Here is a 71,268-nt window from a genome sequence, read left to right as displayed (position 1 = left end):
AAGGCTCAGACTTCCTCCCTACCAAGTACTACACCTGCTGGACCCTTGACCTCCTTCTTCTTCACAAAATACACTCGTGAGTAGGCTGGGTTAGCTGCACCCTTCTCTTTACCTGTACTTAAGCCATGTGCTCTAAGTGAGATATGCAGGGGAGTCTGGTGCAGTAAATGCTGCCTGGGAGAGGAGGTTCTCTACTCTCTGCTTAGGGATGCTTCCCATGACAGCCTGACAGATTTCCCTTTGAAACTATAGTTGCAAAAATGAAAACCAGAATGTCTAAGGGAATGAGCTGGCAGAATTTAAAAAAAACAAAACAAAACAAAAACTTGAGAAGTCACTTGAAGCCACCCACTTCCAAATTTCAAAATCAAGGTGAAAACTCTTTGATAGACAATAAGCAACAGTCTGTGAGGATGCATCCTCCATGCAGGGAACTGAGTCTCATCATAACCATCATAAGCAGATGTTCAGAGACTTTTGTAATTATTAACAAATGTGTCCCCAAATTACAGATCATAAACAGTTCTTTCCTAGAAAATAAGTCCACATTCTGTGTACCCACGATTTAGGTAGCCAACCCTAATTTCATTTTTTTGTGTACCAGAAATACAGCATTTGATGATAGTGTTCTTGAGAAACCCCCTATCTGAGCCCACTGGGTTGTACTCAGTATCCAGAAGCAAGTGCACTCACATTGTGTTTCTTGAGAGCCCTCATCTCCTGCCAGGGGAGCCGACCTACTCCTGCTCAAATTGCTTTGTTTGTATCCATCTTTGGAGTTCAAGGTTGGGAAGCGTCCAGAGTACAAGCTATCTTGGCCAAGGTCAGAGGTTTCATATATTCTTTCCTACACAGAGGACAGCTAAACATCTTGTCTTCCCTCTGATTGTCTTTAGTGTTGGGGTTCCTTTCTACCTTGGAGAAAATGAAAGCCTTTCCCAGAATTTGAAGGCGAGGCCTGCTTTGTAAAATGATCCCATGATTCAGTCACAGTGAAGCCTGTGCTTCTTAACCTTTGAACTCTGCTGTCCAGAGACCTTGGGTTAGGTGCGCTCACCCCCTTACCTTCTCAGATCACTTTTCATTCCTCCCTGAATATGCCCACTGTCTTTTTATATGACTACTTTCCGGTCTGATTGCCTGGTTTACTTGAAGATATCTCTTCTGTTAACTTGTTGGCAGTTATGTAACCAAGGATATCTCCAGAGAGACCCTGAGAAGCAAACACTTTCTCAGTTTGCAACAGCCAGCTACTGTTCCAAACATGGAGCACATGCCCTGCTCTTGGCTGCCTTATTGACATCTGGCCACCGAGATAAAATAATAGTCACCACAGCTGGCCGTCTAAGAATAGCTGAGCCGCTAGAGAACGGGCTTCTCAGATTCCCTTGCTAGCCTGCAGTGTGACCACTGTGTACTTAGTGAAGCATTCTTTCTGGCCCTCATTTCTCAGCTGGTCGGTAATCCCAGGAAGGAGCTAGCTGAGCAGAACAGCTGAGGCCACGATGCAGCAAGTGTTCTGTGACTTCTGGTCTGCTGCTGTCTGCAGACCTGAGATCAGTTCTCAATGTGGCCTCGATGACACCTGACTCCAGTGTCTCGGTCTCGGGGACGTGCCCCTTGGGGTGCTCCTGCCAGCCCCCGCTGAAGGCCTCAGGTGACAAAAGACACTAAGGAGGAAGGTTTTTTTCTTGTCCAGAATTCTTAAGCTACCTTCTTACCTTTATCTGGAAAAAAAAAAAAAAAGCCTTATCTACAAAAAATAGAACAGTTTATGTCTGAAGACATCAGCCTGTGTTTCCTGACTCTTGAAATGTTTTAAAGGGTACTCCGGTTCAGGGCTAGGGTTAAGTACTTATAAAATGTGCTGTTTCCAACTTCCTGTTTCCTTGGTAATCATTTAAATTGTAGGTGAGGATGCACTGCCTTCTCAGAAGGTTGCATGACAGAAGTTGCTTATAAATAAAATTGGGGGTGGGGCACTGAGATGACTTAGTGGGTAAAAGCCCTTGTCACCAAAGCTGACTTGTGCATGATCCCCAGTACCCATCCAGTGCAAGGAGAGAACTGATTTCCACAAGTTGCCTGTGACTCCTGCGCGTAGGCTCCAGTGTGCTTGCATCTCCTCTCCAGCACACAGGTAAATGTAGTGAAACAGCCTATTGTGTCTGCGCAGTGCAGCTCAGATGATGTCGTTTATGAACTGAGAGTCATTGCCGTATTACCTCCACCTGTAAACAGAGCTGCGCTTTCATTCAGCTGACCAAGCTGCTGTCTTCTGATGGTATCCATGTACTACTGTTTTCTTCTAAGCCCGGCCAGTTTGCTCTCTGATTTGGTGCCTGATCTGCTATGGACTTGCTTTTCAGTATTCTAGTTTTGGGTGGCAAACATCACCATATGTACAGATCTGCAGAACCGAGGCTTTGGAGTGCTTAGTTATTCTTTGCCTACCCTGGATGGAGATGCGGATAGTGGAGACTTCTTGCCCAGCGTGTGTGAGGCCAGGATCAGTACAAATCGCAAGAAATCTGAGCAGAAGGATTACCATGTTCGAGACCAGCCTGGGCTACACTGTGAAGACTCTGTATTGAGGGAGGAAGAAGGAGAGAAGAGAGACAGACACAGAGAAATGAGAATATGCTCATGTCAATCATCTGCCCACAGATTTATGTTTTTGTCTAAGCTAGGCAAGAAGTAGCAGCATATGTCATCCTGTTTTAAGTTATTTTACATTAGAGCAAAACACTAATTATAGTTAATTGTAGGCAAACAATTTAGTCCTTTTGTATACAACCAGTAAGCAAATATAAATTTTCTGAGAATTTTTGTTTCTGTCCCCTCAGAACACGTAGGCTAGAATTTGCCCCCATAATTCCTAGACCCAACCTAATAGAATTTTTCTGGGGGCCCACACAGCTATCCGAACTTCCTCTGAGAAGCTTTTACAGAAGGGAGTGTATAGGAAAGCTTTGTCACATGAAATATCCTGCCATGCACTTTAAACACTACAACCTTCTGACAATTTGTTCAAAGCATGAAAATTAGTTCATGAGTTTATTGAATGCAAATCATGTGTAACTCTGTCAACATGTGTATGACTGAAACATGTATGTGAATTTTCTAGACTATCTCATGTTTTAAACATGGGATTTCAGTGTATGCATACCAGTTTCCTACTTGGTTTTTGTCTTCAGGTATAGTTCATGGTACTACTGAAAAGACTTTTAATATTATTACTCTGAGGATTTGTAATATATGATCTACTTGGGGATGATTAATAAAAAATTTTTAATCTGTTGTGCTTTTTTGTGTTTGTTTTTGAAACTTGAGCTAGAAGTAAAAGCCACTTGTTGTAAGGAGGCTGCTCGTTAGTTTCCAGCTGCTCAGACCCTAAATAAGCACTCAGAAATCATATTATTTGCAATACTGTTTGGCCAATAGCTTAAGCATATTTCCGGCTAACTCTTTTTTTTTGGATTTTTGAGACAGGGTTTCTCCATAGCTTTTGGTTCCTGTCTTGGAACTAGCTCTTGTAGACCAGGCTGGCCTCGAACTCACAGAGATCCGCTTGCCTCTGCCTCCTGAGTGCTGGGATTAAAGGCGTGCGCCACCACCGCCCGACCCAGCTAACTCTTTTTTTTTTTGTTTTTTGAGACAGGGTGTTTCTCTGTGGCTTTGGAGCCTGTCCTGGAACTAGCTCTGTAGACCAGGCTAGTCTCGAACTCACAGAGATCCGCCTGCCTCTGCCTCCCGAGTGCTGGGATTAAAGGCGTGTGCCACCATCGCCCGGCCTCCAGCTAACTCTTATATCTTAATTTAACCTATCTCTATTATCTATGTATCGCCACGAGGGCTGTGGTTTACCAGGTAGAGTTCTGGTGTCTGTCTCCAGAGGGGCTACATGGCTTCTCCTGACCCCACTCTCTTTCTCCCAGCGTTCAGTTTAGTTTTCCCCACATAGCTCTACTCTTCCCTATCAGGCCAAGCCGTTTCTTTATTAAACCGTGGTATTCACAGCATACAGAGGGGAATTCCACATCAGCCTCTAGCATTCAAAACTGGTAAAATAATAATCTTGCCACAAATACAATATTTCTAAAATTAAGTCTAGAAAGTCTACATACATACACTGGGATCCACAATTTCTCAGTGACAAAGTCTGCTAGATGACATCTTTAATCATGCAGAGTTTGGCTTATCCACGCATGGTAGCCAGAGTAAACACCCACTGTGGAGAACCATGACATACTCAAAGAGCTCTAGAAAGTTCTCTTACAGTATTCAAGCTAAAATCAAAATTGTAAAGAAATGACCCCACATGGGGTGACAATCCCTAGTTTATGCAAACCCAACAATCTATAATATATATATAATATATATATAATATATATATATAAAGAAAGAAACCAAAGAAGACTTACATGAATGGAGATACTGTGTTGAGCATTAGAAAACTCAAAAGATGTGAAATTTGCCAAAATTGATGTATTGGTTTGGTGTGCAACTCCTACAATGATCTCAGTAATTTTTTCTAAGCCTTATTCTAAAATTCGTATGATGAATTTATCTAGAGGATCTCAATCCATCTTGACAAAAACAGGTTTGACAAAAAGAATAGAAAAGAGAGTGCAGGAGAAATGGTTCCAGCGTTAAGAATACTGGGTACTCTTCCAGAGGCCCTGCTTCCCATCCCAGCGCCCACATGGCAGCTCACAACTGAGCTCCAGGGGACCTAACACCCTTTTCTGTTTCTATGGGCACCAGGCATATGCATGGCGCACACATATGTACGTGCAGACAAAACAAGCACACACATTTTAAAAAATCAAAGACAAAAAGATACAAGTCTTCTCACATTTTAATAGGTCCGTGATCTAAGGGAGATGGTGAGCCTGAGTTTCACAGTGAAATTGCTCTGTAGAGATAACAGATCTTAAACCCTGTCTTCTCATTTGAAATCCATTGGCTACAACTTCTGCCAATTGTTACTACTGGTCTAGAAAATTAAAAATTAAAAATAATTTTTAATATTAGAACTTGAATCCAACATTTTTTTCAGCAAGAAAATATATATATGAATTTGGTATAAAAATTTTATGGGGTAGCAATAGCTGGTGCCTGAGTCCTCTGCAAGGAAACTGCTGTGGGTTTTCACAAAATGGTGACTACAGTCTCTCCAGAAGCCAAGGGTCTTAGAGATGGCATCAAGGGTGGCCTTACTGAAGTTGTCCATGTGTCAGTGCAGCCCTGGCCCTCAGTGCTGGCTGGCAGCATCATCTTGAACACAAGAACGGGCATGGCTCCTGACCTTCTCAGGGCAGGGGTGAGGCACACCAGAGGAGCCACAGCAGCCTATCACCTCACATGGTACAGGGTGGAGTTTCCCATTCTTTTTCCACCAGTAACTATAGCGTCTCTGCATCGGGACGATGGGAATCTTGGCGCCATAGCTGCCAGCAGCTGCTTCTTCAGGTCAAAGTTACTCAGGGCTAGAGTGTACAGAGAGGCTTGGCTGGTGGTCTTGCTCAAAAGCGCCGAGGAAATATAGGACAAGGTGGGGTCTTGTCCAGAGGTTCTCTGGGAATTAGCACAGGCCTTTGACAACTATTGTAGAAGTTAGTTGAACTGCGGCGAGAACGCTGCTAGCAGGAATCTGGGTTTTGAGAACCGTTTTTTGACCTGTAATAGTAGAGCAATGAGGGAGTCCTGTAGTCCATAGTAGGCCTGTGCATCACAGTGCATCACGGTGCACCACAGCGCATCACAGCCGGCGCATCACAGCTTATCACAGTGCATCACAGCGCATCACAGCGCATCACAGTGCATCACAGTGCATCACAGCGCATCACAGCGCATCACAGCCGGCGCATCACAGCTCATCACAGTGCATCACAGCGCATCACAGCCGGCGCATCACAGCTCATCACAGTGCATCACAGCGCATCACAGCGCATCACAGCGCATCACAGCGCATCACAGCCGGCGCATCACAGCTCATCACAGCGCATCACAGTGCATCACAGCGCATCACAGTGCATCACAGCGCATCACAGTGCATCACAGCGCATCACAGCGCATCACAGTGCATCACAGCGCATCACAGCGCATCACAGCTCATCACAGCGCATCACAGCGCATCACAGCGCATCACAGCGCATCACAGCTCATCACAGCCGGCGCATCACAGCTCATCACAGTGCATCACAGCTCATCACAGTGCATCACAGCTCATCACAGCGCATCACAATGCATCACGGCGCATCACAGTACAGACAATGCCAAGAGGAGGTGCCCATCTGCACCTGCTGCTTTCGGTTGGAGATCAGGCCGGGATGAACTATACATAGTTGGGCCGGTAGAGATTTTAAATTCTGGGTCTCAGTCCTCATCCTCAGCTCCTGGAACCCCAGACTTCATAGGGATAACAAATTCCTCTAGTTGTCCTAGAGGGGATGGGAGTAGTTGGGACTAACCATTGACCTCACTTCTACTCTATTTGGGCCCTAATAAGTCAGATGGAATAAATCCATCTTGTTTACATTTATGCTCATCCCCCACCCCGTATCCCAGCCGAGTGTCTGCTGTGCCCACCAGAAAGAGTTGAAAACCTTATTACAAGTGAATGGCCCTGGGCCAGCCTAGAATCCCCGCAAAAGCATAGAAACAGTGAATGGAGGCTGAGCCAGGCTCATGGCAGACCACTTCTGTTAGTGTGAGTCTTCAGAATGGGTCTGAACCAGCAGCTGGTAACCTTTATTTCAGACCATTTGCAAAGATGTCAAATCTTCAGTGGTTAAAAAGACAGATGAGTCTTGAAGAGGGCAGAAGTAGGCATTAATATCTGCTATTAAAGGCAGAGGTGAGAACCCTGGTGGGAAATCAAAGTTTCTTTGTCGATCTGTTTTCTTTGTGGTGTCTTCGGATTGGATTTAAAGAGATTTTCCTAAACCGCTTCCTGGAAACCTTGGCTGGATCGGAGGATAAGGAGGGTGCTGCTGTCAGGGCCAGGCCCTGTGTGTGTGTTTGGTTTGGGATTTGTCAGTCTGGAAAGCTGGGGGTGGGAGGCGGAGTGGGGGCTGTGAGCAGCTTGAGCCTGGCAGATTTCCCCCACCTGCCTAAAATACAGCCCAGAGGGAGCGGAGAGCCCTCTTAGCTCCACCCTGCACCTCCACTCTTTGCCCCTGGATCTGTGGCCTTTATTTCAAGTCTGGTCCCCTGGGGACTGAGTGGGGAGTGAGGACAGCTGATAAGCCTGGCACTATTGACTTTATGGGGAATATTCAGTGTATTTACTTTCTACACATAAGCCGCGCTCTTATCTGTGGCCCACAGAGCATCTAAATCCTGCTCAGGGAAACAGTTTGATGAGTCATGGTCTTGTACAAAGACCAACGAATAACGAGGGGGAAACATCCCACCCACACCTTTCTCCCCTCTAGAACCTGGTCCTGCCCACCCCACCCCATCTCCCTCCGTTTTTTACCTCTGCACTTGGGTTTATTGCTTAAAAAAAAAAAATAGAAGCATTCATTGCTCTAGGCCTATGGAGTCAAGGCCAAGGCAGCATTGTCCTGAGAGGTTGGTAGGCAGCTGGGCATACCCAGAGCAGTGTGCCCCTCTAATTGGTTACTATGGGGGGAAATGCCCATTCACTTGAGGCAGTTACACGCCCCTCTTTGTGTTTCAGTGGTCAACATTTGCTCCGGACAGAACTACCCAGAAGGCCTCCACATCAGATGTGTTAGAGAGGATGTGTGTTTGCGTTTGTGTGTGTGTATGTGGAGTGAACCAGATGTCTTAGAGAAGATGTGTGTGTGTGTGTGTGTGTGTGTGTGTGTGTGTGTGTGTGTGTGTGTGTGTGTAGTGCAGGTCTTACCAAAGAGGCGCCAGCCTGGCTCCTGGAGAGTGAAAATGATTAATGAATTATAAAACAATGAATAAATAATGCTTGAGAGAAGCTTGCTTTCATTACAGGCACCTCCCTCTTCTGGTTCGTCCACACTCCGTTATCCAGCGACACTGCTCCAGGTCACTCAGAGAGGAGGGCAGGCCAGAACCCTGGGCTGAACAGATGAAAGGAGGCCCTTCAGAATGCACTTTGCAGAAAATTAGGGCCATGTACTTACATTTCCCTATCCCTAAACTAAAAGAACAAGTATTTCAGTGTAGATTTTTTTTTTTTTGACAGTCTTATGTAACCTATGGTTTCAAGCTCCCTGCGTAGCCAAGGATAAATCTGAACTTTGGATTCTCCTGTCTCCACCCTGTTAGTATTGGGCTTACAGGACCCTAGCCCCACTTGAAGTTTGTCAGTGTGGAGCTGAAAGCCAGGGCTAGGCAAGCCCACTACTAGCTGAGCTACATCCTCAGCCCTCACGCCATTGACTTCACACGCTTAACACATAAGAGCTCACGGAGGCTTCACAAAAGCTCATAAAGTTGATGTTTACAGTTTGTAATTAGGAAAACTGGGGCCAGGGGAGTGAGCATTCTACCCGTTGGTGCGCGCATTCGTGATACAGGCTTCAGCTGGTCTGCGTCTGAAGCCAGTGCTCCGGTCTTCTCGTAGCTCCCTCGGGAAGTTGCCTCGCGTGTACCATTTCTTGGTATCTTAAAGCAAGGACTATTTATTGCTCCCATTTTATAGGGGACATCTTTGGAGTGGTCTTCTACCTGTCCGGTATGTATGCAGACCCCATTTAGGATAGACTCTGTGTGTCAGAGATTGTTTGAAGATTCTGGCTTATCTTTTCCGTTCTAACTCAGAGACATCTAAAGGTAACAGTCAATCGACAAACCCCCTTCCACTGAGAGAGCAAACCTAAGCTCTCAACCCTCTCTGCCTCTGCTCCCCACACTCAGGCAGAGATGGGGGCCAGATCAATGTACAGCTTGGTTTGCTGTCTCACCTGCTTGCATCCCTAGCTACCCTTCTTATTTGGGCGGGGGGGGGGGGGACTGTTGTGGTGAGGAAACAGAAAGAGGCTCCGAAGATGGGAGCTCATCAATCAGATTGCACAACGTGCCCCGTAAATGGAGCCCTTCGTACTAATGAGGGCCTGCCGTGGCTGCCAGCTCAACTGAGTTGGCTCTGTGCCCAAGGCTTGTATCTTTGAGTATATGTTTTGGACTTTAGCTTGGGTAAGTATAATATTTTGTTTTGTCTACAATTATAACTTACCTGGTAACTTGTACACACACATACATATGCTGTATATATATATATATATATTGATTATGTATGCCTACTACACACTCATATGAATATTTATTTATTTATTATTTTTGAGAGAGCATACTAGTAAGCGAACTTGAGCAAAATGCCTGAAGTGACACTAATGCTTAGGGTTAAGAAATGGGGGAGTTAGGTAATGGGCTCTCCTGGAGTTCACCACGTAACAAGAGACCGAAAATGAGATTTACTGTGAAGAACTCAGGATGGACATGCGGACACCTTTGTTGAAGGGGTACAGGAAATTTAAGCTTACCAAGAGAGCTTTTCCATGGCCAAGAGTCATGCTAGACCAAGAAAAAAAAAAAAAAAACTCTAAGCCTAAAAGAATGAGCACAGGGCCTGGGAAATGACTCCGTGGATAAAGTGTTAGGACAGGACTTCAGATCTGTCTGACTGCCTGTACTCCCAACAATGTGAGGGTAGTTATGGGTTGTCAGAGCAAGCTGGCTAGGAGACTAGACACGTGATCATTCTCTGGGCTCAGAGAGAAACCCTGACTGGTTATATAGAGTGGAACATGACTGAGGACGACACTTAATGTCAACCCCACCACCACGGGCAAATACAGACGCACCATGCACCCACCCACACACGTGCACGTAGAGTTTTAAATTTAAATTAAAACGCATGGTTTAATTTGGAAATAAAAACTTAGAAACAAAAATTATAACCTTAATAAAAAGCAAAATAGAATTTGTGGCAGAAACCTTGACAAAGAGGGCCATCTTTTATCGGTACAGGTACATTTCTCTAAATCTTCTAAACTTCTATGCGTCTTTAGACCCCAAAAGAAGTTCATCAAAAGACTTATAAACCTAAAGCAAGTAGGGCTTGGTATTGCCTGCCTTTAATTCCAACACTTAGGAGTAAAAGTCAACAGAGGCCAGCCTGGTCTACAGAGCGACTTCCCAGTCAAAGCTACCTACTGGGACCCTTCTGGAAAAACAAAAGCAACACAAACACAAGACAGAGAACAAACACAAGACAGAGACATTTTCACAGATCTACTGGGATACACCTCCAAGAATATAGAGCACTAACCTAATGAATGTATAGAAAAATGTGTTAGCTTTCGAACAAGGACTTTCTTATAGTGACTATGAAAATGTTTTTAAAAATAGGTTATATGTTGTTCCAAAATTAAAGTTTCAAAAAGCTATATTAGAACAAAAAAATTACCCTGCACATCTTTGAGTGTACTATGATAACATAAGAAACTAATAGCAAGCCCGGCGGTGGTGGCGCACACCTTTAATCCCAGCACTTGTGAGGCAGAGGCAGGCGGATCTCCGCGAGTTCGAGACCAGCCTGGTCTACAGAGCTAGTTCCAGGACAGGCTCCAAAACCACAGAGAAACCCTGTCTCGAAAAACCAAAAGAAAAAAAAAAGAAAAGAAACTAATAGCAAGCCATTGTCAATAACATCAAGTATAATACAATGATACTTTTTTTAAAAAGCCATACTTTCTAAAAGAGAAAAAAATAACAGACTTTAGAAGCGAATAGGAGTCAGATGTCATTGCACACATCCATGATGGAGACAAGATGACCACTCACTCATTCCAGGCCAGCCTGGGCATCATAGCAAGACCCTGTCTCAGAAACGGAAATAAAATAAATACTTAACCCTATTGATGAGTCTTAGGTCAAAATTTATACGGCAAGCTGCCAAAACTTATTTAAGAGGTAGAATACTTAAATATATATGCCTAGCAGGATATGCTTGTAAACTCTGTTTCGTATGAAGAACCAGCTAGTTCATATGACGAATAAATTGGAGATGCACGCACAATGTGTGGGTGGGAACGGGGATGACACCTGTACCACGAATGTGCGCACCAACCGGGTAGACTGCTCACTTTCCTGGCCCCAGTTTTCCTAATTACAAACTGTAAACATCAACTTCATGAGCTTTCGTGAAGCCTCGATGAGCTCTTAGGTGTTAAGCATGTGAAGTCGATGGTGTGAGGGCTGAGGATGTAGCTCAGCTAGTAGTGGGCTTGCCTAGCCCTGCCTTTCAGGTCCATACTGACAAACTCCATGTGGATGAACAGGGATGAATAACTGGATGCAGAGAAGTACAACACACTGATGCCCGGAAACCAAGAACTGAGGATGGAGAGAGGGGTTTAGCTTGGGGAGTGGGTAGGAAGGGTTAAGACTGGTTAAGGCAGATGCTTAACCTCTAGTTAAAATGACTTTAGCCACCCATACCCACCTGGTCTGGCAGAACCTCCAAAGACCCCTCGTTCTTCCTGAAACTGACAACCCATAGGGGACTGGAAGGCCAGCATACACGGGCTTATCCAGACAGATCAATTAAAGGAGCAGGATCAGGGAGTCCAACCGCATCAGGCTCTCCTAGGGACCTGCCCATCCCCCCGACCCTCTCCAGCAGCTCCGCAGGTGCAGTCTCTCCAGGGGGTAGTGAGAGCCATGAATAGTAAGCGTTTTAGCTCAAGCACATAGAGGCGTTTAGCTGCCTAAATTTAATCCCCCAATAATCGGATTATGTAAATTCCTACTCCAACCTCTTCCACGGCGGGACCTAGCTTCTAAATGCTCTACACTGGGAGAATGGGACCGGAGCGGACCCATCACTCTGAAGAGCCACTGTAGGGAACCGGTGTACCCAAATGGCTTCTAAAAGCACAAAGCCAACAGTAACATTTAAGAAGGTTCAGGAACAAAAGCCAGCCCTCTTCCAGTGTACTAACATACTTACGTTCCTTTCCCTGAGCCTCTCCTCTTGGTCTGAGTTCCTAGCCACTTTGGCAGGTTTTATTTGGTAGCTTGTTACGCTGAGCATCCTCCATTGGTTCTTGCCTCGATTCTTTTTCACAAATGGAAAACGGGCGACGGAGAAACTATATCACCTCACGGTTTTTGGCTAAGGTGAAGGACAGCAAACTTCTGTGTGGCTGGTCAGAACTGTAATATAATCGGACAGCGTGGGAAAAGCACAGACACCATAGGAACAACTTCTCTCCCACAGCGCACCGAGAGAGCAGGGGGCAGAAAGAGGAGCAAGCCAAGGGTGTTTTCTGCAAATATTAGGTTGTGTCTCTGTGCACAAATTAGCCAGCTCTTCTTATTCCTTGCTCCACTGCATCCTCAAGTTACAACAGAAGGAGTCTTGGAGCCCCCAGCTGTAGTTACTGGTCGCATCTTTGCAGCACAGTGTTCTCTTCATGTCCTCTAGCCTGGCCACCAAGATTCCAGGCACCCACGACCCTGTCCTGCCTTTCGTACATTCGAACCCTGCTCCTGGCCTTCTTTGTTGCTGTACCCATGCTCCAACTTCTACACAACAATCTGGGCATTTGGGAACTCTGACTTGCTTGACAATAGGCCCGGAGCCCATTTTCAGTGTTGGTTTGGGGTTTCTTTTCAAGTCTGTGCAGATCTGGAGTCCACATACTACAGAAGGCCTTTCACTGAAATAGATCGAGCTCTGGGTAGAAAGAAATTAGGGAGAAGGAAATTAGGAGTCTCCATTTGTTCCCTTACCTTGAGTTCCTCTGTTGCCAGTGGGAGCCTTGCTCAAGGCCTTGTTTAAACACCAGCCCTTGCCAGAGTAATGCCTGATTGTCCAACCAGAATCTTTTACTTCTTGTCGTAACTGTAATTTATATTCTCTGCTACTCAGGACTGTCAATCTTGTATTGAGTGTGCTTGTCATGTCTTTTCCACCTTTCTGGTTCCACCCACATACCTGAGATTTGTAATTCAGGCAGTATCTTTTCGATCTGTAATAAAATGATGAGTTTCAAGGAATCCTAGGTGTGAGGAACATCCTGAGGTCTTAGGGCCTCGCCGCATTGGCTTCTTTCCTGTCACATTAGGGCTATGATAGGTTTGGTGTTTGCTCCATGGTACCCAGGCTGCAGGAGCAACCTCAAACACGACTTTCTCACTGCTTCAGCCTGCAGCCATCCTGTTGGAGCTTCTGCTCCATGGTCTACGTGAAATCTGTTCACATGCCATTGGCTGATGCAAGGCACATGACAAAACCTGGCCCTGAGACAGGAATGTATATTCTTTCTACACAGCTGCTGGTCACATAACAATGGAAGGGTTTCTATAACCCTCTCACAGAGAAGGGAACTAGAATGTAGTTGTAACAATAATATAATCAACTACAACAAAAATCTATTGATACTATACTATGTGCGGCTTGTGATCCTAACTAGCTTGCCTGTTTTTCTTCCTATTTGATTCCCGCAGTTCCAGCATCACACTCATTTTACAAATAAGGAAACTGAAGCAGAGAGAAGCTGAGTGATTTGCCTGGCATCGCACAAGTGAACAGACAAGAAATTTCAGCTTGGGTGACTACAACCCTAGAGTCACTTGCTCGTATTCACCAAGGTGCAATGTATTTATGAATTTATTGTCTCAAATCCTAGGGCCTTCAGAGAGAGAAATACCTAGAGACTGATGGTTTAATCAGACACTAATCAAAAACATTTGGTGGACATCTATTCAATGCGGTAATGAGGGATATAGAAGAGATACAAGACAAGAGAAGTAAATATTACTAAGTGGGATGAAGCACTGAGAATACAGCAAAGGATGATGATGATGATGATGATGATGATGATATGTGTGTGTAGGCACAATCTTAGTAGCTAACAAGCTCTTAAGTGATGACTGATAAGTAGGGAAAGCCACTTGCTGCCAAACCTGACCTTCTGAATTTGATCCCTGGAAGGCACAGAGTGGAAGGAGAAAACCACACCTCTCGAGTTGTTTCCTAACCTCCCCACACTCACCTTGGCGCACCCGAGGCAATAAATGCATAAGTACAATTTTTAACAATTTAAGGCTCGTCACTGGGAAGGCGGCACCTGAGTAAAGACTGGAGAATATCAGTGCCTTGAGGGCGGGGTTTTGTGCCTGGTTTTGTTTGGAGTTATACTCTCCACACCTGAACACGGCCTGAGCAGGGCTTAAGTTTCCAGTACTGACCAGACACACAGCAAAGTAAGGAGAGGGGAGGGGAAAGAAGGGGGAGAGGAAGGAAGGGGAGGGGAAGGAAGGTGGAAGGAGGAGAGTGGAGGGAAGGAAAGGGAAAGGAAGTACTTCCATGGGCAGCCTGTGAGAAGAAGAGGGAACTGTACAAAGGCTAGGAGGCAGCAGGGTGTCTGACTTGTTTCTGATAGGACAAATCAGAGTCTCTGGAGGGGGATGAACCCCAGGGAAAGAAGAGACAGATCGAGATAAAGAGATCTCAGGGACCATTTAAAGGCTGCAGTTCACTTTCCTTCTGTTGTTTTGTTGTTGTTTGTTTGTTTGGGTTTTTTGTTTGCTTGTTTGTTTTGTTTTGTTTGTTTTTGTTGTTCAGACAAGGTCTCTCTCACCACCAGGAAGGCCTCAAACCTCCCACCCTCCTGCCTTGGAGGTTGAATGAACTGGAAAGCCACAAGAGAATTTAGATCTGAGAAGTGACAGAGGTCTGACTTGTGTTTTCTCAGACCATCCTGGGAGATGCAGGACAGAGGAAGGAGGCAGAGTCCCTCCATCCCTGAAATAACCACGCCCTGTGTTGACCAACAGGAAAAAGTAGACCAGACCCATAAATCCATCAATCTCTGCAGTGCAGTGCTTTCAAACTTCGTTGTGTGTCTTCATTTCCTGGCGATATTTGGTAAAATTGCAGGTTACAGGCCGTTTCTCCCAAACTCATTTAGCGGGTCTGGAGCTGGGCATTGGGATCAGACGACGCCTGCGCTGGGATTTGAAGAAGCACCCTGTGAGTTAGCAAGAGTTCTAAGCTTTCGGGTGCTTGGCTGGAAGAGGGGGTTGGAAGCAGTATCCCCTCCCCTAAAGCCTCGGACAAAGAGGGGTCCTCCTTCCAACATTGCTCCTTAGCCGCTGCACAAGGGAAGGTTGATGCGGCAAAACGGGGAGTAACTGGCGGGTGTCCTCAGCGAAAAGCGCCCCCTCCTGCCGCCAGACAAAGGGCGGTGTCCTATAAAGGTTGTGACAGAGGTTCTGTGTCCAGGCGAGGGCGCACACGGACAGCCGATGTCCGCTGCGACAGACACTGACAGCGCGGGCTCCCAGCTCCTGGGAAGAAGTGCGTTGACCTAAGAGAGCGGGAGTGGGCAGAAGCAAAGGGGCCACCGGACAGACCAGAGAGAACAGAGATGTGGCCACTTGGTAGCAGCCACTTAAGGGACTCATTAGGTGACCAGGGAACTTTAGAGGGGCAGAGACAGACAGTGCCGCGGTACTAGGGAGCCTGTCTAGCCTCCTAAGGCACGTGTGTTGTTCAAGCCGTGTCCGTGGTTAGCTGGAACCAGCGCCAGTCCCCTGCATCCCAGAGCATCTCCGGGGTTCTTTATACCGCCGCCAGCTCTCTCAGCGATCCTCCGATACTTTGCAGATGTGTAATTTCAACCTCTAGATGCTTTCCCAGACTCCCGAAATAACATATCGGGCAGGTTTGCCACGGTGAGATGAGGTAACTTTTTGTTTTTTAAGAGTGGGGAGGGGATAGCTGGGAAATAGAGGGTTCGCAGACAAGCTGCAGATTGGACAGAAAGAGCAGAGACGTCAAGCGCGAGCAGGCTGCGAGGCACCGGTGTAAAGTGCGCCTCGGCCCCGATGGCCCCGATGGCCCCGATGGCCCCGGGACTCAAGAAAGTTGTTGAAGGAGACCGCCTCAGTCCGCTCGCCACAAAGAGGTATCCAGTGCGCTCGGCTGATTCCAAGCTTTTCGTGTGGTTGCTTAAGAGAGACAAACGCGATAGTCTGTAGAGAGAGTTCTAAGATCTGAGTGTATGATTATGTGTGAATGAGCGTGAAGTGCACATCTCAGAATCGCAGAAGCTGGGGAATGGGATGGGTTAAATAGATGGGAAGTCTTCCTTGTACCGTTTATTTTTTAATTTTTTAAAAACTGGTATAGAAAACTTTTAAAATTAACATAAAAGGCGTTCGATATCATTGTAACATTTTCAAATAACCTGTGATTGAGTCATTTCTTTTCCTCATCTCCCACCACCTGCTACCTTCATTACACCCCCTCCAACCACACACCTGTGTAAGTTTTATTTGGTATTTCTTTTTTTAACGGAGAGGAACTGTGCCTAGACTATTAGAACTGTGTTGGCTATTAGACTCCATTCCCAACCTAGCTCTTCAAACGGCTGTCCAGCTTTCTTCCTACGGCATATCTGCACTTCCAAGAAAACGTTGTGGGAAGATACAGATACAACAGGATAGAGTTGCAGTAGAGAAACTGACAACCTTACGGGAATAATAATAACAACAACAACAACAACAATAGCAGACCTGTGTGAGTCTGCAGGCCCGAGGAAAACCCTGTAGCGCTGTTAGCTGCAGATGTTTGTGCCTTTCCAGTTGGTCTGGGTTTGTGTCCAAGAACTGTGGACTCGGAAGAGCACTTTGTCTATTTGCAACAGTGGACACCTTCCCTAGGAGCGTAAGTAGTTTTCTTCCGTGAGTGTTACCTCCACCGGCGACAAGAGAAAGAGGTTGTACATTCTATCTTCATGGTATATTTAACATAACGTCATTCAGGTGCTTTCTACAGCACCCATGCCATAGTGAAATCAGTTGTTCAGGCAGACCTTGAAATCTTTTTTTAATTAATTTTTTTTTGTGTGTATGGGTATATATATGCGTGTGTTTACAACTCACATGCCTGGTACCCAGAAGAAGGGGTAGGTCCTCTGGAACTTGAATTACAATTATGAGCTGCCATGTGTGTTGTGGGAGTTGAACCCAGGTCCCATAGATGAACAGTCAGTGATGGTAACCACCGAGCCATCTCTCCAGCACTTATATCTCATATGTGATTTGAGTCTATAACCTTCCACTCAGGGATATGTGGCTAGAATTCGAAAGTCCTATCAACTTGAATAGGGAGATATTATATCTTTATTTTCGATTAACATTTATTCTAAATGTAGTATTTCCTCTATTTACAAATATAGCTGATAAAGTACATTAATATTCACATGGTTCTAAATAAAGAAAACCATTTTTATTCCTGTCTCAGAATAATGATTTTAAATGCATTAAATACATAGACACAGACCATTCCATTCCCTGTGTCTATGTATTTAATGCATTTAAAATCAATTCTAGTAGCTGCTCAGATACTATGATTTAAAATATAATAATATAGTAGCAAAGATTTATTCTAAGACAAGACAGTAGGGGTACGTTTGTCACTAGTGGAAGTCCCAGATACTTGCATCTCACATCTCAAATGCTGTGGATCTTTAAAAAAAAAAAAATCAAATGTCATTTCTTAGAAATTATGGTAGTATGTGTAGTTTTTAATGTGTTAAAAATTAAGCAAATGTATTACCACACTGCATTTTTAATTTCAGTAGGACTCATTATTTTCTGTATTTTAACTTACACATGTAAAATTTTGACAGAGGAACCAATATATATTTAAAGCCACTGTTCTTAGAGGACTGCAAACCCAGGCTTCCCTGGACCACCAAAAAGATTCGTGGTGCAAAAATGAAAAAAAAAAAAAGTTAATGAACCCCAGCCTAGCCGGAAGCCTCAGTAGTGACACTGATGTTTGCCCTTATTTCACCATCTACCCATGGCATCTGGTGTGAAATTTCCCCTCTCTTAGTTTGCTCTGAAATCAAGATTAGCGGCAATCAGTCCTTGCAACTGGAAAAAACACTAAATGCAATTTTCCTTTGATTTAAGAAGTATAGTGCAGCAATTTTCCAGTGGCCTCTATTTTGAGCTTTTCCAGCTTGTTAAGTTACTGATTTCTATTTCTCCCATGGAGAAGGAGAGTCAAACACTCAGGCTAAATCAACAAGGAATTACCAAGCATTCCTCTGATGGCAGCCTACATTTTAGAAGAGTCTTTTTCTTTTTCCTTTCCTTTCCTTTCCTTTCCTTTCCTTTCCTTTCCTTTCCTTTCCTTTCCTTTCCTTTCCTTTCCTTTCATTTTCTTTCCGTTCTTTCTTTCTTTTTTAACTGATCCTTCTGTCTGTCTAGTACAATAGACTCCAGCAGTCTTAGAAAAACACCACAACCAGTTTACCCTGCCTAATCTTCTTTGCTCTCAGCTTGAAAAGGACCCCTACTCCCCATGGGACTAGAGTTGACTTGGCAGTGAGCTAATCCCCCTTTTGATAAGACAACTTTGTCCCTCGGTTCTGGCCAGTTCCAGTGTGAACAACCCTAAGAGTTTCCTTTCTGTCTTCAAGTCCCCTTGATCTGCGTTTCTGTTTCAGGTATAGATGGGGTAATGTTCTGGCAACATGCTTCTATTGTAGAACCAAAGGCCGAAATATTCAGAAATGACTCAGGCTAGATACAGGGTTACGGGGCAGTGCACGTTTCTAAAGAGGAAGAGACCTAGTCCACAGGCCTGATTTCTAGGGAGGTGTGGGCTCCTTGGAAGCCTGCTCTAGCATGTAGGCGTGCTGTCTCTCTGCTTCTACAGAATCTATTTTCCTCCCTCAGGTAAACAAAAGCAGCTTGCTCCTGGGGGTCCAGGCCGTACAATAAAGCCATGCCTTGACTCATGACGCAGTTCTGCGTCCTCCTCAAGCATCTGCCATAGGTTGAGAATACACATTGACAATGGATTTGACACACCTAACCTATAGAAGATCACTTAGACCTGCATCCCTTAAAAGTGCTCAAGACGCTCACTTTAGCCTACAGTGGGCAAAAATCACTGGTGCGGGAGAATCGTGTTACAAATCACCAAAGCAAAGTCGATTTTATAAGAAAGTAGGACACTCCATATATAATTTATCGAACACCTCAGTCCACGAAACGCTAGCAGCACAGCACTGCACACTACAGCTCACTCTACTGATGGTGCAGCTGACAGGGAGCTGCAGCAGATCCCAGGGTCTGCAGGGAGTATTACCCTATGCTGTGAAGACTCATATAGATGGGGTTATGAAGAGGCTGGGCTCTCTCTCTCTCTCTCTCTCTCTCTCTCTCTCTCTCTCTCTCTCTCTCTCTCTCTTGCTGGGTTCTCTCTCTCTCTCTCTCCACTACTGCTCACTCCACTGATGGTGCAGCTGACAGGGAGTGTGCCACTATGGCCCGGCACCTTTCCTTTCTTCTGAAAAGCTCTTGACACACTGCACATTCACACCCAACACTTCCCGGGCTAAACATATACTTTATTCACATGTGTGCTCAATTCCATACTGTAGGTGATTTTGATCAGCTGGGAGAGATAGGTTATAAAGGAAGCAGTGGGGTTGGCGATGCAGCTTAGTCGGTCAGTGTTGCATGGCCAGCATGAGGCCCTGGGTTCAATCCTCAGCATGCAGAAACCAAAAAAATGGTGACATAGGACTATAACCCTAACATTCAGTAGGTAAAGGCAAGAAGAGCAGAAGTTCAAGGTCATCATTGGTTGCATAGTAAGTTTAAAGCCAACCTGGAATACATGAGATCCGACCTCAGAAGAGGGGAGCGGGGAGGGATTAAAGGCATTTTTGTAATGGTGACTTATAAACAGTAGGGAAGAAAAGGTTACAATGTTCTTCTTTTGCCCTTTCTTCTGCCATTCTTTTTCTCCTTAAACAAGATATTTCTAAAACACTCAAAATGGATTTCTTAAAGCCTGACTTAAGAATATTGAGCATTGCAGGCTCTTGGCAGAACATGTGATTGTAGTTCTTGGCCACCAAAGTCCCTTTTCTCTCCCATCTCAGGAACCTGGACATGACCAGTAAGATCTTCACAAACACGAGGGAGCGGTGGAGGCAGCAGAGTGTCAACAGCGCCTTCGCCAAGCTGAGGAAACTCATCCCCACTCACCCTCCAGACAAGAAGCTGAGCAAAAATGAAACGCTTCGCTTGGCAATGAGGTATATCAACTTCTTGGTCAAGGTCCTGGGAGAGCAAAGCCTACAGCAAGCAGGAGTAGCTGCTCAGGGAAACATTCTGGGGCTCTTTCCCCAAGAGCCCCACCTGCCAGACATGGATGAAAGACTTCTACTCAAAGACTATGGAGTTGCTTCCCCTGACCCCAGCCGTGAGGCTCCCTAAGGTGGCTGTGGCTGTTGGCGGCACTAGTCGAAGAGTTCTGTGCTTGTGTGTGTGCTATGGAGAGGTGTGATGCAGGAAGTGATGGGGACAGAAGCTGAGAGCCACAAGGGGACTTGAGGAATGTCGCTCTAGCCTCATTACCCCAGGACTTCAGGCAGAAGGACTTGCTCCGTAAGTCCTTTGCAAGACGATTGCAAAACAGCAAAACAACCATTAAATTTAAACTGCCACCTCGCTCATGGCTTCAGTAATGAGGATCTCAGAGGAATGAACGATGCTTGTTGCCCTCTGAATATATTTAAAAATTTGCTTTGAAAAAGGAGATGTGTCTGATTGAGGGTAGATACAAGAAGTCTTAAGACTGATGAATGAAAAGGTAGCCACTGTGGAAAACCAACCCCAGAGAGGCATGGGTCATTTCTGGAGGGATGTCCCTTTGGGCAAAGCAGTGAGGATTCTGTGGGAGGAAAGGCTCCATGTCCTTCGACCTCTATATACTTATGATAACCTACCTGGCTGCATAGTAAGTGTGAGGTCAACCCGGAATACATAAGATCCAGCCTCAAAAGAGGAAGAGGTCAGGGCTGGAGAGATGGCTCAGTGGTTAAGAGCATTGCCTGCTCTTCCAAAGGTCCTGAGTTCAATTCCCGGCAACCACATGGTGGCTCACAACCATCTGTAATTAGGTCTGGTGCCCTCTTCTGGCCTGCAGACATATACACAGACAGAATATTGTATACATAATAAATAAATAAATATTAAAAAAAGAGGAAGAGGTCAGGGGAGGGACAAAACACAGATTTGTAATGTTGACTTCGAAGTTGAGCCTCTGAAATAAAATGATGGATTCCATTCATTCGAGGAAAAACCCTGGTAATTTAGGAGCTAGACTTCATAGTTTTCTTATTAAAAATTAGCTGAAATGAGGGAGTGAACCCCTAAGAAGTTTGACACATTGGGTACTAAAACTTTGAATGCAGCCTAAATTCCTGCTGACTTAAGCTCTGCACAAGTCAATAATTATGAAAAACCCCAATAATGGCATTTCACATTTTGCAGAAATAAGGGACCAGATGCGAATGAACTTGCTAGTGAACCAGTACATTGAAGGCCACGGAGCATTGGCTGGCTCTTAAGCTGGGGCGGGGTAGCACCCGGCAAACCAGTGGAATAGTGTGGATGCTCCAGTCCTCACTCCTCACCATTCTGGTCCTCATGGAACTTGGATTCAATGATGAATCCAGCAGTTGAGCCGTCAAAGGCAGATGTCTATATCTGGGACATTTTATTTCCCCAGAGTTCTTTTGGCTTTATGATCATCCAATCATAGGTGGGACAGCTATGGATTGTGGTTAAGAATTTACAGTGTCTACACAATACAGAATTTAAATGTCCCTCTGGAAAGTATTTTATTTATAGGTAATCACATCATTAAGGTCGATTTAGCCAATGCACTTGTAGCACAATGGGTTTCCCTCTAAGTCCTTTGTTTAACCTCACTTGGTTCATTTCCCCACGGAAACAGAGATAGGGAACCACAGAGGCTGCTGGAGTCCTTCCTTCCACCCTAGAGAGTATATCATTCGCACCAGCTGCGGGAGGTTCAAGCTTGTCCCCGATTTACCAGACAGTAGGACTTTTCTAAGTTTTAATGATAGTTGTCAGTTAAGTCCCACTGCCCTCACATCTGGCATTAAATAAAGTACATTTGACAGTGACTTTGTTTCTAAGGATTTTTTTTTCAATTTATTACATATCAGTGCTCTACCTGCATGCCAGAAGAGGGCACCAGATCTCATTACAGATAATTGTGAGCCACTGTGTGGTTGCTGGGAATTGAACTCAGGGCCTCTGGAAGAGCAACCAGTGCTTTTAATCTCTGAGCCACCTCTCCAGCCCCAGGGACTTTGCTTTTATTTAGATTCTTTGAACATGAAGAAAGCACAGAGGCCCCCTGTCCCTAGATGCATTTTTTTTTTTCCGAGACAGGGTTTTTCCATAGCTTTTGGTTCCTGTCCTGGAACTAGCTCTTGTAGACTAGGTTGGCCTCGAACTCGCAGAGATCCGCCTGCCTCTGTCTCCCGAGTGCTGGGATTAAAGGCTTGCGCTACCACCGCCCGGCTTAGATGCAAAAGTTTTGCTCTACACAGACCACACTCACTTTCCTGATTGCTGGAGCTTTTGTCTGTGCTCAGAGGGGGCCTCCCACTGAAATGCTTCAAGGACCCCAAAAAGATGTGAGGAGGTTGCATCATTATTACAGCAATCGTGGGGGACACTTATTTAAAGAAACCCTAGAGGAAATCCGTTTGTAGGCGAATGTTATTTTTTTTTAACATTCTTTACAATGTTATTATATAGGATGTATTTATTCAGCTTTAATTTTCTGTATCAAGTTGAATTAAATTAACACAACTATTAATGAATAAAACCAAAACAAACAACAAACAAACAAAAAGCCAACTCTAATCACATGTGGTCCCAAACCTAGTCATGATATGTGTGAGACCGGAAGCTAATTCAAAACTCCCTCTATGGTTTTCTTTGATGGACCAAGTAAGAAGACTTCATAGTTCAAACGCATTATCGTCTACCAGATGCTACATCTGCTTACGGGCCATTTGAACAGGACTATGCTTCTCTGTTCTTTGAACTAAAGTGAGTATTTGGTCTGCTTTGGACAGTAATGGAAATGTTTAGAAACCACATTTAAGCAGGACCTTGTTTTATATAGACTGTGGTACTCCATTGCACAGCGAAGAAAACAGGTTTGTCTCAAGGTCTGTCAGCACAGGACACAGACGCCTGTCTCCTGACCCTCTCTCTAGCCCGTCCACGGCGCTGGTCAGTCACCATGTACTTGGAACTGAAAATGGGCAAGCGCCTTACCGTTATGTTAACCTTTCCCCAAAGCATTTAGTCATCTTCATGTGCTTCTCTTGTGATATGACATTACCACTCGCTATAGAATGTGTGTAGCTCTGTCAACCAAAGACTTTATCTGTTGATGTCTTGTGTCATTTCTTAACCATTGATCCTAATTTGCTATTTAACTGTTAACTTATTACAAATAAATTATTTAAAAAATAATTGTCCTTTTATTTTTAGGAACAATGTTATAAACTTACAAAGAATATCCACACTGTCTTCCCCTTTCAAGGTCACTGTTTTCATGTGGAACAAAACTCATTGTCCTTGGCCTAGAAAAGAAATTATCACCAGCGGACATCTCTCCCCTCTCCCCATGTCCTCACAGCAGCGCGCTGTGCTGTTTTATTTCTCCTGTCTTTTCTTTTTTCCTTTTTTAGACAGTTTTACCACATAAGACCCTGGTGGTCTTGAACTTACGATCCCTCTGTGTTAGCCTCTCTTACGGTGGAATTACAGGCAGGTGCCACTTCACCTGCCTCATGTGGCTTCCTAATTCTCCCCAGATCCACAGCTGTGGCCACATCACTTCCCTGCTGCCATCCCCTCAGGGTGTCACCTACCATACAGACAGACACTGCCAGAGCAAGGCCACCTGCAAACCCGGCCCATCATCCCTTCCTATCCCCTTTCCACAGACCCTGCAAGTGTTGCACCAACCAATGGAATGACTTCACTCAGTGATCCACTGTTCCTACTTCTTCCTGTGGCCTTGTGATTTCAAATGTTTGTCCCATTCTCTTTCCTTCTGCTTACCTCTGTATCAAATCTCAGACGCTAAACCCTTCACGGTTGATCTTAATATGTAACCCCCTTCTACCTTCCCTTCCTTACCTTTTCCCCCTTTAGGGATGGGATCTCCTTAACCTCCTGGCCATACCCCCTTCCCCAGTCTCCCCAGGACTGGGGTTGCAGCCTGGCTACCTCTGCTTACATAGAGTCCTAGAGTTCTTCTTTTCAATCCGCTCACTGTTTCCTCATCTCCCTTACCTGACTTACAACCTCTTTTCCTTTGCTGTGTATTATAGACACCTATATATACCTGTTCTTTCTGAAAAACTAAAATCCACTTGAGTACAGGGATAGGCTCTGATATTTAATCTTCACCACAGTCCTACAACTGACCCCGGCTTCTAAAATGTAAAAAAAGATTCTAAGACTATCCATGTCAAGAATTATAGTTGGCTTCCCCTGTGGGTGTGGGGGGAGAGAAGACATTAAAATAAAGCCACACAGGCTGGTTTTTCTTTTTTCTTTTCTCTCCGAGACCCTCAGTCTAAGACCTTTCTTTAAAGCTCTCCATAATTACCGTCCAAGTAAATACCCCTTACGGCACCTGCCTTGTGAGTTTCATCACTAAGAATGGTTTGCGATGGCCAAAGTAAGTATTAAGTTATGCATGTCTGGCATTGTCCTTAAAAAGGCAAAAGATGAAAGGGGCTGGGGATAATGGTTAGCTTAACTGATGACCTAGGCCAAAGGTTAGTCAAAAGTCACATCCTCAGCTAGAAAGGCTGATGATCTGGAGTGATCTGAAAGTCCAATAGCAATGCAAAGTGAGGGATTTGCAGCAGGTGTTCAGAAAGAAGCAGGAAGGCTAGAAGGTCCTCCAGGGTCGCAGGAGGCCAGGGGTGGCAAGGTCTCTCCAGCCCAGTGTCTTCTTGTGCTCCACTTGCAGCTGACTGGAAACAGACAGACGTGCATGGCTTCATTTTCTTTTCTCTTCTTCTCTAATAGATTATCACCAAGAAGTTATAAAGACACCAGATTTATGTACGAGCTTCAGTTAGGTTCATAATTTACCAAGTAACATTTATTACAAGAAGTTAAAAATGTCCACTTGAGAAATTTTCTTGGTAGACTAATGAAGCCAACTGTTAGAGTGAATGTGATCCCATTCTTTGTTCTAAGTAATCATAAAAAGAACTATGGAAAGACATAATCAGAATTCTGGTCAAAGAAGTATGCCCATGAACTTGGTGTAGTGACACTCCAGTAGAGCTAGCTAGGCCACAGTTAAGACAGAAGATTTCTTCAATTCCAGAATTCACAATCTGTGCAGCATAATGAGACCTTGTCTCTGGAATACAAAGTCTTTCTCAAAGACTTATAGAGATGAATATTTTAGCATTATATGTAAGGAACATGTGAGTATAATATTAAGAATAAGCCTGACAAAGTTTTCACTCTCTGCCAAACACTGAGCCCAAGAACTTCTAGTATACCGACTTACCTAATTTTCTTTTTTCTCTTTTTTTAAAATATTATTTATTTATTTATTATGTATACAATATTCTGTCTGTATGTATGCCTGCAAGCCAGAAGAGGGCACCAGACCTCATTACAGATGGTTGTGAGCCACCATGTGGTTGCTGGGAATTGAACTCAGGACCTTTGGAAGAGCAGGCAATGCTCTTAACCACTGAGCCATCTCTCTAGCCCCCTTTTTCTCTTTTTTTAATTGGTTTTTTTGAGACAGGATTTCTCTGTAGCTTTGGAGACTGTCCTGTAACTAGCTCTTGTAGACCAGGCTGGCCTCGAACTCACAGAGATCCATCTGCTTCTGCTTCCTGAGTGCTGGGATTAAAGGCGTGCGCCACCACCGCCCAACGACTTACCTAATTTTCATAATAATACTATATTTTCTAATACAGCATTAATTGTAGTCTATCAATTATATGCAGGTCTTTTTGTGATCCTGGGAGTGAACCTGGGTCCTTGGACATGCCTGTCAAGCACTCCACTACTGAGCCACATCCCCAGCCCTAATGTACATATTATATCATGTTATATTATTGTTGTCATTTCACAAGATAGCTAAGAAAATATAACTGTGGGGTCACACTGCTGAATTAGAATGCTACTCTGGGCTGTTTCTACAAGGAAAAACTGCATCACATAAAGCCAGGGTGACTTGTCACACTGTTTTATTTACATTCGGCCCAGACACACTGTTAGATAAATAAGCACCGAAGTCCCTAGGAAGAGGAAGCTTCCTGTCTCAGAAGCACCAGACCAGGGTTAACACCGATACACCTCTGAAATCAGACAGCTGTACCAAATGCCATGCCTTTGGTACCACAGGTGGCTCACAGTGTGCAACTGTTGGGCTCCAGCAGGAGACGGTTTGCTGGTTTTTTTTGTCCAGTCCCTGCCAACAGATCTGTTCTGCCTCATCTTGCCTTCCTGCTCCATAATGGCAAGCAGGCCAGCTCAGGCCACTTCAAACACTCGCTGTATTCCCTTCCCCTCCATTTCTCCCTCTCTTCTGGTCTCAGCTCTCCAGAGTTGTAGAAAAGGGAGGACTTCTGGTCTTGCACAAAACGCTTTTCTTCACTGCATGTAAGTTACATTCTTGCTCTCTGTAAATCTTTGTATCGATTTTTGTTAGCTAACCATGTACTTGTGTTAGGACTCGAGCAGGGGTGGGAGAGATGACCCAGTGGTTAAGAGCACTTGCTGGGTCTTACAGAGGACTCAGGTTCAGTTCCCCGCACCCACATGACAGCTCACAGCCGTCTATAACCCTAGTTCCAGGGGCTCCGATGCCCCTTTGCGCTCTCTGTTGGCACCAGGTTTGCATGTAGTGCATATATATATATATACATGAGGGCAAACACGCAAAACAAAAGTAAATAAATATTTTCTTTCTTCAAAACAATGTCTAAGAATGATCATAGAATTAGACTTCCTGGGTTCAGCAAAACTTTCTTGTATATAACCACATGACCACTGTGACCAGATTCTATTTTGAGGTAGATGGAGTGGCGTGTTGAAACCACTTGCATCTGCTCCAGAAGTCAAACAATAACTTCAGTATAGATGTATTTTAATATTTCACTAAATAAGTCAAGATTTAATTCTGCCTTATGCATGTACATGTATGTGAATATATGTTGTCTGTGTGGCCTTGTGCTGTCTTCTCCCTGCACACAGTGTATATCTGCAAGGGTTCAATTACACCAGAAACTGGAATGTTTGGACCCCCTCGAGTCCCGTCTTGGGACAGCACAGAGGGCGGATTTTGAAAGTGTTGTCTGCAATGAGAAAAGCTTCTGGGGAAACCCCTGGAATATGAGATATCTGGGACCTGAGCTGTGTAGTGTCTAAGTTGTGCTGAGGTAGGGGTGGGATGTCATATCATCTCTTGATTGAGACTCAAGGTATATTCACGTGAACATGGAATCCTTTTTATGTCTCAAAAAGAAGAAAAAGAAAAGAAAAACCTGATCATAGCTCCTAATTGTAGAGAAAGATAGTTTCAGTCAAATTCCCTGACTTTATCTGTTAAAAACATTGGATAGTTCAGTATGTCTACTGTGGTTTTAAACACAAGTTACCCAACAGCCGAAGATGACTCCCACCATCTGTACCACTGCATAGTTGTTTTTCCTTCTTTTTCTGTTTGTGTCTTATCCTTAAGCAGAGGAAGGATGCAGACGTCCAAATTCAGAACCGACCAACCCCTCCCCCCCCAACATTATTCTCTTCTGGAATAGAGTCAAGGCCTTATCAGTCTCTGGTAGAGATTCTCAGATGTTATCTCCATAGGCCAGATTAGGAGGCTCACACACTCTGCTCTGAGTAGGAGTGAGCCAGGCATTCTCCTCTGTCAGCAGCCCTTGCTCCAGCAATCCAGATAAATCAATTAATAGGATGCAGAACTGCCGTCTTGCCTTTCTCCACCCCACGCCTACCTCCCCCGGGCTCCCCAGACCCCTCCGTCCCCTGTCTAATACCATCTGAGAGTCCTTATTTACGAGAGGGTTTGTGCAGGTGCAAGCATTCAGGCCGCCTGCAGCACAGAGGGCAGTGGCCTCCTCTCCCTTTCCTGTCCTCCAGGCTCCCCCTCTTTGTTAAACATTTTTCTTCTTTCTGGCTTTTCAGACCAAAGGCCCCCTCGCTGGCTAATCTAATCGGATTATGCTAATTTGTACTTCACGAACCTAAACAGCTTAACGGGACTCAGCAGAGGGTTAAGGCTAAGAAGAGAGAAGGACAATGACTCCAGCAGTAAAGCTACCCCCTTAGAGTGCAGGGAGAATGCAGAGTCTGTGTTCAGCCTTACAAAGCCGCTCCTCTGGGAAGCCCACAGTGCTCTCGACAGTTTAGAGTGTCCAGGGGCCCCAGCGCGGCACACAGCAGGCACCAACAGGACCAGACTGAAGGTGTTTCTCTGGTGGACAGGAAGCTTCCTCTTTCCGTTTGCTCACAGTTCCTCACTCGGTTAATCAATACCTAACCGATAGCTGAAGCTATGACGTAATCCCACACGCTACCCGCGATGGACGATGCTGGGCGCTCTGGGATGTGCGAAGTTGTTTGAGACTTGGTGCACTTCAGGATTCCAGCTCCGGCTGGGAAAGGTATTTGAGGGACAGAAACTGGCAAACACCTCCACGGGATAATACTTATACTATTTTAGGAGAGAGAAACAAGCAGAGAGGCACTCTCCCACTGCAATTTTGTTAGCAAGTAGAGGACTCAAACATCTGGCTTCAGCACTTACTTCTTAATCTCTGTAGCTCAAGAAAATTCCTGTTGTGTAGCATTAGTGGTATGAAAGGAGGAGAGGACTTCTAAATTCCCTCTATGGCCGACACTGTGCCAAGAAGTGCATTATCCATGCTGAAACAGAAATCAATGCTGTGATTTCTATGTTAGGGCCAAGGCAGGCTTCTAGAGATTGACCAACAGCCTTCTGTAATAGAACACAGGGAGTGGCTGGTCTGCCTGCGACAGAGCCCTGTGCTCTGTGCTATTACCAGGCTACGTGAGATGAGACATTTTGTCCATGTCCTTTGGTAGTCAAGGATGAAATTGATACCCTGCTAATTGCAGGGTAGTGCCAACAGGAAGCCAAAGGGTAGAGGACAACTTCCCTGTTATGATCTGTTGGGGCCCCATCTTCTGAAAGATGAGATACATATTTATTAGGTGAGTGAACACTATAACTAACCTGATTTTCACCTGAAATAATGAAAATCAGAAAAACTTAAATAATATTTTGAGAGCTATATTCCAGTTTCATAAATTGCTTAGGGGGTGGGTGGGCGTGGATTTTCCAAGTTTAAATAAATTTGGGAAATTATCTCTTTCTTAGATGCCTGTAAGAAACTTTGCTATTAAAATAGTCTCCCTAGTTTTTATTTATTTACTTACGTGTTTATTCACTTATTTAGATTTAGACAAGTCTTATTATGCAGCCCTCATTGGTCCAGAGCCCACGGCTTCTAGATGCTGCCATCACAGTCAGCTTCTTCCTTCCTTCCTTCCTTCCTTCCTTCCTTCCTTCCTTCCTTCCTTCCTTCCTTCCTTCCTTTCTTTCTTTCTTTCTTGATTTATTTATTATGTATACAACATTCTGTCTTATGCCCACACACCAGACAGAGGAGGGTGCCAGATCTCATTACAGATGGTTGTGAGCCACCATGTGGTTGGAAGAGCAGCCAGCGCTCTTAACCACTGAGCCATCTCTCAGCCCCTCTTAGTTGTTTCTTTAAGCTAAGGCAACTTACTACCAGCTTTTAAAACAAGACCTTGAGACAATCCAGCTTCACGGACAATGTTACTAACAGACTCTCACATGTTTCAGGTTTTACGTTCCAGAAGATTTACAGAGATTTAAAGAGCATATAGTGATTGAAGTGATTCTTGGAATATATATTCCACCCATCCATACATGACGATTATGCTAACTAAACACTGAACAGTAGACTTCGTAGATGTGTGATGTATACATACATATTCTATAAGAAAGCTACGCTACTTTGGTCTCTAGTAATGGGGTATGTATGTGTGGACACTCATCACATGGACAGTTTACAATGGAATGATTTCCCTCTGTAACTGGTAGGGGTCAGAACCCCCTTGCAATTTTCCAGAATCTATTCTGGACTCCATTGACTCTGATACCCTCTTCTCATAGGAGGAACATAAGAGGTCTGTCTCTGTCTGCTTTCATACTACTGCTATGTAAGGGGGATTGTTTTCTTCTGTTTCGAGCACAGTAGTTAAGAAGCAGGTGTTGAAGGGCTGGGCTTGAAGGTACTTGCCTCGAATCGCACCACTCAAAAAAAAAAAAAAAGAGGCAGGTGCATATCAGTGAATTCCAGGCTAGCCGGATCTACGTGGTGCTACCCTGTCTCTAAGACAAAAACAAAACAGGAAGCAGGTACTGAAGCCAGACATCCTGACTTCTCCGTTGCCTGGAGGAATTGCCTGTATTCAGACATCTTGATGAATTCCTATGTAGGATTCTCTTTATTTGTCCAAGCAATAAATATTTGTTTTGTTCAGGTTGCTGATGTGCTGAGCAAATGAAGCCACCTACACAAATCATAGGCATCTCGGGGGTACTCAGTTGTTTGTGTATGGATTTCCTTCCCAACCTCTTCTGTCATCTCCATCCTTTTCCCGTTTTCTGGAGCAGAAGCTAGTAACTGGGGCTCATTTCCTCAGCATTCTCCTGGGGGGCCTAAGACAAATGATGCTGCCTCTGCATTCTAAAATGAGAAGCTAGCTTGTCTGTGCAGGATGAGTAAAAGCCAACAACTGGTCCTGGGGTCTTCACGACCAACAGTCTAAGCAGCGGGGGGAGCTAAAGGGAAACTCGTGGAAGGGAATTTAGAGAGTTTCTCTATGGGGAAAGATGCATGTCCCTTCCCCCATCCAGACTTTCTGTAAACAGATAAAGGACTGCTTTATCTCTCACAGCAAAAGGTCACAGAGGCATAACTGACATATATAGTTGCCTGCTTTTTTTTCCCTCATGGTCATACTCAAGGCTGAAGACAGGCCAAGACAAGGGCGTAGGTCCTTCTTATCAGGGTGATTGTATTTGATATTCTTGGGTCCCTGCCCTAGCCACGCCCACTCCCATAACCTCTGACCCGCCCATCGCCATCTTGGGACGCTCTCTCTCTCTCTCTCTCTCTTTCTGCTTCCTTAGCGTGCGCACGCGTTTTCTCTGTCTCTTCTTTTATCTCTCCTCTCTCCTTTTATCTCTTTTCTCTGTCTTTCTTTCTCCCCCTTCCTTAATAAATACTTATGGCTATTTCCTGTGTTTACGTGTCTGTTACCTGCCGCCACCGTGGGCCAAGGAAGCGTGCCCTCCTGTAGCCGCCCTCATGGCGGGCTCCCTCCGCCAGCCCGCCTGGGGACCGTTTGTAGCCGCTCTCTAATTGTTTTTTTAAGAATAACAGTATTTCTCCTCTCATTGGTCTACTTTTCTATCCTCTCGTTATTATTATTGTGTTTTGATTCCTGTAGCTTTAGAGCAGATTTTGAGGGTGGACGGTATCACTCTTTCCCCTTGTTCTTCCTTTGTTCTTCTCCTCTTTGTTTCAGAAGATAAAAACAGAATTCACCTTTTCCTTAATTTGCCAATATTTTAATAAATGTACCTCTTCCTGAGAGGCTGGGCAAGCCACGTTTTATTTCTAATCGAATACGCAAAGGATACACATGTTGGATTCATCAGGTGTGGTGTCTATTCTAACTGTGGACAGGAAGAAACCGTGGTACATGCAGGTCCATGACATTAACAGCAAACACACAAATAGACCCTGTGTCTGACTTAGCACTGGGGCCAACCTAAGAAAACTCTCACCAACTGAAAACCCAAACCACACCGATAACAACATTTACCAGCTGGGAAGTTGTCTTAGTTAGTGTTTCTTATTTCTGTGGAGAGACAACATGACCACGGCAACTCTTATAAAGGAAAACATTCAATTGGGGCTGGCTCACAGTTCAGGGGTTTAGTCCATTATTGTCATATCACAAAGCATGGTGGCACACAGTCAGACATGATGCTGGAGAGGTAGCTGAGGTTCTATATCTGCATCAGCACGCAGCAGGAAGAGAGAGAGTAACACTGGGCCTGGCTTGAGCATCTGAAACCTCGGAGCTCACCCCCAGTGACATACTTCCTCCAAAAAGGCCATATCTACTCCAACAAGGCCATACCTCCTAAATGTCACTCTCTATGGGCTTATAAGGGCCTTTCATTCAAACTACCAAATTATTATTATTGTTATTATTATTATTATTATGGGGGCATGTACACAGGCACATGCCTGCTGAGGCAGCCATGTGGAGGTTAGAGGAAACTGCATGTGGGAATTGATTCTTTTTTATCACTGTGTGTTCTGGGGACTGAACTCAAGTCATCAGGTTTGTGCATCACAGCCTTTTACCCACTGATCCATCATTTGAACCCCAAAATACTTTTATTTTTTTCAAGAGTCTAGTCCATGTCCTAATTTTAACAATCTATGAACTTAATGGTTCCTATTACTCTTGACCAGACATAGATGGCTACAATTGTTGTGAACCACAAACTGGCAGTTACTGTACTGGTGACTAACTGGCAGTTTAGCTTTGATGAAAATTATATACTTTTTTTTGATGACATCAGGTTTTTACTTAACATCAGGTAAGTTTGCACTTGGAGCATATTTTTAGTCCAATAGTTTAGACTTTCTGGAAGCATAAATGTTGCTGATACTTAGAGAAACAGATTTCCATTTCAAATGTAAGAATATATTTTCACACATATGATGCCACAGGTATTAGCCTAATACATACTGAGGAGACTTAAGTGGATTCTCAGACCAACTTAATCACTGAAACCTCATTGTGCTCACTGGGAGTGGTAGGCATTTTGAGTGTGACCAACATTCTCTAGTTAACTCTCCTTTATATTTCTGAACATTAAAAGGGTTAAATTCAAAGTACATGTGTTTATGTGTCATATCATATCTTATTATAATTGATATAGGGCAGTTATTAAGTGGCTGTTAAAATAACTTCGGGTGAGGTGGTGAGATGGCTTAAATGAGTAAAGGCATCTGCCATCAATCCTGATGTGTGTGTGTGTGTGTGTGTGTGTGTGTGTGTGTGTGTATGTATTCCTCAAAGTGAAAGGCATGCCACTCAGTGGCTAGGAAGCAGTATTGCAGGAGAGAAAGGAAATGCCATTTGTGATGCTGAGCATGGAGACACTGAATCAGGAAGAAACAAGAACAAGCTGAGACTGAAATGGGTTATGACAGTAGTTCTAGAATTAACCTACTGGTTAATTTTATGGCATGACCACAATGTTTGTATTAATAGAAGCACATTCTGCCGAGGGACGTCTATTCATTTACCACTCTAGTTCTGGACTGTGCATGATTTTATAATCCTCCCTGCCCTGGGAACATTTCGAAATGTCTAAAGATATTTTTTATCAATATAACAGGTTTTGTGTGTGTGTGTGTGTGTGTGTGTGTGTGTGTGCGTGCACGCGCGCGCACCAGGGATACTAATAAATATCCTATAGTGCCTTGAGCAGCCCCAAATAAGAAAGAATCACGTAGTTCAAATGCCAATGATGCTACTGTTGAGAAACCTGCTTTAGAAAACACTAGTTTCACATGTTTCTGAGCTGATAGTGTGATTAGAGAACCTTCATTTTCTATGGTCTATACTTTGTTTGGATTTATTTTATTAGAAACTTTTGTGAATCACTTTTGAATGTCAGGAAAGATCTGGGTGCTCTCAGGCAAACTTTTCCAAACCTTGCCTTTCTTCTGTCCTATTCTTTGTCTTCCCTCCTTCCATTCTGTTTTCCTCAACTATACAGCATTTCATTAGTCTATCTAATCTATGGACAACCAGAAGCAAATACAACAGGCACATAAAAAATCTGGATAGAACTCTCTCTCTCTCTCTCTCTCTCTCTCTCTCTCTCTCTCTCTCTCTCTGTGTGTGTGTGTGTATGTGTGTGATATTACTAATTCATCTCCTTTAGATCTTAAAAACACTGTTTTTAGGTACTAGGTAGATATGGCCAAGCTTACTTTTACACGTGTGTGGTGAAACAAATGTTAGGCAACCTCTAAAACATATGAAAAGAACTATTAAAATCTTGAGTGTTTCTTATGATGTTATAACAAAGTGTGCCAGAGGTTAAAAAAATTTTCTATATAGAAGGTGTTTGCTGAGAAAAGCAAATAGAAAAGTATTTTAACAAGGCTCCTGCTTCTTGATAGGTTATGAAATGTGAAGGTTATTACCATTTTCTTACGTTTTAAGCACCTAGTGTAGGACAGCGCCTCTGGCGTCCAGTGCTTGGTACAAAGCCCGTGTGTAGATAACATTTGTGTAGAGTCAATATCAAAAGTTAAATTCAGGGAAACAAGGTGAATTGCCCTTTGCAGCAATACTTAGAGCAGTCATTTGCCTTTTTCTTCAATAGCACCTGAGTTTACAAGTTTCCAGGTAACACTACAATCTGTTGGCATGTCAAAGAAAAAGGTGTCGGACTCACTTTTTTTTTCTTACCCAGACTTACTTCTTTTCCTTTATTTCTAGTTCTTTTTGCAACCAATTTTCTTCCCAGATTTCTCTTTTATTTGTTTTTGCAAACCAGGCTCTTTTTGGTGCTTTACATGCGGAGTTTGCATTCATCTTGGACAGTCTTTATCTGGGTCTCTGCCCTTAAGACCCACAGTGACTACTTTTTTGTCTTGGACCAGGAATTTCCCTTGCCTGTTCCCATAAGTCTTTGGTGCTAGTTGCAACTACAGCTCCCTGCCCTTCTTCTTCACCAGAATGACCGACCCCATTTAGCACAAGGGTGTGGCTTTTGGTAAACAAGTACGATGTAGCGATTGGTTGATTGATCAAGAGCTTAAACCACCTTGGTTTTATTGTGAAACACTCCGCTCTTCCATTTTTTTCTTTTCTTTTTTAACTTTTTTTCTAACTTCATTCTCAGTCTGCAGCCTAGGCAATATACCTTTTAGCATTTGCAGACCAGCTCTTAATACTTCATGCATTTCCCAGCAATGGACTTCCTTAACAACTGCCTTGGCATAACATCCATACTTTTTATGCTTTATGAAATTCTGTGTGTCTTTTAGAAAAAGTTCTTCCTGGGAAAACTCAAATTTCATGAGGCTATGGATAAAACATTACTGCTTTATTTTTCACATTTTCAGTAGGTAGAAAAGTGAGTTACATCGTGGTTGTTTAATAAAAGGCGAACGGCATTTGTTTACATAAAGGAATTTGACTCTGAAAGTCGCCCCCTGGATCAGCTGGCACCGACCTCCACGGAGAAGATGCCCTGTCTTTAACAGAACTAGAGCCAAGCCCCACCCAAGGCCGGTGATCCGATGGCCCCGCCTCTCGTCCCAGCTACGGCCGCGCCCCCATCAGGACCCCGCCCCTCGGCCGCCCCCTGGGCTCCAGCGCGCACGCGCTCGACTGGAGGCGGCTCGGCCGTCCCCTCCCCCAAGCCCGCCGCGGGAGGGGAACCGGCAGCCGCGGCTGCTCGGGCCGCCGGGGTCGGTAGTCGCCATGTATTACCCGTGGGAAGATCTGACCCTGTCCTTCTCCCGCACGTCCATGTTCCCCTTTTTTGACATCGCCCACTACCTGGTGTCGGTGATGGCGCTGAAGCAGCGGCCAGGTGAGTGAAGGGGCCCGACGTGCTCCGGGTTCCGCGGAGTCCCTGCCGAGATGACCGAGGACAGGGACGCCCGAATCCCGGGCCCAGACCACCAGACGCTGACCTCGTCTTAGGGAAATGATACAGACCCCTGAACAGACTGTCTCTCAGGTGGGGCCTAGCGCCTTCGTCGCGTGTTAAACTATACGAGTGAGTGGCTTTGCGTTTTCTGTCACTAGAGACGAGGTGCAGGTAACAGTCACTTGTCATAGTTTAGCGTCTGTGAACCGTGTGGGGGACGTGGTGTGGTTTTCACAACCTTGAGTTTCATGAACCATGTGACCAAAGAGCAATGTTTGATTTCCTGTCTTTCCATTTTTTTTTTTTTAAAGTCACCCCACTTTTCCATCGTTTTCTGAGTCTGTTGTTGAGGTCAAGCATTTCACCGCCTTTCTGCTCTTTGCTGCCTTTCCTTGTCCCGCAGGTGAAGTATGAAGGCTTAAGGATGATGGTCTTACTTCTTACACACTACTGATTTTCTAAATCCTCGACTCTCCTCCGATTTTGAGAGTTTCTAAGCCCAGCTCTTGTTTGAAGAACAGAGCATCTGCACGGGATACTGTTTCTCTGACTAAAAAGGAGCAACTTTTTGTGACTGCCGCATATCCGAGATCTGACATTATCTTGTATTGATGAAATCAGATAGTCTCAAAGTGTGGTTCCCTTTTCTTCTGCTTCCCTGTCACACGGTGTAAAAATTCATTATTTTCATAATGATATTCAGCGGTAAATCTTGTTCTCATTGCCTTTACGAGTGTACAGTTTATGAGTGTAAGTTTTCCAGCGGCTACCTGACTTACGATGCTGTGAGAGACTGAGACACTCTCTGGTGAGTTCAGCCAGCTGTTTGTGTCTGAAGGTAGACATTATGGAAATTGCCCAGATACCCAGCAGTGCGCCTTCTTTAATCACGAATAGTTTTTACTTTGGAAAGTTATTTTTAGTTATTTTTAGTAAAGAACACACTAACGTTTAATGCCTTATTTTAAGATGGGTACGTAATAACTTGAAAAACTTTTGACATTTCTAGATGCTAACTGTAAACCAAAGCTCTAGGCCTTTTGTTGTTGCTAGAGATGATTCTAGAAAAATGTTCTCCCACTGAGGTAGCCCCCGGCTGAGCAATTTTTAAAGTCATTTTTTAAAGGGTATTATTTCATAAGTATATTCACTATTTTTTTGTCACAAAGTTACATGATTTTTGCATAAAAAGCCATAGAACCATGGTCATAATTAAAATTTAATGTATGTTTCTCATCTACTCCAAATCCCCTTTACCCCTTTGTAGTCTCTTTCTCTAAACCCTAAGTCACACGTGCCCTCTTTACGTTTTGGGGACTATAGAGATCTGAAGTTTGAGACTCCAAAATTTGAGAATCATTTGGCTAATGAAATGCTAACAAACATGGAGGGAAACACGCTCTTCTCCCAGTACTAGTAAGTGGTAGCATTTGCAGGAGACCTGCCGGCCCGTAAGCGGGGAGTGCGCTAGCGTGCCCATTAGCTTTAACCATAGTGATTCTTTTCGCCCCTCACCACCTTGTTATTTTCATGGTCAGAAAACAGCTTTCATTTGCATTTTTCATGGTTATTAATGTGTGTGCTTCCTTGGTTTGTTAGTCATTGGTGTTAAATTCACATAGGAGCCTAAGATCGTTTGCCTGTTCTATTGGGTTGTAGATTGTTTTACTTTATTGGTTCTCTTCATGCATCATGGACATTCTGTTGTAAGTGCCGAAGCTTTTTATTTTTTTCTCTCTCATTAAATTTTAGCTTTTAGTGCAGAAGTTTTAAGTTTCATGGTTAAATCTATTTACTTTTTTATAGACAGATCTTCTTTATAGCTTTTAGGGTTTGTATATCGTTTCAGGAAGGTTGGCCCCATGCTGAGGACTATAGAAATATTGATTTATGCTCTTTTAAAAATAGATTTATTTTTACTGTTTTAATTGTGTGTGTGTGTATGCATATGGGTACAGGTGTCCGCAGAGGCCACTGGGTCAGAGTCCCTGGGACTGGAGTTACGTTAGAGTTGCAGGTGTTTCTCAGCCATGCAGTGAGGGTGCTGGAAACTGAATCAGGTCCTCTGTGAGAGTCGTAAGTACTCTTAACCGTTGAACCCTATCTCCAGCCCCTTCTTATGGTTGTATGGTGACAAAGGAAGCCTTTGGGGTTGGAGATATGGCTTAGTGAGGATGTTTCTAATGGTTAATGAAACGGGATGCTTTCCTTAGGCTTTTCGGAGGCATCTTATAAAAAAGCTTTATTATATTTGTTAGCTCTCTAGGCTGCTCCTCTTTACTACCCAAGTAGAGAAGGTGACAAACTTTATCAAGTTTTTTTTTTAATGAAAAAAAATCAATCAAGGCAGGATTGGTAAATATCTGTAATCCTAGTACTCGGGAGGTACAGATGGCTCAAGGCGAGCCTGGGTTACATAGCAAGGCCTTGTCTCAAAAAGGAAATCTATTGAGATAAATAATTAATGTATTTCTTTTCCTGTGGAAAAATAATGTAGATTATATGAATGCAATTGGAAAGATTAAGAATTATCCTTATATTCTTGGAATAAACTTTACTTGGTTTATGTGTTATTTCAGTGTATTAGGGAGTTGATTTGCTAATACATGATCTAAACTTTGTTCATTCATGGGTGTTTGCCTATTAGAGTTTTTTCTTTTGGTTTTTGAGACAAGGCTTCTTTGTAGCCCTGGCTGTCCTGGGACTTGCTCTGTAAACTACTCTGGCCTCAGACTCACAGAGATCCGCCAGCCTCTGCCTTTCAAGTGCTGGGATTAAAGGTGTGCGCCACCATGGCCCGAGGTTCTGCTGTTTTTATAAAATAGGTTTAGGTTAAGATGATTTTTTAAAGTAAGTTGCTTGGTATTTTACTTTTTTCTCAGCGCTCACCTGTCTCCTTTAGATTTTCAAGCCTATCAGAGTAGATGAGTATGTCTCTAGATCTTTTACTAGTTTACCTTTATTTTGGTGTGTGCGTATGAAGTATGTATGTGTTCTCAGAGGTGTGTACATCCGGGCAGAGATGCGTAAATCTTAGTGCTGGGATTAAAGGCGTGTGCCACTATCGCCCGGCTCCCATCCCATAATTTATTTTTAAGTGTGTCTTTGAATTTTGTGTATCTTAGGCCTGGTTATTTAGGTTCTCATGTATCTTTTCTCTTTTCTTTTTTTGATTAAAATACATTTGTTCAGACTTTTGTCTGTAGATAACAGTGGTTAGTTTGAGTTCTCGGTCTGTGTGGCAGTATTTCTTTGTCTTAATTTAGAACTGAAGCCCTGGTGTGTGTGCATCTCATCCGAGGTTCACCTTGCTCATGACAGTAGATCCATGCTTTACGGGTTGACAGGGCTGTTGCCCTGGCTGAGGAAAACTCCATTTTGGGCTAGGCGCCCATGGTTGTAGCCATTCCTCTCTGACCTGAATTCCTGAGAGATGAGTTCCCAGCCACCCTGCCTCTTTGCCTCCTTCCCAGAATTGTGAAACTGTTATCAAATGACTAGCTTCTTGCTCTGGCTTCTGTAAGATCACTGATTACTGCGTGCAAGGGGAGTAAGGCAGTTCCTCACGGAGCTGGAAATGAAGAAATGAAGTGCTTGTGGGTGTTACCTTTCCAAGCTCTTCTGCAGCCCTGCCAACAGTTTCAACAAATTTGGCTAATTACAAAATGACTTGAATCTGGTGGTCTTTTCTGGGTGGCCTCGAACTCCCAATGACCAGTTCTCCAGAGCTCTAGAACTCATAGTACAGTAAGGCCTACAGTCCATGTGTGTGCAGATAGCAGAGTTCTTCCCTACCCACAACAGGGCCCTAAGAACTTAAGGTTGCCTGAATTATATGTCCATGTGTGTGCAGATAGCAGAGTTCTTCCCACAACAGGGCCCTAAGAACTTAAGGTTGCCTGAATTATATGTCCATGTGTGTGCAGATAGCAGAGTTCTTCCCTACCCACAACAGGGCCCTAAGAACTTAAGGTTGCCTGAATTATATGTCAGTGTCCGCAAGAAGTCCCCTAAAAGACCACTGGCCTCATATGCAGTAAGCAAGAGCGTTTTATTAAAATTCCAGTCAGAGAGGCCCGAAGGTTCCTTTTAAGCAAGACTGAGGGCATTCCAGGGAAGGGAGGCTAGTCTGGGGACTGATTGGTGGGGTTAAACAAACACTTTCTGGGTTGCTGTGGGATTGTTTGGTGGCTCAGTGGTTAGGGCTCTTCGGCTGCAGGGCTGGAGAAGCTGTCTCTAGTTCTTTTAAGCTTGCGCAAGGTTGTGGGGTGCCATCTGATTGGTAGCCTCTGGGCTGCAGCTTTCCCAAGGACTGCTTGCTCAGTCTGGCTGATTCCAGTAAAATGAAACTAGGACCTGGTACCTGTCAGGGGCTATTAGAAACCTGTCCTGACTCTGGTCTTGCTCTGGCCCTCTCACTATACAATGAGTTCAAAGCTAGCCTGGGCAACAAGAGGTGCTGTTTCAACACCCCGGCCCCAGGAAACTCTGAAACCAGCTCACCTTTGTAACATTACAGGATTATTGGGTAGCTGTTGCCTGTCTAGTCAACATAGTTTCTCCCCAGCCATTCAGATAATTCAGGCACTTTTTAAACTTACATTTACCGTCGTTAGAATACAGTCAGCAGAGCACAGGCACACAGTCCACCTTAACAATGTGCTGCCAAAATGAGCACTTTGTCTGGACATTGACAGAATGTAGGATTCAGGAAAGAACACCGTGACTTCACGAGGCAGGGAGCGTGGGTGTTTTTAATTCTGTTACGACTGTTCTTTCCAGCTTGACCATCTCCCGCCAGAGGAAGATGTGACAGGCTCCTGTTGGTGTGTGGTTGGCGGACATTATGTTCCATTTCACACTCAGGGCGACAGCTGTGTGCAGCCCACACCTCAGGCAGACCTCCAGCCTGCCCAGAGATGGCTCAGGGGTAGCTATTAGCTGTGTCTGTGAACTGAGAGGTTCAAGAGAGCTGAGGAAAGACTTCGAGGAGAGAAGCAAAGAAGGCTTCGTGTTCCCCATGTCAGCAGTTAGTGAGGGGGATGCTAAAGGGGACAGAGTGTAGGCTGGTGTTCTAAGGAAAGTCATTTTGATAACAACTGGTAAGCTGTTTGCAGAATTGCCCACTGAAATATAGCCAGTGTTAAAATATCATTGGTTCAGGATGATATAGAGGAGTTTCAGGAGTCAAAGACAGGAATAGGAAGATTTTCTAGCTGGTGATTAACAAACCTGGGGCTGGGGGGGGGGCTTGGTAGTGGAGTACTTGTCCCAGTGGAACTCCTTTTTCCCTGGAACTAGACTTATTGACAGTTTTGAGCCACCCAACATGGATGCTGGGAATTGAACTTGGGTCCCCTGCAAGGACACTTGTGTGTTCTTAGCCATTGAGCCATCTCTGCAGCCCCTTAGTTGTAGTTATTTAAGCCCAAGGAAAGAAAGGAGCATCCTTCTCCTCTTTTTAGATTACCTTTGCTTCATAATCAAAGACACATCTGCCTGAGTTCAGCTGCCAGCACAGAAAAATAAGCAACAAGCAGACCAGCCAGCAGACTTCCTCAAGGCTGGAGAAGGTGTGCTGGATCTGGCCAATGTGGTTTTTTTTTTTTTTTTCCTATGTGGGTTTTTGTGGGATCTGGCCAGCGTGGGTTTCTGTGGGATCTGGCTAGTGTGGGTTTCTGTGGGATCTGGCCACTGTGGGTTTCTGTGGGATCTGGCCCGTGTGGGTTCCTGAAGGATCTGGCCAGTGTGGGTTCCTGTGGGATCTAGGCTTGCTCACAGAGAAGACACAGTGAGACTTTGCTCCTTTGCCCAGCGCTTTTCTTTTTGAGACAGGGTCTCATGTACTGGCTAACTTTGAACTTGCTATGTAGCTAAGGATGACCTTAAAATTTTCATTCTGCCTCCACCTCCTGAGTGAGTGCTGGGATTACAGGTTTGTGTCACCACACCTCGTTTTATGTGGCACTGGGTATCAAATTCAGGGATTCATGATGTCTGCTGAGCAAACTCCAGCAGCTGAGGTCTGTCCCTCAGGTTCTTCTTTTCTTCCTTTTCAAACCTCTGTTTCCTTAAGATCCTGGTTTTATTTTCCATCTCTGCCAACACATCTCTCCTTGGAATTCTCCCTTGTGTATCCTATTATTTGGAATCTCTTTGTAGGTTTTAAGAATGGTTAGACAATAAAAGGTTTTGCTAGAAACTGTTTTTCTGTCAAGCATGGCCAGCCTGCCAAGGGTCAACAGCACTTACACCTTCCCCAGCTTGTTAAACTTTTATGTCAAGGAATCTAAATCTTTCCTATCCCTACATTGTAAAACTTTTATGCAAATCTTTAATCTCTCTCATCTGATAAAACTTTTGTCAAAGGAGGCCCACTGTGTTCCCAGAATTTGGCTGTCCAGACTGGCAGATCCCTTTCTTCTTGGCTTCAGTTGTTTTGCAGCCAGCCAACCTGGAAGGGAGCGAGGATGTGGCCAGCCAGCGGGGAGAGGTCTTACCTCCCGTGTGAGGATCAAAATGTGCCAGATTTCCTGCCTGGTGTGCTTGTGTGCCTCCTAAAAAGAAACTGCCTTGCTGGGTTGCTTCTGTATTGTTCCTGTGTTTCTTTGTGTAGCAATAAGAATATTCTTTTCCAACAATTTAGAGAACCACCTCTTATATCTATCTGACTGAGGTTGTAGGGTTTTTTCTTTAGATTTATTTTTATTATATTTTAGTTATGTATATGAATGTCTGTCTATAGGGGTATGTATACATGATTGCAGGTGTCAGGGGAAGCCAGAGGTCCCAGGGAAACTCCAGGTTTCCTGGAACTAGACTTATTGACAGTTTTGAGCCACCCAACATGGATGCTGGGAATTGAACTTGGGTCCTCTGCAAGGACACTTGTGTGTTCTTAACCATTGAGCCATCTCTGCAGCCCCTTAGTTGTAGTTATTTAAACTCAAGGAAAGAAAGGAGCATCCTTCTCCTCTTTTTAGATTACCTTTGCTTCATAATCAAAGACACAACATCATCAACCTATTTCATGTGAATTCAATCTTTCCCCAGTTACTTCCCTTTGTCTCCTAATTAAATCTAGTTTCTTCTAAGTCTTTGCATCTGACTGTCTAAAGTTTTTGTCTTGGGTTAGTAGAATAAGGTTTTGTTTGTTTGTTTGTTTTTAATATTTATTTATTTATTATGTATACAATGTTCTGTCTGTGTATATGTCTGCAGGCCAGAAGAGGGCACCAGACCTCATTACAGATGGTTGTGAGCCACCATGTGGTTGCTGGGAATTGAACTCAGGACCTTTGGAAGAGCAGGCAATGCTCTTAACCACTGAGCCATCTCTCCAGCCCTTGTTTGTTTTTTTTTTTTTGAGACAGGGTTTTTCTGTGTAGCCCTGACTGTCCTGGAACTCCTTGTGTAGACCAGGCTGTTCTTGAACTCACTTCCTCTGCCTCCTTAGTGTTGGGATCAAAGGCATACACAACCATGCCCTGCTGTTCGGTTTTTCCTTTTCAATTTTATTTATTTATTTATTTAGAGACAGGGTCTCACTGTGTAACCCTGACTGTCTGGGAACTCCTCTATAGACCAGGTTAGCCTTGGATTCTCAGAGCTGAGCCTCTCAGATGCTGGGATTAAGGTGAGCCCCACTATTTTTGGCTATACCATGAGTCTATCTTATTCTCTTCTTTTGTACTTAAAATCTTCTCTCCTTCAGACCTTTTCTGTTTCTGTGGTTTGTTTTGTTTTGAGAGAGTCATGTGACTCAGGGTAGCTTTGAGCTCCTCTCAAAGTTGCTGTTTTTTACCTGTGGGTCTTGACTCCTTTGGCAAACCTCTTTCTCCCAAAATCTTTACATTATGGTCCATAACAGCAAAATTACAATTATAAAGTAGCAATGCAATAATTTTATGGTCGGGGTCACCGCAACATGAGGAACTGTATTAAAGTGTTGAAGCACCAGGTAGGCTGAGAACAAACCTTAGGGGTTCCCCTGAGTGCTAGGATCAGGGCTGTGCCACTGTTTTTCTTTCTTCAATCCTAATAAATTAATTAAATTAAAATACTTTGACTGTGGTGGCATGTGCTGAGGTGAAAGTCTGAAGTCCCAGTACTCAGGAACTTGACAAGGGATGATCATGAGTTCTGGGCCAACCTAGGCTGCATAACGAGACCCTCTCTCAAAAAAGAAGACAAAAAAGTCAGTCCCCACTACCCCCAAAACCCCACTTCGAACATATTTATTTAAGTCTATGTCCACATTCAGTTGTCTTTTCTCTAAGAGCCCCCACCCAAGCTTTTATGGAACCCAGGGTAGCTTTGAACTGGACGATAACCTTGACTTTCAGGTCCTCTTTTCTCCACTCCCGAGTGCTGGCATCACCGTGCTCAATGCTGCCTGCTAAGCAAGCACTCCAGCAACCGAGTGACATCCCAGCTTCCTGAGAATTTAGTCTACAATTATTTCTTCTGTCTAGGACATCTATTATTTTAGTCTACAGTCTTTTACAACTCTTTTGCTAGCTTCCCAATCATGTGCCGTTCATTAAACCAAATTGTTACTGAACTCCATGCTCTTTCAGACACTATTTTAGATATTGAGGGTCTCCAAACAAAAGATACTGTTACAGCCTAACTAAGTCAGCTCCTTTTCTTTTTTTGTGGTGTCTCATATGGCAGCTCCGTTCTTCTTACCGAGTAATAATAGTTATTGAGCTCAGCTCCACGAAGACTGTTTCAGCTGGATAATTACAGCCCCTGCATGCTCCTGTATTAGTGCACTCATTTGACAAGGGTGGAGTTTGGGAGAATGAAGTGTCCTTCCTAAGGCACGTGGGTAGTAAATTATAGAGCCTGTTCTTGACTCCAGAGCTTGCTAGTTCCAGTTCTTACTGTTCACTGATCACTTTTGCTTTGCAGCCCTATTTAGTGTTCTTGGCTTCTCAATATGTATAAGTCTCAATAAGTTGTCATTTGTTATGTTTTTTCTCCATAATTTTTATCTTTTCCACACCCACAAAGCAATTTCTTCATTGTTTTTTATAATTAAAGACAGAAATAAAGCTTGCCATTTTCCTTCATCTCTTTTGTGGGAGATGAAAGGGTTAATATATTAAGAATTTATTAACCTTGGTGTTGTAGACAGGTGGAAAGTGATGGCGGGATATCTTGCAGTTTTTTTTTTTAAGAGTTAGCACTCTAGCTGCATGTGTGTATGTCTTTATGCCAGAAGAAGGCCTCAGATCCCATTATCGATGGTTGTGAGCTTACCATGTGGTTGCTGGGAATTTAACTCAGGACCTCTAGAAGAGCAGCCAGTGCTCTTAACCCCTGCGCCATCTCTCTAGCCCCATATCTTGCAGTTTTTGTGGATATGAATGTAAAAAGGGCAAAAGGCATAACTGTATGGCCTATGAGTGTTCAAAATGGATCTATCCATGTAACAAATACCTAGATATGAAGACAGCACCCGTGGTTTTCAGCAGCAGCTTTTGTTGTATGATTTTAAAAACTAGAATAGGCTCTGTCTAGTGCGGAGTGAGAAAGGATGCATTAGAAATGACTGTTCAAGGACTGGGGCTGGGGCTTATCCGTGTTCCAGCCCTCATAAACCGGGTTCAGAAGCTCTGAGCTGTGGCACGCACATGTGCCGCATGTTGGGATTTCTGGCTAGCCAGGCTAGCTGAACTGGTGAGCTTTCGGGTCAGTAAGAGATCCTGTCTCAAAAAATAATCTCAATTGAGGGGAGATTCTACCTCTGCCTCCACATGTACACACATTTATATGTCTCACGACATATCTATATATTGATACACACGTACTCACACATGGCAATCTATAATTGACTTCTCTGAGTTTAGAGAGTTAGAGTTCTTGCTTGAACATATTTACTTTCCCCTCTTTCTTAGTGGATTGGAACAATCTTTGACCAGACATCAGATACTGGGTAGAGAGTGATATGGTAGAAAGTGTGCACATAGAGTCAGTAGACCAGTGTCTCCCGCTAATGGGTTGGGTAGCATGGGGTGACAACTTCAGACTCAGGGTTCTGTTTGTATAACGAGTGGGCTGGACTGAGCACCAGCTAGAGTGTCTCCTCTTCAGGGTTCCTAGTCTGGGCTCTAAAGAGCTTTTCTCTGAGCTTCTGAGTTTTCATAATTTGAGCTTATCCTTTGTTCCCCCAGAATAGTAACTGCTTTCTGAAGCGTATACCTCTGTTACATCATCTTTACCTTCATGGCTCAGCTGTCTAGTTGCAGCTCTGTATGTATGCAGTTCTTTGCATTAAATGCTCTGTTAAAATAACTTTGTTTTCAGTCATCTGTCTAGACGCTTAACCTATAAAAGAAACCCAGGGGTAGAGTTTAATTTCATATTCTGGTTTATATGCATCTTCTTTTTTTTGTTTGTTTCGATTTTTTTCAAGACGGGGTTTTTCTGTGTATCTGATTGTCCTGGAACTTACTCTGTAGACCAGGTTGGCCTCAGACTCAGAGATATCTGCCTGCCTCTGCCTCCCAAGACCTGGGCTTAAAAGCATGGTAATGCCACGCCTAGTGGTTTTTGTTTGTCTGTTATGTTTTTTGTTTGTTTTCAAAAATGAAAACAAGTGTCTTTGTGTAATTCTGGCTGTTTTGGAACTCCCTACGTGTACACCATGTTGGCCTTGAACTCACAGAAATCCAACTGCCTCTTCTTCCTCAGTGCTGGGATGTAGTTGGTTTTTTTTTTTTTTTTTTAACTCTTTTGCTCTTTGGGAGGCCTACCACCCAACTCCCCAGTGATCATACAGAGGCTTATTCTTATGAGTGCCCAGCCTTAGCTTGGCTTGTTTCTAGCCAGCTTTTCTTAAATTATCTTGTCTACTTTTTTTGTTTGTTTGTTTGTTTTTCAAGACAGGGTTTCTCTGTAGCTTTGGAGCCTGTCCTGGAACTCCCTTTGTAGACCAGGCTGGCCTCGAACTCACAGAGATCCGCCTGCCTCTGCCTCCCAAGTGCTGGGATTAAAGGCGTGCGCCACCACCTCCCGGCTCTTGTCTACTTTTTACCTCTGGGCTTTTACCTTTCTCTGTTTCTGTATATCTTTTCTATCCCTCTCGTTTCGTGTTTGGCTGTGTGGCTGGCACCTTCTTTTCTCAATCCTCTGATCTTCCCTTCTTTTCCTTCTGTTTATTCTCTCAGCCTGGCAACACCATCTCTTCCTGTCCTGCATAACTATTGGCCGTTCAGCTCTTTATTAATCGGGTGTTTTCGACAGGCAAAGTAACACAGCTTCACAAGTGCAACATAAAAGAATACAACACATCTTTGCATCATTAAACAAATGTTCCGCAGCATAAACAATGTACCACATCTTCAACTAACATTCTACACACTGAGGTAAAAGGCTTGTATCACCACCCATGCCTTGCACGTGTCTTCTTAAGACATACTCTGGGCTGCTGGAGAGACGACTCAGAGGTTAAGAGCACTGGTTGCTCTTCCAAAGGTAATGGAGGTCTTAAAGGTTCTAGCCATTAAGACTCCCTTTCCGGGTTCAATTAAAGACACCACAGACAGCTCAAGGGGCTAAAAATCTGAGGGTGAAGATCTGAGAGGTAAGAAATCTACTCACAACTGGCTCTGACTAGCCATAATTCTCTATTCTTCTCTCTTCAATCTATCATTTCTCATTGCTACCCCTGGTTCTCCCTTGTTCTACATCTTACTTAGTTCTACCGTTACAAACGTTCCCAACCAAATATACTCTTAAAACCAGCAATTCCTCTAGCATGTTGTTTGGCTTTTTTGTTTGTTTTTGAGACTGAGCCTCTCAGTGACCCAGAACTTGTCATGTGTGGTAGGCTGTCCCAGCCATTGGATCCCATGAATCTGCCTGTTGCCACCTTACCAGTGCTGAGGTTATGTATCCTACCACTGGCTTTTTTTTTTTAATACTTGGTTTTGAGATCAATTTCAGCTGTTGGTGCTCGCAGGGGGGTATTTCACAAACTAAGCCATTTCCCCAGCTTCCTTTTTTTTTTTTGCTTCCCCGTGTGTGTGTGTGTGTGTGTGTGTGTGTGTGTGTGTGTGTGTGTGTAAGCCAGTGGTGGCATCAGGTGTGATTTCTCAAGATGCTTCTGCTTTTTTTTGAAACGGTGTCACTTTTGCTTGGAGCTCACTGATTCGGAAAGACTGACTGGCCAGAGATCTGCTTGTCTCCAGCACAGGTCACTATTACCCTGGGCCTTTTTTTTTTTTTTTTTTTTTTTTTTTAAGGTGACTCTGGGGATGAAACTCAAGTCCTTATCGCTGCACAAAGAGCATTATACTGACTCAGCTATCTCCCCGCTTCCCCATTTTTTTTGAAAAGGAGAACTATATGAGAAACACCAAAATAAAAACACATTAGTATTCACACAAATACCACCTCAAGGAAGGTTTGAGAAAGCCAGTCATCCCATGCTCCTTTCTGGGTGTCATAGCAACTGCTTGTCAGCTGGATGTTAACTGTTGTGAAAATATCTACCAGAAGGAGGAGGAAGAAAACGGAGGAAAAGGAAGCTTGAGGGAAATATGCCCAATATAATAAATATGTACTTGTTTGAAAAATTTAAAAATACAAAACAAAACTACAGTGTAGTGGTTCTTAAAAATAGGTACACGCGACTAAGTTTAGATTGAGAACAAGATAGACAGGTCATGCTCACCTACCCTGAAGAGTCCGTTCAGGCTCTGTTATAACATAGGCAGTGGAATGGTCTAGGTGGTCTGGTGCGCCAGCTGGGGTTTGCAGGAGTGATGTCAGGTGAGTTCCTGAGGTGGATTATGATCTTATGTGGAGAGTTCATTCTCGGTCTCATTGGGATGCAGCAGGCTCACTCGTCACACGTCCCCCATGACTGCTGCTTGCCAAGTTGGAGCTGGGTGATTGAACAGACACCTTATAGCCCACGGTGTCTCAAACATTTACATCTAGTCAGTATGAACAGTTTGCCAGCTCCTGGTTTCTTCGGTTGGATGACAGCGCAGGCTCTTCCTGTGATCCACAAGGGGCTCCCTGTCACCACGGGGCATGTGGCTCTCTTCTTGTCGCTGACCACTGCCCTTTCCAGCACAGCTTCCTCGTGCCTTTCCAGCTCCAGGGGGCTCTGTGGGGAGCAGGCCTCATTCAGTTGCTGCGCCATGTGCCTGCCCCGTCTCCCTCCAGCCTCTCTGTCACAGCTTGCTTGCAGTATCTGTTACTAATGTTCATATAAGATTATTTGTGTTTCAGCCCCTTATACTTTGAATTTAGCTGCAGTGTGACAGCTCTTGCAGAGAGTTTTTTTGGAAAATAATTCTGTTGGTAGCATATTTGAAGTACTGGGGTCTGGAGACCGCAGGTCTGGGGGCTCACTAGCCAGGCAGTCTAACTGCAGAGCAGGCTTCAGGTACAGGATAGACCCTGTTTCAGAAGTAATGTGGAGACATGATCAAGGAGAGCCACCCTGACGTCACCATGAGGCCCCCCTGTGCCGGCACTGGAGAATCACCCCCAACGTGCCTACATATACATGGACCCACGTCCACCCCACCCCACCCCACACAGTACAGTCACTGGTGGAAAAAGAATATTGTTTAAATCATCATGATTAGCTCACTCAGGAAAATAATTTGTTAGAAGTTACAAATTTGGTTTATTTCTCTAATATAAGGGGTCCTGGGAGCATTCTTGTAAATAAACAGCTATCTCGGAGCAGGCTTGTCCTCTGTCATTTCAGGATCTGTGACAGTGGCGTGGAGTAACCCCCTGTCCAGCTGGCTGAGTGCTATGCTCCACTGCTTCGGGGGAGGAATTTTATCCTGTGTACTGCTTGCAGAGCCTCCAGTGAAATTTCTTACAAACCACACTAATATTTTACTGGCTTCTTCTATCTGGTAAGTTGCCCTCATGTTGCACTATGAGGGGTTTTAAGAATTCTTTTATAGATTGTAATAAATGGCTCCTTTTCCTTTAAAGTTTTTTGTGTTTTTTTTTTTTTTTTTTTTTTTTTTNTTTTTTTTTTTTTTTTTTTTTGATGATCTTAATGCGTGAAGTGAATGAACCCAAACGGTGCCGAAGGTTTTGAGTGCAGTCTGTCTCTTGCCCTTTCCCCCTTGTCTACTCCCAGTGACACTTTTTCTCTCAGGTTGTTGTTGCTTTTTTTTTTTTTAATGGGAACATTTTAACACAAGAAAATGTCAAATATTCATCCAAATATTTTATTGTTAGAGTTGTGAAACAAACTCTAACATTTAGCACCGACACGATAAAAAAGCATACATGTGAAAAACTGAACAAAAAGTCCAAGTGATAATGGTGTATATAAAGTTTTTCTTGTCTTTCTCTTTGTTGGATTGGTTATTTATTTATTTATTTATTTGCTTGTTTGTTTGTTGATAGATTGATTAATTCAAAGTCTCATTGGATAGCCCTGACTGTTCTGAAACTCAGTATGCAGACCAGGTTGTCCTTGAACTCATAGAGATCCACCTGCCTCTGCCTCCTGAGTGCTGGAGATAAAGGTGTGCATCACCACTGCACAGCTTAGAATTCATCTTTGCTGGGGCTATGAATGGCTCGGTGGGTAAAGGAACTTGCCACACAAGCCTGGCAACCAGAGTTCTAGCCCAGCACTCACAGAAAGGCAGAAGGAGAGGATCAGCTACACAGAGTAATCCTCTTGACTTCCACATACATGTCCATTGTGGCACACAGCCCCCTTCCATCATACACACACAACCAATAATAAAGATAATTAAAAAAATTTATTATAATAATTTAAAAATTATTGAGTATTTATAAACAGGGATACAATATAACACAGTAGTAATGGTAAGGTAGTGGTGGGAGCACATGGCTGTGGAAAGTAGGTGAGGTGGAATTATTCGCTTGCTAGTAATTATTGAGTTAGTATTATATTATCAGCTAAGATTCATCTTCATATTTAATCATGGGCCCTGTGAAGTAGCTACTCTAATTATTTTTCTCCTGACAAAATCTTTTACTGGTGACATTAAGAGAAAAATATTACTTAAATGCTATGAAGCACTGTATTACTTCTCTCTAATCTGTAACTAAATGATGAATTTGTCTATCGCTATTTGAAATATCCACTAGATATGTAAGCAGTCCGTTCAGATATGGAATGACTGATTGTATCGGATTAAGGAGAATAACCCTTCTTCATATGAGCAGGAGTCCAAGTTTTACTGTTTTTGTTTTTAAAATGCAGTATGGTCTGTGGAATTAGGACTTTTTCTTTTTTATTAACGATGATTACAAAGAAGTTTCTCTCTCAGGTTGCTGATACCTAAGAGCACGACTCAAGCTCTCAAATGAGAAAGACGAGAACATACTATTTCAAACTCAAACAGAAAAGTCATTTCAGTAAAAAATGATTTTACTGAAAGCCACCGCTTGCTTTCATTAAAAAACACTGCTTTCTCTTTTAATAGTTTATATATTTTGTCAGTAGCAGATGTGGAATTACTTACTTGATAGCTAGTATGTATTGAATTAATATTATATATTAGGTAAATTATTTTCATATTTACGATGAGTTCTCTGAAGTAGCTATTGTAATTAGTTTATTAAAGATTTATTTTTATTTTATGTGTATGGGTGTTTTGCTTGAATATATGTATGTGGAACATGTATATGTCTGGAGCCTCAAGAATCCAGAAGAGGGCATTGGATCCCCTGGAAATGAAATGACAGAGGGTTGTGAGCCACCATGTGGGTGCTGGGAATTGAACCCATTCCTTCTGCAAGATAAGCCACTGTTCTAAACTGCTGAGCTGTCTCCTCAGCCCCTTGACAGTTTGAAAACCTATTTACTTGTATCAGGTTTCTGTATGGTATGCTTGTATGTGCTGAGTTTCGGCTGACTCCCCCATCCTGCCCAGCCTCCCTGGTTCTCCTGCGTTATCCTACAGACCCCGGTATTCTGCCTTCCATTTTGTATCAGATATATTCTGCTCACCACCCTACCAGTGATAGTTGTTGTTACCGAGACATGGGGCAGTTGATGTGATTGTCATATCTAGGTAGGTGGCAGGGCTAGAATCAGGGCCTCTACGTGTGACAGCTACAGTCTCTCATAGACTTGCTTAATCACCTCACAGTATCATCTTCCAAAAACACTTCTGAAGGACTTCTGTTTTTATATTATTTTAAAAAGATATTAACAGTTTAGATTTTTAAATGTTGTTAAATGCTGAAAACTATAAACTAAGAGCCAGATTCTGTATTCCTTCTGTCCTGTTTCTAGTCTGAAATGCTGAGCCTCCATGTCTGGGCCTGGACTTGTAGTAATTTCCTACGTGGGCTAGTTGCTTCTTTCATTACCCCCCTAAATCTTTTCTTCACATAATGATGAATGGTTGTCTTAGAATGTGTTATAGTATGTTACTATGGTGTGAATAATCAGGAACAAGATCCTGAATTTGCCGTGACCTGTACATCCCAACAGTCCCTCCTCTGTCCTCTCTGCTGTTAGGCATCACCAGTCTGCTCCTCCTGCTCCTTCCCAGCATCCTGAGCCTACTGCCTGAACACCCTGAACACAGAAGGGAGTCCACCCCGTGACTTTGTTCTCGCTTCATTTCTCCCTGTTCCCTGCAGCCCCAGACAGAAGCCTTCTGTGACTGTATCTCCTCCTCCTCCTCCTCCTCCTCCTCCTCCACCTCCTCCTCTATTTTTCTTCTCAGATTCATTAACGTCGGGTATCTTATCAGTTGGCTTTTTAAAAACGCTACTTTGTCTCACTTCTAGACCAGCATCCTATCAATGCAGAAACTTCCCCTTGTTAATGGAGCCACTAAGTACTGTTCAGAGTGAGGAGATAGAAAAGAACGGATCGCTCTGTGCTCTGATTTCTGGATTTGAGTAGCAAGGAATTACAGATCTTGATTAGATGATCCAACGAATGAAATCCACTTTCATGCCTGTAAATGTATGCCCCTACATTTAAAAGGTATGTTAGGAGCAGAGATGGGAGAGTGTATTTTTGAGCACACACATACAGGCGTCTGGAAGGACACTTCTGACTCCCTGGTCTTTGGTGAGCCCGTCCTACTACTCACGAAAAGCAGGGAGGGAGGTGGCTTGGCTCTTTGACTTGCTGGTCACCCTGCAAAGATGGTCAGTTTTTTAAAAGGATGTTTTGTGAGATTCTACAGATTTCAGTTTTTGTCATTTTTTTAAACTAATTGTGAATCTTTTGCCAGCGGGAGACTTTTCAGAGGCGCTCCCCCTCCCTCTCCCCTCCAGCCCTGGGATTAACGTCCTTGTGTCTTGGTTATAAGATTCTTGCACTTTTCTTCTGGAATTAGTTTTTGTTTCTTTCAGTGAGAAATAGCTCTCCTAAGCCTCACTCAGAGCATTAAAGGTATTGCTAGGGCGCCCACTGCACTGAATCAGGGCCACGACAAAGAAAATGATTCATGTTGATATGCGTTTCTCATTCAAATCCAGGACTATGAGGTTTTTATTTCTTATCCCTGCTACATATGTAATACTTAATTTACCTACACACAAAGAATTCTGTTTCTTATTGGGCAAAGGATATAAGAAAATTAGCATATTCTGACGTTGATAATTCATTTTATTCTGTACATTTGGTTTTACCCATCTCTAAACCCGGGGTGTGGTTTACACTGCTGTAGAGTCACTGGGGTGTGCTTTACACTGCTCTGGTGTCACTGGGGTGTGTTACACTGCTCTGGTGTCACGACCATTCAGTCTTAGTTTGTGCTCAGTGTATACCTGGTGCATAGCTCTGGTTTTTATGCCTGGTCTCTAATGTTGACTCTTTGAAACTCCGGTAAATCCCGTGAGGTGAGTACTATTTTATCTTAACAGGTCATGAAGGTGAGTCATGGAGAGGTTAGGACTTATCCAGGGTACAGAGATATTGAGTAGCTGCATCCCAGATTGAAACCTTGGCTATTTAATCTTTCAGTTGGCGCATAAGCAGTGAATTGCTTTGAACTCTGGAAATAGGAATGTTGTCCTTACAGTTCCTTAAATATGAAAAATGATGCTGGCTGCCAGACAGTATATTTTACTATTTTAATAATATAAGTTTTAATATTTAGAATAAATTTTTGTCCGTGTCTTCTGAATTTAAGAGTCAGATGATTTGAGGACTCAGATAGCAAGGTCATCTTTAGCACACAGGTGGCTCACATCTGGAGATTAGCACCATCTACTGGTAAAGACAAGCAAGAACTTGGTTCTGCCAGTGTATATCCACTGTTCGAACACAGCATATACTTTGGTTCAAGTTTTCTTTTTAAAAAAATCTATTTATGAAAAAAAATCTATTTATGGGAATAGTACCTACTTTATAATTTTCTGTGTATTGTTTTTATGCCTCAGAATTTTTCTTTAAACTCCTAAGCATACTGTAGTGAGATTTAGATGAGGGTCTATATAAGAGCTGTTGTTTTATAGTCATTTTCAGGACATACCGATGGATTCCTAACTGTTGGGGTGCTAGCTGCAGAGCAGAGCAGAGCTGTTGCATTAGCCTAACATGGCTGTGGCTTTTGTTGATTGGCTCAGTTAAGTGATACTGACTTGGATGGAAAAGGAGACTTGGGAATAAACAAAGCACTGTTCTCTGCTCAGCCCCTGGTTTTAACCTAAATTGTGCTCCCATCTTAAACCCTGTTTTAACTGGTTTAGCTTACATTGTTGGTTGTATCCTGTTCTAGACTAGTGTCTACTCTTTGTCATTTGTCTTCCTGTTAATGTGATCTACATGGCTTTACAGCGTGTGAGAAATCCATTATTATCTTCTCCTTTTGTTTCTTTTCCCTTCTCCGTGTATTCTCTCTGAGTGCTTACAAGGTAAAGATATTTTAGGTGTTACAAACTTAAGGTGGAGTCATAGTCTTTACAGAGGAGACATGCTGTTTAACTAATGACTGTTGGTCCAATGGTTCATCAGAGGGACATCACCTAGCTACCGTAGGTTACAGAGCAAGTGGAGTCGTCTGTCTGCTGTACTTCTGTGTAAGCCTGTTGAGCATGACAGTGGGCGGCTCCCTTACTCCATGGCAACTCATCCGGGCACAGGGTTTTTGTTAATATGTGGGATTATTGTATCTGTACGTTAGAAAAATAGGGTGAAACTTAGGACTCAGAAGCAGCAATGATTATATATTATAGACTGTGTGTTATGGTGTCACGTAGCTGAATATAAAGTCCCAGGCTGCTGTCGTAATCCATCTTTAGCACATGTTAAAAGATAGAATTAAGGAATGCAAACAGAGTTGTTGTAGTATGGCTGTTGTTCTTCTTGTGAGTGTTTTTTTTTTTTTGTTTAGCATGAATTAAAATTAGTGTCTTCTTAATGTAACCTCTAATAGATAACAAAGTATTGTTTACTTTTATTAAGAGTATATACAACTTATTATTTAAGTGTATATGCCTTTTCTGTCCATTGCCTGACTTCCTGTAAATCACTTCTACATTTAAGACTTTCTAAAACTGCATGGGTAAATTAAAAACTGTGTGGAGTATTGCAAAGTATATGACTTCATTTTCTCATCACGACATAGACAGATTATATATGTCTTATGTGGATTAAAAAACAACCTAGTGTCCAGTCTGCTTTTCGTGAAATCATGTTCCAAGCTTTTATGGATAATTGCCTTCTTTGTGTTATGCCATGCTATTAGTGATAGTGGTTTCAATTTTACTTCTGTTCTTCTGATATTATTTACATATTAAAATATTTTAATTTTCATTTCAGGTATATTGTATTTTTTTGCCCGCGTGACCTAGTTTCCCAGTGCTATTCCTATCAGCCTATTCAAATGCTGGCCGCGGGAATGAAGGAAGTGACCAGAACCTGGAAAATAGTAAGCGGAGTCACTCACGCTAGTAGCTATTACCGAAATAGCTGGATAGTCATGATAACTATTGGATGGGCCCGAGGTAAGATTACTGTGTTCATAAGTATCCTGTTATTGATGTTCTGTAGCTCCTGAATACTTCTCTGCTTCCAGGAGTGTGGATCACATATTCTAATAAATCTTTTTGGAAAGTGGAAACCTTTTCTTTTTTAGCTACTAAAGTTAATTTAAGAGTTATTTACATTAGTATTAGTGATCAGCTAATTATTTTGAACCTCATGGCTTTGTAAAGTTTCTTATGAATAATTGTTTTAGGTGTCCTTGAACCATATGGAATCATAATTAATTATTTTTGCCATAAATGAAATAAGTTTAATAAGGAATTTTGTGGCTCATGTAAATTAAAAAACATCGCTGAGTCTGGGCATGGTGGTGCATGCCTATAACCTGAGTACTTGGGAGACTGAGGCAGGAGGTCGCAAGTTTGAAACCAGCTTGAGCTACACAGTGATTTTTAGACCAGCCTAGAAAGCCCCTCTGTAAAAACGAAAACAAATTGCTTTATATTCTTTCCATTCTTGTGAGCTGTTGGAAGTAGCAAGTATTCATAGTCACACTGTTCTAATTGCTTTATATTTATTTTCCTTCCTTCCTTCCTTCCTTCCTTCCTTCCTTCCTTCCTTCCTTCCTTCCTTCCTTCCTTCCTTCCTTCCTTCCTTCCTTCCTAACTATGTAGACCATGTAGACTATGTAGACTTTGTAATTGGGGATGACCTTGCACTTATGACCACACTGGCTCTACCTCCTGAGCGCCGTGATACAGGAAAGCACTACCATGCCGGTTTATGCATTGTCGGGGACTGTTGCATGCTAGGCAGGAGCTCCTACCAGCTGAGCTGTGTCACTCACCCTGTTCCTTCATATGTAAGAATGAACAGATTTCTGTAACCTCTGTTACAATATGCTGCGGCTAAAACTAGCTGTTATCAAGGAACGAAACAGAAAGAGAGGCCCTTACTTTTCACAAAACTATTATGTGTGTTTGTATATATAAATGTCTCTGTGCTTGAGACCCCAGCGCTAACCTCAGGTCACAGTGACACAGGTGGTTGTCATGCTGCTGGCTCAGATGTCAATACACAGAAGACAACTTTTTCTTCCTCTCAAGAATTCTATTTTGGTAATCTTGGGTTTGAAACTAGGAGGGGAAATTCTGACTTCCCCTGTTATGTGTTTTCTTAAGAAAATTGGTTAAATATCTTTGTGTGTTTCTTTCTAGGGGCAGGTGGTGCTGTTGTCACGTCTTGTGAACAGCTGCTGAAAGGAGATTGGAAGCCAACAGGGAATGAGTGGCTGAAGATGTCCTTGTAAGTGTTTATATTATGCCGAGATCTGGGCCAAAAGAGCATTTTTGGAACTGTGTATGTGCCTGAAATATACCTGAGACACAAATGGCAATCGCAATGGGAAGAAAACTAGCGGATTCCGTCAAGAGTTTACTTTCCCAGATGAGATCTTAAAATAACATCACTTTTCTGTGGATTCCCCTCCTTCAGAAAAAAAGCTTGGAGGCTGGAGAGCTGGCTCAGTGGTTAAGATCACTTGCTGCTCTTACAGAGGACACAGGTTTAGTTCCTGGCACCCATGTGACATCTCAAAACACTTTGCAACTCCAGTTACAGTGGGTCTGATGTCCTCTTTTGGCCTCTGTGGGCACCAGGCACACACTTGGTACACAGTATATACATGCATGCAAAGCGCTCATACACATAGAAACAACAGAGAAGCCTACGTAGACACACCATGTGGGCTTGTTCTTCCTCATATGCAGATCCTAGCGTTTCGTGGATGAGACGTGTAGGTATGAGTAGGGAATAAGTCCTGAAACTGGGAAGAAGGAGCGGGGAGCACAATAGGCCAGGCTCACAGGCTACAGTTGAAGTACAGAAGCCAGAGCCACACTGTATAAAATTAGAACATGGCGCCTGCAGCCCTAGCCCTGGAATCCCAGTGGAACTTGATCTGCTGGATTTTACAATGTCCTGGTGCCAGGGCTCTCACCTTTCCCTTGGACGAGGAGTGCCTGTCGTTGTCAGCCAGCATCTGATCCACGGTTGTGCTATGGACAGAGAAACAATAGAATTTTCCAGTGTGTCTCAATCTTCATAGCAAATCTAATACTTTGATATAATCTTCCTTAAATCCTCCCCAGTGTCCTTTCCAAATTATCTACAAGCCACTTATTTTTTAGTTTCTCTTTAGGAAAATATCCTCCATAGTGGTCAGTGTGTATGTCAAAACCCATTCCTTAGTGAGCTGCTTCAGCACAGGAACCAAATGATTAGAGAAACAAAATAACATCAAGAGAAATCTAATTCCATGTGGGGGGGGGGTGTCATATGTATGTACGTGTGTGTGTGTGTTCACATGGGTGGGCATGTTTGTGTGCCCAGGGCTGATGGCATGTTTTCACTGACATGTCTCCACCTTGCATATTGAGCTGAGGCCTTTCATGCATATGGAGCTCACTGCTTCAGGAATCCTGAGTGGCCAACCTGCTCCGGGGCTTTCCACGTCTACCTTCTGTGCACTGGGACTGCTGGGGGCTTTTAGGTTCTAGGGACCCAATGTGGCCTCCACACTGTATAGCAAGCACTTTACCCAGTAAGCCATCTCCATAGCCCCTCATTTGCCTTTTATTTTATACTTTGAAATGTTCAATTTTATGTATGTGTTATAACATAGTTATATATATATACTAGTAAATATATTAATAATGTCTTAAATATTAAAAATAGAAATATGCAATAAAATTTGAGGAATGACTGTTGTAAGGAATGATGCTTATTCAGTTAGATTGTTATGTGAAGGCTGGATCTTATACTGTTTTGAACCCTTAGTCCTTAGTTTATAATACTAAAATAACCTTTAAAAAAATAAACTGACTTATAAAAATCTTTTGTCATTGTTGTAGTGTGGCATTCTCATAGTTTATAGTTTATCAGAGATCTTTACTGGGATACCTTAAGTACATGATAAGTGTGTAAGATAAAAATTCTCCTGACTTGGTAGGTTAGCAGTATAATGGTTTCATTTTTTCAGCATTGATACTTAAGATATTGGCTAAGACTGGCCTGCTGTGCTCAGGGTAGCAAAGGGATAGACTTGAGCTGGCTCACAAAGTCTCTCTGTGTAGCCTAGGCTGGCCTTGAACTGTTTTTGCCTTTCGAATGCTGGGATTAAAGGTTAGTGCCTAAAGGCGTCAGCTGGCCGGGCTCCCTCTGCTTTCCGAGTGACTCCTGTGTCTCACTGCCCTGTCCACAGCATCCCGACACTGTCAGTGGTGTGATTACATCATGCAACAGGAGAGGCTTCCCCACTTCTCTCCTCTCTCCTCTGTCTTTGGGAGCTTGTTTAAAATGCATGGTTTTCCAGGATTAATTCTAGATTTGTGATGGGGCAGGAAACCTTCAGGTCCTTTAAAAAAGTGTTAGATGGACAGATTTGTTTCTGAAATACTGCACTGTGGAAACATATGGACATTTTAAAAAAGGCCTTGGGCCTGAAGGGTTAGCTCAGCGGCCAGAAACCCTTGGTGCTTGTCTTCGTTAGGGTTACCATTGCTGGTAAACACGATGACTGGGGAAAGCTGGGGAGGAAAGGGTTTATTTGACTTACACTTCCACAGTAATGTTCATCATCAAAGGAAGTCAGGACAGGGACTCAGACAGCAGGAGTGTGAAGTCAGGAGCTGATGCAGAGACCATGCAGGGGAGCTGCTTACTGGCTTGCTTTCCCTGGCTTGTTCAGCTTGTTTTCTTACAGAACCCAGGACCACCAGCCCCTGAGTAGGATCACCCACAGACCCACCGAGGTCTGAGCCCTCCTCCATCCATCACCAATTGAGGAAATGCCCTCCAGCTGGATCTCAAGGAGGCATTTTCTCAGCTGAGGTCCCTTCCTTTCAGGTAGCTCTAGCTTGTATCAAGACATAGGGCAGACCAGCTTAGTGCTCAACAGAGGGGCTGAGTTTGGTTCCCAGCACCCACGTCAAGCAGCTCGTAAGTGCCTGCAGTTCTAATCTGATGTCCTCTTCTGACCTCTGCAGGTGTGTACACACACACACACACACACACACACACACACACACACACACACGTCTGTAAACAAACTCTTAATTATGCTATGAGAAAAGGTTTATATAACTCAACATTTCTGAAACTTTATATTCACACAGCTCATTCTGTGTTAGCGTCTGTTAACTGTCCATTAATGATGTTTACAGAGCGTTCTGAGAAAATTGTAGACACAGTATGTTTGTCAACCTCAAATGTCATTTCCTTTCAGCCCTTCCAAGGTGACTCTGCTGGGGTCAGTCCTGTTCACGCTGCAGCACACCCAGCACCTGACAATGTCAAAGCACGACCTCATGTTCCTGTACACCATCTTTCTCCTGACGGTGAAGGTGAGGAGGCTCCCGTGCGCCAGTCTGCATCACGAAGCCGTAGACGCCTTTCCCTTGGTGGGGTCCTTCAGGCTAAGCTAGTACCAAGAACACTTGTTTTTTTTGTTTTTGTTTTTTTTTTTTTTTACTGTTGAATACCAAAAGATGCATTTGGGAGTTTGCTCCATGCATCAGAATTTTTGGAAGCTCTTCTGCGGATCTCCATTTGCCCTCGGGAGATGTTTGCAGTTGGATAGGACAGGCAGGCGGTTTATTGGAAGCCAGAGAGTAGTGGATGTAGGGAGGAAATCAGAGGCGGTACAGGTGGGCCTGCCTTGTTTGTAAAATTGGGGTATGGTTTAAGTTGATACTACTTTTTGTTTTTGTGAAAAATAAGTATGTCTGAAGTTTGGAGGTGGGGGAGTCATGTGTATTTACAACTATGTTTGAATATATAAAAGCTAATTTTTTCCTGCCTCCATCTATGGTTCTCTTCTTTCTTGAGAGAAATATGTGAAATACCCTCCTTTCCTTCTTCCATCTCTCCTCTGCAGTTTCCTTGTCTTCTTCTCGCTCAGAACTCAGGCTAGCTGAATGCTCGTCCATGGTCAGCCACTTTCCCGAACAGGGAAATCACAGACTTTTCTTTCAGATACTTCATGATTGATAAGACCCGAGCCACAGGGACAGCTCATCCTCTCAGGGGAAAGCCCTCAAGCACTATAGGTCCACAGACTCTGTTGAAATGGAGGCTTTGCAAGTTTGAACAAGTCTGTGTTTCTTGAACTAGGCTTACACATGTCCCAAGGGGTATGTGAGTTCTGGCATTTTGTGTATAAAGTCATATTGTAAGTGTGATCTATTTTCTACCATTAATAATGATCTCAGTGGCAATTAATTTTAAACATGTTAAATAGGAATGCATTATTGGATAAAATTCACATAGGCTTAAAATTTTCTTATTATTTTATGTGTATGTGTTTGCCTGCATATATGTTTGTGCACCATGTATGAGTCTGGTGCCCGATGAGGCCATAAGAGGGTGTCAGATTTCCCAGAACTGGAGTTACAGGCAGTTGTGATCTGCCATGTGGGTGCTGGGAATTAAACCCGGGTCCCCTAGAAGAGGAGTCAGTGCTCTTAACCGCTGAGCCATCTCTCCAGTCCCCTGACACAAGATAAAGTTTTTAAGATAAAACTTTTGTCTGTTTTGAGCTAGGTCAAATTTGCATCCCTTCTCCATCAGAGAAGACTTGGAAGAACTTTGAGAAAAGTGGCTTGCTTATCCCCCGCTTGCTAGAAGAAGCAGCAGTGTAGCAGTCCCTGTGAGACAGAGCAAGGGACTGCCCGGTAGATATCATTAAACTGTAAGGAAGCTCAGGGTTTTTTAATTAAGCCATGTATGATTGATGGCCTTGGTGGAAGTGGTTTCAAGGATTGGCAGAATGGTAAAACGAGATTAATTAACGGAGGTAAATAAAAGGAAGTGAAGATGAGGAGTATTAAGTTTAAAGGGACTTGGGGGAGTGTAAACGGGAGCCCTCCTGGGAGAGCAGTTTGGCAATAGCGGACTCTGCAGACTCAGCTCTCCTGTGGCCCGCTAATTTCACTGTAGGGACAGCCAACAGTTGTGTCCCAGGTGTGCAGACACCAGCTTTATCAAGGTCACTTAAATGACCACGTAACAAAGTACTGATTAATGTTTATTTACAAACTAATTACGAATGAGTTTTTTTTTTTTTTTTAAATTAGCTTTGTAGGAGTCTAATTTATGTGTGGTAAGGTCTATTCAGTTCAGGGAGTACAGCTCACAGAGGCCTGCAATTCCAGTCCCACCGACTTGTGCCCTCTTCTGGCCTCCTCAGGCACCAAGTACACACATGGTTCGCGGACACACATACAGACATAAATAAACTAAGATAAATAAATTCAATTTTTTAAAAGGCGATATGGGAGCCTTAACAGTGGCTGCCCCACTGAGAACATGTTTCTCCCTCTCCAGCACCCACGACCAACCTACCTATAAATCCTCAGGGGGTGGTGGGGCATCAGGAATACCTGCCTCCTCCATGGCAGGATGCTGGCAGGTCCAACCTGACCCAAATCTTCTGCAAGGCTGCCACAGCTGTTTCACAGCTGGAAGTCACATTCCACACCACCGCCCCACTCACTCTGGCTCTTAACCTCTTCCTGACATTTCTTCCCTGATGTCTCCCCAAGTCTTAGAGGGAGGAAGATAGATGTCCCAAGTTTTGCTTTTGGTAAGATTTGCCATTTTTACTACACTGATGCTACCTATCTGTGAGCATGCCAAGTCTTTCCATCTTCTGATGCCTTCTCCATTTCCTTTCTTCAAAGACTCGAAGTTCTGGTCATTCAGGTCTTTCACTTGCTTGGTTAGAGTCACACCAAAATATTTTATATTATTTGTGGCTATTGTCAAGGGTGGTGTTTCTCTGATATCTTTCTCTGCCACTTTATCATTTGTATACAAAAGGGCCACTGATTCTTTTTGAGTATATTTTATATTCAGCCACGTCACTGTAGTTCCCTAGTAGAATTTTTGAGGTCACTTATATATACTATCATATCATCTGCAAATAACAACACTTTGACTTCTTCCTTTCCAATTTGTCTCCCCTTGATCTCCTTCAGTTGTCTTACTGCTCTAAGTAGAACTTCAAGAACTATGTTGAATAGTCTTGTTCCTGATTTTAGTGGAATTGCTTTAAGTTTCTCTTCATTTAATTTGATGTTTGCTATTGGTTAGCAATGTCCCTGTATCCCTGATCTCTCCAAGACTTTTATTATGAAGGGGTATTGGATTTTTGTCAAAGGCTTTTTCAGCATCTAATAAGATGATTATGTGGTTGTTTTTCTTTCAGTTTGTTTATATGGTAGGTAGATGATCTTTTTGATGTGTTCTTGGGCTCGGTTTGTGAGTTGGGCTTTTGTTGTTGTTTGCATCAATGTTCATGAGAGAAATTGGTCTGTAACTCTCTTTTCTTGCTAAGTCTTTGTGTGGTTTGGGTATCAGGGTGATTGCAGTCTCATAAAATGAATTTGGCAATGTTCCTTCTGTTTCTATTTTGTGTAATAATTTGAGGAGTATTGGTATTAGCTTGTGTTTAAAAGTCTGATAGAATTCTGCACTAAACCCATCTGGCCCTGGGCTTTTTTTCTTTTTGTGGTGGGAGGAGTCTTTTAATGACTGCTTCTATTTCCTTGGGAGTTATAGATCTATTTAAGTTGTTTACCTGATCTTGATTTAACCGTGGGAGGTGGTATCTATTGATTTTCCAATTTTGTGGTATGCAGGGTTTTGAAGTATGACCTAATGATTCTGTCTGTTGTTATGCCCTCTTTTCATTTATGATTTTGTTATTTCGGATATACTCATTCTGTAACTTCCAGGCCCCTATATTATGTCACATTGATTGAGACTTTATTCTTGATTTCATACCCCAAGAAAGTGGATTGTGTATGGACCTGTTTTAGGAATGTGATCTCAGAAGTTTCTGGTTTGGTATCTTTCTGTGATCTGAAAGAACTGACTGTTAGACTGTATGTTGGGCCCCAGAGTTTTCCCAGCAGATCCATTTTGGGACCAGCCTAATTCAAATGTGGACATTTCCAGGTAGTATGATTTGCTAGGTAAAGGATTGGAATCATGCTTTGGTCCACAGTCCATTCTCTGTGATCTGCATGCATGTTATTGAAACAGAAGAGATGGGTGGAGGGAAGCCTCTGTAGCCTCTCTTCAGAAATGGTCTGCATCCCCCGAGTCTGTGACTGTCGACAATGGTGTGCTGTTGAGTAGGGATTGAACCTAAATCTGTATCACATCCTGCTCCTCACTTAACTAGCCTTTCAGTGTAGGTCAAGTCAGCTGCCTGTCAGAGCCAAGACTCTGCTTCCCTCTACAGTAACCGCTGTGTTAAACTGAATGTGCAGATGAGTATGAAGTATTTACCACAGTTTTGACTCAAACCAGATGTATAGTAGCAGTATTGTTTGCTGGTGTAGACTGTCGATAATATTCTCTCTTTCTCTTTCTCTCTTTGCCTCTCTCCCTCCTTCCTTCCTCTTTCTTTAGCAATGGTTAAACCTCATTTGGTGTACAAGGTACATCAAAATGTACTTGGTATTACTTTTGATGAGTAATATTCTTTAAATTCATAGTTTGGAGATTTTCCCAGAATCAAGTTTATTTTGTTTCCTGTAGATTAAAAAAAATACATTTTACTCCATTATTTATTTTTCTGTCTCAGTTTTGAGAAACACAAAGTGTTTGTTCTGAGACTCAAGGTTCATTTCTCCCCCTAGGTAAGAATGATGATAACAAAGAGCATCCCCATGACTTTCGCTCCCCTCGAGGACATCTTGAGCCGGATGCTGTTTGGCTGGCAGCAGCAGTTTTTATGGGGTGAAAAGAAACCGAATGTGAAGCCGTCTTCCAATGGCACCGCCTCGTCAGTGTCCAAGCCCACCACAGAGGAGCTGGATGCAGCTAAGAGGCATGCCAAGAAAGAAGACTGACGGCCTGACCTGTGCTTAGGAGGAAGAAAAGAAGAGTTACTTTTCTATTAGTGTGTGGCCGGATTTCTGTGTCAGTGACGCGAAGTAAGCTTATCTGTAAGGAGAGACGAGACAACAAGGAAGAAATGTTTTGTGTCAGGGACACCGCTCTGCTGATTGTAACTCTTGGGGTCACGAGTGTATCATGTGAATTTATTTTTCTGATATAAGAGATTCTCCTAATTATTTGAACAGTTTTATATTGATAAAAGGATAGTTTTTAAATGTTAGAAAAAGTTCACTTGTTACTGCAAAATTCTAAGGCTTTCACACTTATAAAATTCAGTATTTTTTTCAGTTTTTGAATGATTCTAATTGTGTTTTAATTCTGCAGAATTAAACCTTTACTTCATATTTACAGTGTAATTCCTGTATATAGAAGACAGCTCCTATTTAATTTTGAACATGGAGAATTTTCCTAAATAATTTTTAACTGAAAATAAGCTGATAGTGTATATTTGGTGTATAAATTTGTTTTTATATTTCTTGCCCATGTTAAAAATACTTGAAATTTAATTTATTTTAGTTTCAAGTGTTATTTTTCAGTGAGACCACACTGTTAATTTGAGCCTTGGTTTGAAGTTTTTCTTAGGCTCTTGTTTTAAAAATGACTTTCTCTTCAGAAAAGCAGGGTTACAATTTGTGTGCATCTTTTTCTTTTTGCAACGACAGTCTTGCTCTGTAGCCCAGGATGGCCTCAAATCTCCTCCTACTTCGGCCTCCCAAATGCTGGGACTTCAGGCACGGGCCACGATGCCAGGCTAGTGGTGAGGTTTTTCTTGTTGCTTATCTGCACGTTATCGTGTGTTTGGAACCTGGGCTGTCTCTGTCCTTACCTTGTTTCCACAGCTGGAGAGAGTCCCCGTGTCACATGTGCCCCTGACTCAGTGCGCGTCTCAGAGACTCAACAAAAATGGTGTCACGTTCGTACCTCTCCTCCAGTGCGCACCGCTTCGGGGCTTTCTTTGACTGTCTCTTGTGAGTTCGCACATGGGTGTCTTTGTGTAATAGACATGTACACGTGCCGCAAGATTTATCTTCACTGAACACCGCTTTCTGGTGAGACTTCTCAGCCTCATGAGAATTGCCTTCGCACATTTGCCCGCGGTAATACAGCATTAAGTGTGGTTTCTCATTGGCAACGAAAAGAGCAGACAAGAAAATGTACTGCATGATAGGTTTATTTGCTTTATTTGGGTTAAAAGTGTGGTTATAATATTCAGATTCTGCGGTATGACTTTTTATACCAAGAACGGTACCTGCCCCTCTATTAGGTATTTGTGTTGGCTAAGAAGTGCTTCTGTGACGTTCAAGATGTGAAGTTTTCCTTTTTAGTTTTTAACAAATGCACACACCATCAGGTTCTATAACTTGCTTAAGAAGAAGATTTTGTGTGGGACACTTTTGATAACCTTGGTATCAGAAAATGCTTATTTTTACTATTGTGACAGAGAACACTAAATTGAACTCTATTATATATTTGATAATCTGTAGCCAAAGACTTTGTAAAATGAACTTGTTAATATTGGGCTGTCCTGAAGTTTGAATTTAGCTGTGATTAAAACAGTAATGTTTTACATTGTGTTCAAAACAAATTCATTAAAATAAGTACTTTATCACCAGCGGAGCCTTCCTCGTTTTTCCTTGGTATTGTTGTGAGGAAGGGGCTCAGAGTCCGGTGTTAGTGACCCCAGTCCAGAGGGGACATTGCTACAGACTATCCTAGATCCCTCAGCTCTTTGCCCCACTGGAGATGTGGATTACGCGGGGAACTGCCCACCCCGAATCTGCTCAGGTGACTGTTGCCGACCCAGGAAGCATGACATGACTGCCAACCACAGGCCCAGTCAGAGGTGACCCCGAACGATGGCAGGATCTGGTAGGCCTCAAAATAAAAAGTCGAGAGACGCTAGGAACGCTACTAAGAGTGTGTGCCCCTGACTGCCGTGATCCAGCCTCCAGCAGAAGGTGCCGGAATAGCTTTAGACTGAGCCACCGGATTCTTCTTCCTTGCTGACAGAGTTTCTAGTAAGGAGGAGAGAGCAGATACGTGGGGTAGGTGGAGACAGTGGGAGCCCTGACCAGTGTCTTTCCAGCGGTCACAACCTGAAACAAGGTGAGGGAAGTGAAGTGGGGAGACACTTGTGTGGGAAGCTTTTGTCTGTTTCAGCACAACAGAAATGCTTAATGAAAAAATAAAGGAAAAAATCCGCTTCAAACGGAAGTTGTTTGCCGTTGAGCGGAATGTTGGGAACGGAATCATTTGTTTAAAAACGTCTTGGGAAGCGGGGGCAGAAAGATTGTAAAAGTCAAATGGGAAACTGTCTTCCAGACAGAGCAGGACAGACGCACACGTTAATTCAGAGACTGGCAGCTTGCAGAGGGCCTGCCGTCCCAGTGCTGAAAGGGAAGGAGACAGAAGGCTCCAGCCGCAACCCAGAAGCGATGTCCATTTGACAACCACTTGCAAAAGAAAACTTAGTTTTTGCCTGTGGAGTCTCACTGGATATATAAATCCTGTTTATTAAGGGCACGCCCCATGTCTAAAGTAAATGGGCCAATAGAAACTCAATGGTGTTGTGGGAGATTTTATTTTATTTTGTCTCATATTGTTTGCCCTACCTCTTCATCCCCCCCCCCCCTTTTTTTGCCTTACTGGTCTTTTGCTTGTTTATTATGGTTCTAATTTTGTGTTTTTAAGATTGTGTGTGTGTGTGTATGTGTGTGTTTCTTGTGCTTTTTCTTTTTCCTGTTGTTTTTTTTTTTTTTTTTTTTTTTTTTTTTTTTTTTTTTTTTTTCCTTTTTTTTTTTTTTTTTTTTTTTTTTTGCCTATTTGTTTTCTAAACACAGAGGAGATACATTGGAAGAGTGGTGAGGTGAGGGAGAGGGAAGCTGATCCAAATTTCTTACATGAGAAAAAAACCCTCATTTTCAATAAAAGTGCTCTCCTTCCCCCAACACAGAGCCCTGTATGGTGTTTGCCCCAGATCTAAATCACATTTTGGTCATGTTTGTTTGCTCATTCAGCAAATATTAAATGCCGGTTTAGGTCAAGACTCCTAGATCCGGAAGATACAGAGCACAAGAAGAATGCCTGCTGCCGTGGAGTGTGTGTTCTAGTGGTCGAGAGAGGAAACGTGTGTTCCTGCGGGAAAACCATCCCGAGTTGATGCTAAGCAGGGCTTAGAAAGTGAGAGTCAGCGTGTCTGCTACACTGAAGCTCCTAGTTCTGCTTCATGGCAGATTTGAGGGTACCATGGAGCTGTTTCTTCATTAACTTGATTTACTGAATTTATTTCTTTTTAATAAGATAGTTCCTCCGTCATTTAAAATAGCTGATATCCCTCCCTCCCTCCCTCCCTCCCTCCCTCCCTCCCTCCCTTCTGTCTTTCTGTCTTTCTGTATTTACTGATGCAGGCTGGCCAGAACTTGTGACGTGGTGCAGGCTGTCCTTAACTCCGGATCCTCCCATCCTTATCTCTGGTGCACCGTGGCAGCAGGCAGGTGCCACTATGCTTAGCTAACACAACTTAATCTTACTGACCATTTTTAAAACAAAAGTTGCATACAATAAAATGCATAACTTGTAAGCACCCCCACACTGGGGCTTCTCCCGGAGTCTGTGCGGGTGTGCATGAGAGGGCAGGAGTCAGCGTTGGGGGTCTTCCTCGGTTGTTTCTGCCTTATTCAGTGTGTGCATGTGCGGGCACGTGACTGCCATGGCCTGTGTATGAAGGGCAGAGCACAGCTTCCAGGGGTCTGCTCTCTCCTATCATGTTGGTGACCTTTACCTCTGAGCTGCCCCGCTGCCCTAGTCCCCACTTTGACATAGAGTCTCTCACTTACCCTGGACCTCACTGGTGTCTACACCGTCCAGCGAGCCCCAGGGCTTCTCCTGTGGTCCCTGTGTGGACATGGCGCTCTTCGCACAAGTGTTGGGGATCCAGAGTTCGGTTCTCACAGCCAACACTGTACCAGTCAAGCCGTCTCCCCAGCCTCATAGACTGAGTTTAAGCCAATGGCTATGTACTCCTAACGAGAAAATGAGTATTGCAAGGACCTAATTCACACCTGGTGCCATCCTCTGTTGGACATAATATAAATGAAACGTGCTAGGTTCTCTCTCATGCGGCTTTCTTAGAAACAACATGTTTGTGTTGCATGGAGGAGCTGCTTGTTTGTCCCAGCCGCCCAGAACCAAAATAATCACACAGAAATTATATTAATTAAATCACTTCTTGGCCCATTAGCTCTAGCTTCTTGTTGGCTGACTCTTACATCTTAGTTTAACGCATCACCACGAGGTCGTGGCCTACCAGCAAAGTTTCAGCATGTCTGTCTCTGGCGGTGGATCCGTGGCATCCCCATGACTCCACCTTCTTCCTCCCAGCATTCAGTTCCATCTTCCCTGCCTACGTAAGTTCTGCCCTATCAACAGGCCAAGGCAGTTTCTTTATTTATTAATGGTAATCACATCACACAGATGGTTGTACTTTGTGTTTGTCAGTAGTTTGTTCCCTTTTAGTTCCTTTATAGTGTTCTGCCAAACAGTGGAGCGGTCATCCTACTGATGTGTAGCTGGCGGTTTCTAACTTGGGATGTTTTAAATAGGTATGAACTATGAACATTTTTTGGATAACTCGTGTTCAATGTGGTTTTCTTTTTGGTAAATAATTAGGAGGAATATGGTAGGTCATGTTTGGTTTTATTAAAACAAAACAGCTGTGTGTTTTTCCAAAGTGCTCGCACCATTTAATGCTTCACAGCAGTGTCCTAGGGTCAGGTCAGTGTGTCAATGTTTAATGCTATCTGTTTTTAGTGGACACGTCGGGGTTTAGAGCTTTCTTTGCCCTGATGATGAGCGATGTGGGACACTTAGTGTCTGTTGACCTCCAATTATTTGTTCTGATCATTGCCCATATCAATCAGAACTTTCTTCCTATTAACTTGTAGAAATCCATTCTGTATCTCAGGGTCTGTGACCTAACCTACTTATGTTTATATATTTTCTCGAACAGATCTTTTTTTTCCCTCTTCCTCTCCTTGTCTCTCTTTGGGACCGAATGGCTGTGGGGCAGGGCAGCACAAAAAACTGTCAACAGGGCTGGGCAGTGACAATGGTGGGCAAGAATGCCCCTGCGGAGTGATCACACAAGGTGACCTTGTAAGTGTGAGCCACTTATCCCTTCTTTAATAATTTAATATTAGCCAAGTAAACTTTTCACAGCAATTTATTCCTTCTGTATTATACAGATGCCTAAGGAAAGAAGACAAACCAGTTTTGCCAATTTGCTAAGGGTTGATAGTAATATTCATAATTTAAAGTTTTAATTGGTAAATTTGTAGACTGGTTTCATCAACTATCTTGGTTTCTGTGAGGCCGACTGTAAACGGGTTCAATCAGATTTAGAGGCCTGGAAGGCTGAGAGGCATGCTTAGGACCATGATAAATTAATCAGCCTAACACCACCTGTGAGGCCCGCCGGGAGCTAGGCCAGTCAGTCTCTCCTGGAAGCACTCTCTCCCGTGTGTGCAGTTTCTGCAAAGCTTCAGAAAATTCACCGTGATGATGTCTCCATCATCAGAGACTGCGGAACTCATCATTTCATGGTGTTTCTCCATACCTGTCCGTCTTAGGAAGTCAGTGTGTTTAGAGGAGCAAAGAGACGTGTATTTCACAAACTCCCTGGGTGACATTTTTCATTGGATAAGTTTAGGAATCACGCTAATTCCAGTTTCTCTTATCTCTCCTACCAAATGTTCTATCTTTATAAATTACTGCATTTCCGGGATCTCCTGACCTCAATTATGTTTTATAAAATTTGCTTACATTAAGGTTCACTCTTTGTGCTGTAAGTTTGCATAGACTTAACAAATGCTCAATGTTGTATGTTCACCATCATAATATCCCATAAAATAGTCTTTCTGTCACCCCTCCTTCCCAAACTCCTGAGCTTCACTTATTCAACTCCCTTTGGCCGTGAATCCCTGACACCTTATAGTCGTTAGGATTTGGCTTTCCCTGTGTTTGGAGCTGTCATATTGGGGCTTTTCTTGGCTGACTTCTTTCACTTAGCCAATATTCATTTCATATTAATTTGTGCCTTTTTGTGGCTTCAATGGCTCATTTGATCTCTCAATACTGTTCTGGTGTTTAGACGTTAGACCACAGCTTTTTACCCGTTCACTTCTTGGAAGACATTTTGGTTGACCATGAATAAACCTGCTGGAGATGTTGATGTGCAGGTTTTTATGCAGGGTGTACATTCCCAGCTCCATCAGGTAAACACCTGCTAACTGTATGGCAGGACTAGGCTTTGCTTTGTGAGAAACTGCCACACAGTCTTCTGAAGTGCCCTTAACTATGTTTCCAGTCCATCAGCAAGAAATGAAGGTTCTTCATGCTCTTAATTCTCAGCAGCAATTGGTGTTGTCTGGTTTTGGATGAAGGCCATTCCAACAGGTGTGTATTGGTAACTTGTTTTAATTTGTAATTCCCTAACAACAAAAGATAACAGCCATTTCACAGGCTTTCCTCTTATGCTCCAAGTCTAAACATGATCTCTTTTCTTAGCTGTTCATTTTAAAACTGTATATAGATGTTTTGGATGGAATTGATTAGTGTCAATGGCCAATCTGATACAATCTTGAATCATGTG

The 71,268-nt window shown here is 43.3% G+C and overlaps 3 protein-coding genes across 4 annotated transcripts in view; all 3 read left to right on the top strand.

Annotated features, from left to right (window-relative positions):
• Window positions 1-3,300, top strand: part of Fktn (fukutin) — a 37,918-nt gene extending 34,618 nt beyond the window's left edge. The window contains exon 9 of the mRNA XM_050164876.1: window positions 1-3,300. This exon is cut by the window's left edge and continues 1,337 nt beyond it. The gene's annotated coding sequence lies outside the window, so the exon portion shown is untranslated.
• An 11,050-nt stretch (window positions 3,301-14,350) lies between these two features.
• Tal2 (TAL bHLH transcription factor 2) lies at window positions 14,351-20,284 on the top strand. Of its 2 annotated transcripts, none has more exons than XM_050164852.1 (2): window positions 14,351-15,706; window positions 19,935-20,284. In XM_050164852.1, the coding sequence occupies exons 1-2, from the start codon at window positions 15,702-15,704 to the stop codon at window positions 20,269-20,271; spliced, it is 342 nt and encodes a 113-aa protein (XP_050020809.1). In that variant the 5' UTR covers window positions 14,351-15,701; the 3' UTR covers window positions 20,272-20,284. The 2 variants fall into 2 exon arrangements, with proteins under 2 accessions (XP_050020809.1, XP_050020801.1); XM_050164844.1 differs by having other exon boundaries at window positions 14,351-15,929.
• A 15,164-nt stretch (window positions 20,285-35,448) lies between these two features.
• On the top strand, window positions 35,449-66,231 carry Tmem38b (transmembrane protein 38B). Its single transcript, XM_050164832.1, has 6 exons — window positions 35,449-35,662; window positions 49,461-49,617; window positions 55,485-55,669; window positions 56,867-56,954; window positions 59,935-60,052; window positions 64,358-66,231. Exons 1-6 carry the CDS (start codon window positions 35,551-35,553, stop codon window positions 64,568-64,570), a joined length of 873 nt encoding a protein of 290 aa, XP_050020789.1. The 5' UTR covers window positions 35,449-35,550; the 3' UTR covers window positions 64,571-66,231.
• Window positions 66,232-71,268: the final 5,037 nt, after the last annotated feature.

The sequence above is a fragment of the Alexandromys fortis genome, unplaced genomic scaffold (genome assembly GCF_014885135.2).
Source record: "Alexandromys fortis isolate MF-2015 unplaced genomic scaffold, M_Fortis_MF-2015_v1.1 scaffold_18, whole genome shotgun sequence".
Taxonomy (NCBI): domain Eukaryota; kingdom Metazoa; phylum Chordata; class Mammalia; order Rodentia; family Cricetidae; genus Alexandromys; species Alexandromys fortis.
This window is presented reverse-complemented; position numbering and strand designations above follow the sequence as displayed.

Bases quoted from the DNA above. Each gene is read 5' to 3' on its own strand.
- Tal2 (XM_050164844.1), top strand. From the start codon at position 15,850: ATGGCCCCGATGGCCCCGATGGCCCCGGGACTCAAGAAAGTTGTTGAA. The intron at 15,930-19,934 runs GTATCCAGTGCG...CTCCCATCTCAG, and splicing joins AGTCCGCTCGCCACAAAGAG to GAACCTGGACATGACCAGTA.
- Tmem38b (XM_050164832.1), top strand. From the start codon at position 35,551: ATGTATTACCCGTGGGAAGATCTGACCCTGTCCTTCTCCCGCACGTCC. The intron at 49,618-55,484 runs GTAAGTTGCCCT...TTTTCATTTCAG, and splicing joins TTACTGGCTTCTTCTATCTG to GTATATTGTATTTTTTTGCC. The intron at 55,670-56,866 runs GTAAGATTACTG...GTTTCTTTCTAG, and splicing joins AACTATTGGATGGGCCCGAG to GGGCAGGTGGTGCTGTTGTC.